Below are 72,089 nucleotides of genomic sequence, written 5' to 3' on the forward strand. Positions count from 1 at the left end.
AAATACCTATCACACACACACACACACACACACACACACACACACACACACACACACACACACACACAAGAACATCAGAAGAGTCTTGACATCTGAGGACTTCACTGGCAAGGTGGTTCCTTTCTCTAGAGCAGAAGAAAAAGACAAAGTCTTGTTTCTGCCCTCTAGAGTTACAACTTGTTTACATCCAGAAAGCCACAAAGAAAATTAGAAGCAGCTTTTGTTTTTGCCTTTACTGGATAGTTCACAGTATAGACACACAGGTTGCTAACCAGAATTAAGCTAGGGATGTTGTGATTATGATGTCATGAGGATGCCTCAGAGAGGCAGCAAGTGAAAGATGAAACTCATGGAGGCACAAGAGCAGGTTCACTTCACCATTCCAGAGCCTGGCCTGGTCATCAGGGTGGACCTGGAGAGATGGACCTCCTGGATAATACCTCGCTTACCTCTGAGTGTGTGGCCCCCTGAAACACAATAACAGACACATTCTCTTACATTGTGGTATCCTTTGTGATCTTCAGTACATTCTTAGAGCTACTTCTGCATTGCTGTTACTGTTTTACACCCCCTGAATGCAGTCACACACACACTCACATCACATTAGCCACAACTGGCTGGACTGTGGAATGGACAATTTTATAATTTATATTTATAATTTAATTTCTATTTGTGCACTTATTTTAACTTATTTCATTTTGTGTCTATTTTGGTACCACTGTGTTGTTGTTGATGAGTGGAAGTGTGGTTGTTTTTTGTCTTTTATGAGCTGCTGGACAGCTGAATTTCCCTTCGGGGATAAATAAAGTTCTTTTTATTCTATTCAAATAGCAAACCTGTGCTAAAACTCCCTGGGTTGAGTTTGCCTCCAAAATACACTACAACGAGGAAACTTGCCTATTTGGCAAAATCTTCTCTGCATTACATTTTTATAATAAAATCCAGTATTCAAATGATTAGTCTTCAGTGAAAGCCAGCACATGCAAATAAAGGCCACGAAAAAATGGGTGGGGTAAAATTGCATGCACTATAATAGTTCACATGGTAGATTCAACAGCGCTAATTTCATCAGCACAACAGAGTCATGTCACACTCTTTTGTCACTCAATGCGTTTACATGACAATGTGAAAAATTGACTTATTGTGTTAGTCCGACTGAAATTGTACTAAATCAAATTTCTCAAAGTCGGACTAACATATAGAATGTGCCTATTTCAGGGCAAGAGGGGGCGTGAGCAAGTAACAAAACGTGTAGCTCAGCGTGTAATGTCAACAGTGACATGGGAGGGAAGCCGTGGCTGGTCAGTCCTTGCAAGTCAGCCCGTTAGCTGCTTGCTAATTCCTGCTATCAGCCGTTTCCTGTTTAACCACCACCAGTGGGTCGCACGTGCAGCATCATCAACGGCCTCAGTCTCTTTAAACTAAAAGGGTTCCGCCAATATGTCTACCCTATGAGTTGAAAAATTGGGCACCTTGGATCAATTCGCCAATCCGGCTCTGTGTATCTAAATGCTCGCAGCTTGCCGGCAAAACGGCCCAACATTCGCCGAAAATCTGGCAATGTAAAAGTGGCTTGTGTCTGAGAAAAGAGAGTTCTTTAAACAGAGTGGTGAGAATGGCATAATGTTGCTGTACTGATGGAATTAGTGCTATGGAAATGGACATTATACCATATTTGTTTCATCAAAACAGGTAAACATGGAGAAGGTTTTGAGTTTGCAGTAAAATCAAATTGAAATTAAAGTGCATCAGGAAACATGGAGGCCTCTTACTGAAATATAATACGATATATTTTCAAAACAGGGGAAATAAATAAAGGAAAAAATAAAGGAATCTCTCTAATTAAGCCTGTTTCAAAAAAAGGCCTGAGGCTGGTTGCACAAAACACCTTAAGTTAGGATCTTCTTTAAAGTCCTAGTTGAGGTTTCCTCAAAATAAAATTTGTTGCACAAAACATCCAAGTCTTCTCCTTAACATGTCCACTTAAGTATTCATGGTTTTCTCCTTGTCTTGGTCTTACACTGAAGGAATCCCTAACCCATTGTACAAAAGACCTTAGCAACAAAGTTTATGGTGATAAATTAAAAAAAGAAATGCACCCCAAGTGTTCTGCGACCAGGAGACCCCCGATAGTGTGCTTTATATATAATATGATATACTGCTATACTTTATACAACAGTTAGTTCCGACCGAGTAATTTGATTGGACGACAGGCATTCCGTGAGTGCTGATATAGAGTATAACATCACTGGGACTTGTAACAGTAAAATCACACCGCTCACAGGTGTTATAAATATAAATACAACCGTTAATTAACCAACTGTCACACTCGCTACATTGACGCCTATGGGCACTATAGCGTTACTAAAGCCAGGATTCTTCTGTGCAGACCTCCAGGTATGTTTGTGTAACATAAGCCGACCTCAACAAACTGGAGAGGAGAAAAAATTAAGCGAACACGGTCAGGAATTATCAATGACCATCTGATAAGGTACTGATAAGAATGAGGGAGAGTGGAAGCTGAATCCGGCTGTGCCAACATCCAGGTTTGCCAACGTTTCATCAGCCAAACTGGACGAAGTTACACAGTTGCAGAGCAATGTAAATACAAAGTAGGCTAGCTTAGTGAGTTCCTGGCGTGTGTGCTGCGTTGCCTGGCAACAGACTGGGGGAACTTTTTTTTTCGTGGGGCTACATAACATACTTAAATAATTTATTCCATCACCTTTTGTTGACATTTGCTTACTCAGCATTGCTGTTTAAGCTGTTGTTGAACTGTTGTATAAAAGCAATATCACACTCGAGGTTGTGACGTTGTTCTGTATATCGATTCGGTTGTAGGCACGAGGCCACAGGCATCACTCCCTCTCGTGTGATAGTGCTTAAATAGATTTGACTAAAATCTATTGTATTATTATTATTTTCATTGCAATTTCTTCCTACAACCATAATGTTTACTGGGGATCAAATTTAAGTTTGTACTTTCTATGACTGTATTCCTCCAGAAGTATATCTTTTCCTCCTCTGGCCAACATGGTTTTCTTGTCTTCATTTCTTCCACCATTTTGTTACTATCTAACTATAAGCCAACTTTGTGAGATGGTAACATGCAGCACAAGCGTGAGTTCAAGCAAACAAACAATCTCCATGGAAACTTTAACCGCTGTAAAATCTTTTTCAATGCAATAAATTAGTTACTGTTTTTCCTTAAAGCAACTCTTACCTTTCTTGCACTTTACACAACACAACACACACAACACAACAAAATTTGAACATCCACAACACCAAAGTCCCTAACTCCTCCTCCTGCAACTCCACCTCCCTCCAAAGGCCTACTCCCCCCTCTTCCATTACGTCCTTACTACGTCTATGATAGACATAGGCGTTTGCAAGGGAACGTTACACTTGCTCTCCGGTGGAGGTTTCTGTTAAGTGCTGTAAAGTTTAGTTGATTCAAAACACACAATAAAGACACATTAAACATAGCTTAATAGAGACAATTTCAAACACAAGTACACAAATCAGCTTCACTACGAACACTTGTCTTTATCTGGACACATTTTCCCCACAAATACAACATGATAACATTATTAGCCCAACCCTATGGCATTTAACATTGTATAAATTAGCCTAGCGGCTAACAATCTTTCCCTATTCTCATATAAAACCAGGGACAACAGCAACATTTAACATAGGTAACGGCACATAATTTGGCTCCATTACAACTCACAAGATTCACCAACAAAACAACTGTCTTTTACTAAACACGTTTTCCAAGCAAATACAACATGCTAACCTTATTAGCACAAGCCTTTGGCATTTTTCATTGTATAAATTAGACTAGCAACAAGCGATCTTTCCCTCCTCTCATGTAAAGTCAGGGACAACAGCAGCATTTTATGTTACGCGAGCGGTTACGTCAGTTGGAGGCCTCCATGTGGGGAAGACAGACAGGACGCTCGGCCAATCATTGTATTCGGAGTTTTCTTAGAATCATATGAGAATGGTATAATTATGAGTTTGGATCTCTGATAGAATTTACTTACATTTTAGTGTGCCATCAGCTTATTAATAGCATTTTAACCTAGACAAAGAAAAGCGTAAAATTTCCAGAAAGGTAAGTGTCGCTTTAACTTAGGACACCTATTAAGGGATTCTGTGCACGTCGCAAAGCTAAGGAGAAATTAAGCCTTAAGTGTCATACTAAAGAAAGAACTTAAGGTGTTTTGTGTCCCCGGTTTCTGCTGCTGTTGAGATAAATTTCTTTGGGAATTAAAATTAAGATGAATTCATTTTTTTAACGAAGAGTAAGTATTAAAGATGATTGTTATTAAAATAGTGGAACTACAAATGGCAACAGCCCCCTGAAACAAGGAGTGACCAGTAAGGGCAAAAGAAGTTGACATTCCTTTTAATCAACTATCTGCAACTGCATATTGCAACAACTGAACTAAAAGACATACAGTGGACTGTATTAAGTGGCAACCAGTGTTGGGTAAGGGTTACTTTAAAAGTAATCAAAGTACGTTACTGCGTTACTTTTTAAAAAAATAACCAGTTACTTTACTGCGTTACTCCCTGAGTAAAGTAACTCAATTACTTTAAAAGTACTTCCAACGTTACTCCCTGAGAAATGTAACTCAAGCACTTTTAAAGTACTTTTGAGTATTTTACATTTCCTATTGGACCACAGGGCGCTAAGCCTACATTTTTTTGTCTCCAAAATTAAAGTTATGGATCACTTGCCCTTCACTGAGATCCAATTCTCCCATCACAGCCGTCACTTTGACCAGTAAAAACACAGAACGATCTGCTGCCGTAGACAACTGTATGACAACAACACCCCAGCATTTTTAATATTTCCTCTAGGGATGTTACCACACAGAGTAAAAGGGGGAAATGATGGTGTGAAACAGCATAGGCACTTTGTCAACCCGCTGAGTTAACGTTACTGTCATTAGCATTAAGCTAGCAAACAATGGTACATCCTCATGGTCGGACATAAAGTAATAACATTAACAAATAGTGGCGGGGCTTTTACTCACCACAACTGCAGAGGCTCCCAGCTTCATTTGAAAGAAACTACATTATAGATGGTCCGTTGTTCATTAATGCCTCTGTGTGTTTATATATTTACTTTTTATCCGCTCCGTTGTCTTTGTAAAGTTAACATATCGCACCATCGTTTCAAACAGTTGTTTCAAATTAAAAGCCCCTTATAACCTCGGTTGAGAGAATCCCTCCATTTTCTAAATAGGCTTTTATTCTGAAACATTTGTCAGAACTTCCTGTGAAAGATACAGTAGCTTGACAGTTTATGTATAGCGCTTCAAATGTAGCTCCTGCCATCTGCTGACGTTTTTAGGTGACTACAACAACATGTCGGCTGGCACATGAACACACAGTGACTCAAATAATAGTCAAAGCAATAAAAATAGGACAAGAATAACCCGATGACATCATACACGCCGTGAAAGACGACCGGAGATAATTGGTGAGTACCAGCGTGTAGCGTGTACCAGGCATAATGCAAGTCCTGAGTCTGAAATATGTCTGTCAGCGAGTCCTACTCCACCTATTTAGACTCCACCACAGACAATGGCAGCATTTCTCCGACCACGTAGCGAGCCACAAGCTCCGTGGCTTCTTTCAGACTGATAGGTTTAATGTTATTTCTGTTATTGGAACCAAATGACAGCCGTTGCTATTTCAGAGCTGAAGGACCAGCGTTCTAAAAGTAACGGAAGTAACTGATGTCTTGTTTGAAAATGTACTTAAGTATTTGATTACTCAAACAGCAAACTAACACGTTAGGTTACTCGTTGTTACACTTTTGCAGGTTACACTGCAAAAAGTAATCAAAGTACTCTAATGCGTTACTTTGTAACACGTTATACCCAACTCTGGGGGGCAACAAGTCAAACACTAGACTGAAACACATACTCATGCTATTATATCTAACGCAGAGAGTAATAATATGTATTACTTACATACACAAGTCGGCGTACAGCTTTAGGTGTGGTAAGGAGTCCCCGAACACGCTCTTGGACCTCTTCCCATTCTTTGTGAGAGCTGGACTGGGACCTGAACATCATACCAATAGTCAGGGAATTTTAGCTTCACTGATGTTTTTCATAAGTCATCATTACCTGCTTGAATAATGAACATTCCTGTGTCATCTGCATAGCTGTCAACTCAAAGTCAGAGTGATGGAGTCTATGCAACTATTACAGAGATAGTATCAGTCCATTATGTGTTTAGCATAATATTAAACAGCCCCAAAGCCTATAAAAAAGGCAGACTCTGTGATTCTGGAGAAAGGTTGTTAACTGAACTCAGCACCCACACATATACATCCCTCCTGTCAGTGATTCAGAGGGCTATGATGTGAACATAATGTGATTATTGATCCATCTTGATGCATCAAAATTTTGATTTTTATATATGGTTTATTTTTTCTCACTTTGTGACTACTTGCTACCACTTGGATTGTATCCAGTTGCAATTGCTCAAGCTAACTGTCAGCTGGTCTTGTTTGTCAGGGTTACTGTTAATTGTTGCTCCGCTCCACTCCATTAAGATTTAGCTTTACACTGCCTCTTCAAAATGGGACCTTAACGCTGTTATTCTGGCTCGCCTTTCTGTACAATCGCAGAATGGGTGGACAGAGTTGTCTTGCCTTAAAGCCAGCATTGGAGGCAGGAACAGCACTGAAACAACCTCTGTATAAATGGGACAGCCAGCAGGACAGGATTATGGGGGGCACTGGTTGATGTTTTGATGATGTGTTAGATGTGCAGCCCACCATGGGAGATTTAAACAGTAGCTGATAAAGTTAGCAGCTAACTCAAAAAGAACAGCGACCGAAAATGTCAGCAAGTTGTGAAAACACTGAGGTCCAGGAACTCCTTAACCTCCAAGCAGAGGACAAGATCAGCCACCATATAACAGAGACAGTAAATAATTATATTTCCATGTAATGCCATTGTTTTAGGACAGCAGTAGCTCACTCCATGGGGACTTATGTTGTGAACCGGAGGGTCACCGGCTCAAGACCCCTTCTGGACCAAATATGTGTAGTGGTAGCCGGAGAGTTGCCAGTTTGCAGCCTGGGCAGTGCCGAGGTGCCCTTGAGCAAGGTACATAGCCCCAAACTGCTGTGTATATGGCAACTGAAATTGATTAAAACGTAAATTTTCTTGTTGTTGTTATTATTATTATTAGTAGTAGTAGTAGTAGTATTATTATTATTTAGAAAGCACTGCTGAGTGTTTGCTAAATGTCATACTAGAGGCAGACGTTATTGTGTTAAACATCATGCCCATCACAGGTCTTTTGCTTCTGCGATGGTAGTATGCTGTCTAACATCACACACTGTAACAGAATGATGCTGCTGTCATTTGGCTCTGTGTAAAAATGCAAAGGAGGTGTAAAAAGGGGACTTTGTAATTGCTCTACAGTGCCATCTCTGTATAAAGAGGGGAATGGTTTCTGGATGATGGCATACAAAGTATTCACAGTATACTTCATGTTTATCTTTCAAATGGAAATATTTAGACATTAAATTAAAGCATACTTGCCACCACTGCCTTTTGTTAAGATAAATTACTAGATTGGTACTGCACTGCCCTTGAGGTTGACTTCCGCCTCTTTTGTTCCATCAACATCACGTCATTAACTAATAATAAGATAAGCAATTATTGACATCTGCAAATTCATGCTGAATAATCCATGTTCACATCGTGATGCATCTAAGAATTGTTTTTTCTTGCACAGGTACATTTTTGAAAACCTGCACCCACCCATACCCATAAAGCTAAGTACCAGACCCGTTTCTAATCATTATGTCTGAGTTAATGGCGCACACACCGGCACCAATTAATAAACACACACAGGCTACAGTCACTCACATTAAGATGGGTTCTCTATTCTTGAACTACAAATCCAGCAGAGGAAAAGTCTTTTTCACTAGCTGCGCTCAATGCCGGGATAGAAAAAACATCTGGGCTCCGGGCTGTTACACACACAGTCACTGCTGTGAGAGCTGATACATGCGCTGGTAACTTTATATGCCCAGGTTCTCTTTTTGTACGAGGTTTTGATGCCGCCACAGTGCATAAAAACTGTTCTGCCTGCTGTCCCAACATAAATTCACTATCTGTGAGTGTGTGTATCTGTGCTTGTCATGCCCATCCGTGCACCATGTGACTCCCATTCCTGCTTGGCTTGAGTTTGGGGATTTTAACATTGCGTTATTATCGCACCTCCTCTCTCACAGCATCAGGTATGTTATGTTAGTGGAGTCTTTCACACTGACCAGAGGGCTTGAGCAGGAGGGAAAGTATTTACATCCTTTACTCTAGTAAAAGTAACTAATACCACCCTGTAAAAATACTCTGTTACAAGTCCAATTCCTGCATTTAAAATTTGGTTAAGTAAGAGTATATAAGTATAATCAGGAAAATGTACTTAAAGTATTATAAGTAAAAGTACTGTAAAAAATATCCCCTGTGACTGTTGTAGTCTGCTACAGGGGTGATTGCTCTGAGACAACAAGGGAGGCTGAACTTCCCCTAAAATTTCATAGAAGAAATGGTCAAATACGCACTATTGAATTTACATTAAAATAAGAATTTACATTGCATTAAACGTGTGCTAGGATGCGTTTAACATCATGACTATGATGTTCAAACGTCAGCTGTTTATTACCAGTTTTCAAACACAACCTCCCTGTCATACATTCTTGTGTCAGCATGGTGGACACAGAGCCTCCAAGCATTCCTATGAGACAGTGCTGAGCAGGTTTTTTCCATGCAGCAAAGCGAGATGGTCATCGTATAAATGTGACAAAATCATCACTTCCAGGGAGGCTCAGCTTTCCTGAGACCTAATGGAGCGTTAGGTGGGAGAGGACACTCGGTGTATGCATGATGATTGGAGGAATTGTCTAGAAGGCTGAACACACCGGCATCGTCGCATTTCAAGCTCAGTCCCATGCGGATATTTGAGAGTAAAGTCTTCTGATAGAGTGCCGTCCAGAATTCCTTAATTCCATAAGCAATATGGCTCATTTTCACCATTTGTAAACCCATCTGAAAATCTTTGAGGTATGTTTTGCTGTGGTTCTGTGGCATAAGTGTGGTTGAAAAACAGCTTCAATTAAATGTTCCTTTTTTAAGTTACTGCCTCGCTATAATATGACAAATTTTATGATGTAAATTTGAAGTGAGCTTCTCCTGTTTGAAAGACCAACAGCCGCCACTGGTCTGCTACTATGTATGATCTCATTAGACGATTCTGACTTATGCATTAATATAAAGGCAGGATTTTACTGTTGTAGTTAGTTGAGGTGGAGCTCATTTTGAACTACTAACTAATGATTATTTTCATTATGGGTTAATATGCTGATTATTTTCTCCAATAATTGATGGGTTATTGGGTTTGTAAAAATTCTGTAAATAGAGAGAGATAGTGTTACACTTACCCAGAGCCTTATGTGACACCTTCATAATGTTGGTTTTGTCCAACCAACAAACTGAGAAGAAAAGACTGAGATTTGTACTTACAGTACCTGAGTAAATGTGTTTAGTTACATTCCACCACTGGGTGCAGTTAATATGATATTATCTTTATGAGTTTGTGAGTATCACTTGACTTGTGACTTGCTTGACCTGACCAATGTCTCGACTTGACTTGCTTGACTTATAGCAAGGACTCAACATGACTTGCTTGATTTTCACCACAGTGGCTTGAGACTTGCTTGAGACTTGAAAGTTATGACTTGAGACTTGTTTGAGACTTGAAAGTTATGACTTGAGACCTTCTTATGACTTGCACGTGTGACTTACCCCCGTCCCCGGTATTTGGTCCAGCCGTACATGCATATTAGTGCATGTGAGTCCCTATGAGCGTGTACCATGGATTACCTCATTGCCACAACTTTGCACTGTGCTCATATGGCAGTTACCGCTGTTATCAGGACCACAGTGTTGCGGAAGCATTGCACAGTCACTGCCAGTTTAGGAAGCATCTTTTTTAAACTTGAGCATTTATTGGGAAAATGTTTATTAAAGTTAGCATTTTGACTTTTTTATCATATTCTCTACATTTGTAGTGAGGTACAAGGTTTTTGTAGTGATTTAGATTATTATACTATGAATGTCAATATTTAAAACTAGAAAAGGACCTGCTGTGCCTGGCCTGTTACCTGTAAGACCGCCACAGCCCTGAAGAGTCATGATCTTGGTGGTAGCCAAGGGAGTCATGTGTTTCTGAAGAGCTGGAGTAGCTTTCGGATATTCCTCTAACCTGTCAATGGAAACAGAGCGGAGTCACTGTCTGTTGGTTTTTTTCACTACCAGATAACCATCCCATTAATGCATCTGCACCTCAGCAATTGATTTATTTAACTTTCTAATGCTGGTCTTAGTTGCAGTTATCGAAGGCTCAATTAGTGATTTTTGAAAACATTTATGGTATGACACATGACATATGATTGAAGTTCTAACCAGCAAATTGGTTCTATGCCTCTGTGCACCAGTCAAGTTTCTCTCACAGTTTACATCCATGAAAACATGGATGCTTCACACCCGTTGTCCCCCCAACAGCACAGAAGATCTATACAATCAGCATAGTTTCAAGGTGGACACCCAAGATGAGTGTCACCAAATAAGTATCTGTTCCTGAGATATGAAATTGAATAATGGCCAGTGAAGTGTTTTATGCAGAATATTAAGATGTCACAGTGAAGTTGACCTTTGACCTTTGGGATATAAGTAATAAGTATTTAAGTATTTTCCCCCGTTAAAGGGTTTTTTGGGGGGAGTTTTTCCTTATCTGCCGTGAGGGTCCAAAGGACAGAGGGATGTTGTATCCTGTAAAGCCCTGTGAGGCAAATTGTGATTTGTGATATTGGGCTTTATAAATGAAATTGATTGATTGATTGATATAAAATGTCAGCAATTCATTATTTTATCCTATTAGACATTTGTGTGAAGTTTTGTCATAATTAGCAAAGGAATTATGGCCAAAAACATATTTTGTGAGGTCACACTGACCTTGACCTTTGACGTTGGACCACAAAATTCTAATCACTTTATTTTTCAGTCCAAGTGGACATTTGTGTCACGTTAAAAGAAAGTCCTTAAAGGGAACACCTTTATATATCGCGTTCACGAGAATGAGACAGATGCAAGGTTGCACTAACCTTGACCTTTGACCATCGAAAGCCAGTCAATTCATGGTTGAGTCCAAATGAACATTTGTACGTTCCCTTTAGTTATTCTTGAGATATCGCATTCACAAAACATGAGACAGACAAGGCCACAGTGACCTTAACCTTAACCACCAGTACAGCACCAACACCAAGCTAAGACTGTATCAGAGCTGCCTCCTGTCCACCCTGCTATACGGCTCAGAAGATACTGAGAATATCCTGGCCCCAAACCATATCCAACCAGCATCTTCTCAGCCTGTGTAAGCAGGAAAATATGGCTACCATCCTTAATGAGAAGGCGATGGATTGGACATGTCATCCGTAGAGAGCAGGACAACATCACCTGAACTGCCCTTCACTGGACACCAGATGGTAAATGTAAAAGAGGCTGACCCAAGAACTCCTGGCGCAGGATGGTGGAAGGAGAGCTGAAGGCCCTGCATCATACCTGGGGTTCCGTAAAGACGCTGGCCCAGAACAGACAGGAGTGGAGATCCTTTGTTGCTGCCCTACATGCCAGCCCGCATAAAGGGCAGTAAGCAGTAAGTAACCACCAAAATCTAATCATTTCATTGTTGAGTCCAAGTGGACATTTGTGCCAAATTTGAAGAAATTCCCTTGAGGGGTTCTTGAGATATCGTGTTCACAAGGATGGGACTGACAGCCAACCAGAAAACATAATGCCTCCAGCCAAGGCTATAAAATGGCATAAAAGATAAGTATTTACATATAGCTTAACTGTAGTGTTAGATAATGTTTTTTTAACTGTCAATAATTTAGAAGTTACAGTTTCCAGTCCTGTATTTCAAAGTTCTAGTTGTGCTTTTAAAGATTAGTTTGCCTAGCTTAGCAATAAAGACTGGAAGCAGGGAAAACAGCTAGCATGACTCTGTTCAAATTTCCAAAATACACCTTTCAACATCTCTAAAGCTCACTTGCTGAACTTTGAACAGAGCCAGTCTTACTGTTTTTCCATACCCCAAGTATTTATGCTAGGCTAACCACATCCCCACTCTAGCTCTGTGCTTCATCTGATAAACCCCATTTCTTCCTGAATAGGTGGCCAAAGAGAAGGGAAATAAATTGTCCCTAACAAACCATTGGATAAGGATTTTCTTCTGCCAGTTGGAAAATATCTCACTGAAACACCCCGGCATACAGACCTCTCATCAAGCAAGAGATATACAAAGATTTGGCCTGAGGATGCAATCCCACAAATGCAGGACTGCTTTGAGAGCACCAACTGGGACCTAGCGGACTATACATTTACTGTTTTGTTTGATCCAAACCTGCACTGATAATGTCACTGTCGAGAAACAGATCAAATGTTATCAAAACAACAAACCGTGGATGACCAGGGATATCAAACAGTTGCTGAGGGACCGGGGCACAGCCTTCAGGTCTGGATACGTGGAATTATACAGCATTGCCAGATCCAGCCTAAAAAGAGGCATCAAGGAGGCAAAAGCAGCCTACAGGAGGAAAATCGAGGGACGCTTCGGCGAGGGGGACCCCCAGCATGTCCGGCAGGGCATCCAGCACCTCACAAACTTCATGGGCTCCAAAGATCCAGCCACCAGCACCAGCAGTAACCTGGCAGAGGAGCTCAACCATTTCTTTGCACGTTTTGAGGTGACTGAGGCAGAGACTGGGTCCACACTTCCACCACCCACAAACAACATGGCACTCACTGTGAGTACGGAGGAGGTCAGGAGAGTGTTCCGTGGTGTGAACCCCAGGAAGGCTGCTGGTCCTGACGGTATTCCAGGGAGAGTACTGAGAGACTGCGCCGACCAGCTGACTAAGGTATTTACTTCCATCTTCAACCTCTGTCTGTCTACCTGCACTGTCCCCCAATGCTTCAAATCTGCCACCATTGTGCCCATCCCTAGGAAACCATCTGTCAGCTGCCTCAATGACTACAGACCTGTGGCTCTTACCTCCACTGTCATGAAGTGCTTTGAAAGGCTGGTGTTAAAGCACAATAACTCCTCACTCCCTCCTAGGTTGGACCAGCACCAGTTTGCATACAGAGCCAATAGGTCGACAGGAGATACCATCAACACAGCCCTCCACACTGTGTTAACACATCTGGAACAACCTGGCTCATATGCAAGAATGCTGTTTGTAGATTTCAGTTCTGCATTCAACACCATCCTTCCTGGCAGAATGGTGTCCAAGCTCCACAGTCTGGGTGTCAGCCACCACACTTGCAGATTGATCAGGGACTTTTTAACAGACCGTCCACAGTCAGTCAGGCAGGCTGGGGTCCCATCACTCCTCTGTCCTGACCCTCAGCACTTGGGCCCCCCAGGGCTGTGTGCTGAGTCCTCTGCTATATACCCTATACACCCATGACTGTACACAAATCTACGACAGCAACATCATTATCAAGTTTGCTGACGACACTACTGTGGCAGGACTGACTCATAACAACGACGAGTCTGCTTACAGAGATGAGGTCCAAAAACTCAATGCCTCTAAAACAAAGGAGTTGGTGATTTCAGGAGGAAGAGGGAGGAACCTGCCCCTGGTGTGGTTTAAAAGCTGCACCGTGGCTGACAAAAAAGCTCTGGATAGAGTTAAGAAGTCAGCACAGGACATCTTAAGGTCACAGCTTCCCTCACTGTCTGACATTTACAGCGCCAAATGTCTGCACCATGCAGAAAACATAATCCAGGACTGTTCTCACCCAGGAAACTGTTTGCACTGCTACCTTCTGGGAGGCTTGTCTTTTTGTCTTCTTTTTTTTTTTTTTTACCACAAGGGAGTCGCACTTGACTTTCGTTGTACAGCTGTACACTGACAATAAAGGCATTTGATCTGATTTGATTTGATTTTGGAAAAAGAGAGGGAAATATTTTTGAGTCACAACAGATTTGCATTTTATGGTTGAAAGAAACCTGACCCTAAGTAGCCTTCCTCACACTCACAGCTTGTTACAGTCATGTCAACAGGGCAGTATAACAATAACAGAACATTTTACAAGCTTTTATGGTTAAGTTCTTTGAGAATGTAATACACGTAGTACACGTCAGTAGCATCAAAACAGCTTTATGTAAGGATTTGTACCTGATGAGGAGCTGGTCAAAGGTGAAAAAGAGTTGGTAAACACTGCAGAGCAGTGAGGCGAGTCAGACCGGCTGGCTCCAGGCCATGAAGCCAGCATCTACACACATAGGAACAATGACACTGTGATCAGGCTTACGGGATGTACACAACCAGGACTGTGGCTGACTTGGCACAGAGGTTGGATCATTTGATTGTGATGAGAAAAAAGGACAGAACTCATATAGTGGCATTCCAAATAGATAATATAAAATGCTTTGGGAAATGGGTGTATGTTAGTGACCAGGGTAAGATAATAATTAGCAATGGAGAGCAACACAAACAATTTTAGTTACTGTACAGTGTACAGTATCCCCACCAATCCCAAAAATTTCTCTCAGTTCACTGGTGTCAAACTCAACCCAGCTATAAATACATCAGGAAGGTAGGAAACAGGTGCCACTGAATGCTACAACAAAATCATAAACTGTATCTTTAACTTCAAAGTGAGGCTCTACAATGTATGCGTGAAAAAATAAGATAATCTTTGTCTTACAAATAAGAAGTTGAATTTATAGCTAATGAATTCTCACCTTTGTTGAATTTAATATACTAAGGGGGTTTGCATTGTCTAGGTTTTCTTATGAAAAGTAATGCATCCAAATTTGTACATATCCATGTATTTTGAAAGGCTGTAATCACGTGACCAATGCACTGATGGGAGTAAGCAAGGAAGCAGTCCTGTAAAGAGGCAGGTTGGGGTGGTGGATGGGTTACAAAAACACAGACTTTCCTCGGGACTTTCCCCTGGAGACGCATTTGGTGAACCTCGAATGAAATTTGAGTCATTTTAAGGTATGTCTTCACCATGTTACCTGCACCTAAACCTTACCACAGTAACTTTACTTACCTAAACCTGACCACCGTAACTTTACATTGATTATGTAACTGTACGTTAAGGATGTAACGTCATTTGTGGGGCGCTAATTCAAAGGGTTACCTCCATAACTTTATGTTAATTATGTAACTGTGTGTTAAAGATGTAACGCCATTTGTGGGGCAATAATTCATAGGATACCGCCGCAACTTTACGTTGATTATGTAACTGTACATTAAGGATGTAACGTCATTTGTGGGGTGCTTATTCAAAGGGTTACCTCCATAACTTTATGTTCATGATGTAACTGTATGTTAAGGACGGATATCATACGAACCATTCTGTGAGGATATGTTGCTTATAGTGTCACATTTCAGTGGGCATTACTGAGTCAAATGTCTGACTAAACTACACACTACATTTCATCATTTTAATTGTTTTAACACAAAAACAAGAAGTAAATGTATTTATCCTTTTTTTCCCCAAAACCGCTTATCTTGTTGGGGGTCATAGGGGGCCTGGAGCCTATCCCAGCACATTGGTGAGATGCAGGGTACAACCTGGTCACCAGACTATTACAGGACTGACACACAGAGACAGACAACCATTCACACTGACATTCACACCTACAGACAATTTAGAGTCACCAATGAACCTAACCTAACCCACACTGACACGGGGAGAACATGTAAATTCCACACATGACTCCCCCATCCTGGGGTTAGTACCCCCCACCTCAGGTTCGAACCAGGGACCTTCTTGCTGTGAGGTGACAATGGTTACCACTGCACAACTACATTGCTCTGAAACTGAAACTTGGTGAAACTATGGTGGCTAAAATAAAAATGTGAATGGCCCTATCTAGAGCCAGTGCCTGATTTGTCTGTTCTGGGCTATTGCAGAAATAACATGGCAGACTCTGTGGAAGAGGACGCGCTCCATGTGTACATATGAACTGCTCATTCTAGGATGATGACAACATGATTCTTAAGCCCAGTTCAGACCAAAGATTTGTGAAGACACAAAACTGTTTTAGAACATTGAAGAGAAAAGTTGCAACGGTGTGAAATAGCTCCAGATGGTGTGTTCGCTTGCTGCAGCAGGTGCTCTGTTCCCGCTGTGCTGCACGGTGGGTTGCCGCTGCTGCTCGCTGTATGTGCTTATGCTGGTTGAACTGGTGTGAGTACATTTTAGAACGTTGCAGAACGGCACATTGCACGTTGTTTCCCGTTTCAACTCGTCTCATTGCAAAACCTTTGGTCTGAACCGGGCTTTAGTGTCAGGTGACTATACACTAAACATAGTTTTAAAACATAGTTATAATATTATATTCCATTTCTACCAAAATATCCCCCTAAATCCTACACACTGGACCTTTAAGTACAAGCTGCCCAAAAAGTGTACTCCGAGTTCAGTATACAGTACGGTCCATCCAGATCAAGTTGGTCAAAATCGGGTAAAAATTTGGACATGTTAGTTGTGGCAAGTCAAGTGACCTTACAAACATGAGGAGTTACTCTGTTTGGAGTAGTCATGGCTGAATTTTTACCCAATTTTGACCAGCTGGATCTGGATGAGCCATTTGAATTTGATGATCGCCCGTATTTATTTGAACACGGAGTACACAGACGTAGCTCATTGAAATTGAAGAGCGGACGAGGAGAGAGAGGGAGCAGTGTTACTTCGGTAGCACATATACTAAAATTGCAACAGGCAGAGGAACATGTCCGAATCCAGCTAAAGGTAAACACAGACGTTCATTTCTCCTTTCCGTTATGTTGTCGGATATTTATACTAACAATCTGAGCCTATCTGTGTGAAAAAAATGCACTATTAGTGGACGTGTTTTGACGTTTGACGTTGTTTGACGCTGTCTGAGTGCCCTATTACTTAATATAGCGCGCACTCACAGGCTGCAGGCAGGTCAGCCTGGGTTGAAAAAAAAAAAACATTAGTTCCCCTTTAAGGCAGACAGTATGAGAAAATAATGTTGTTGTTTTTTAACATATGGGCCTATGGGCCCTAGGCGTTTTTGGGGTATTTTTACTGCCTTTACTTTCAAGCTCATATCAGAGTCATTATAAAGGCTACATACACATGCTATATGTGTTTTTTCAGGACAATGTGGGCTAACCAGATTTGCCATCATTTCATGTCCTTCTATGTGCCTGTATTTTATATTACTTTTTATATCAATGACAAAAACAAATCTGTGTTACTAAATTCTTACATTTTTACATGTATCTCACCATAGCAAGTTGGAAAATGACATATTCTGCCATATATGAAGAGGGGAGACGCTTTGGAATCTGGCAATATAAGAACCATGATGGTGGGACATTCTGTCACTTCACAGCTGTCCAAAACATGTGGTTTGTACCAGGCAGACATGATTGCCAGTATTTTTTCATTATTGCAAGAAATTCCATTGACTCATTCACAAGTCAAAAATGTGTTTTATCTGAAAGAAACATGCAATATTTACACCTAAGATCATAGAAAAATAGTCAACCAAGTGCAGTGATGTCCTCCAAGATAATATTTGCCACTTTGTTTGCAGTAAACAAAGTTTATTGTTGTTTTTCAGTTTCAGTTATATATTGGGGTGGGGGTGGGGGGGGCATTTTGGGCATTGGGGGAGACACATGTCCCCCTCAATGTATATGGTGACTACGGTCCTGTCATGCATGCATAATTAGGCTACAGTTATCTGGGTGCGCAAAGGTGAAGTGGCTGGTCTTGTCATACAAAGTTTGATGGAGTGTCAGCTGGACAATATGGAGCTATTTGCATCTTGAAAGCCGGGCTACAAATATGGATAGACAGGGAGAAACATAGGCAAGCCTAAGATGTGGTAAGATATGATATTCCTCACTATATGAAATGACTAATAACAAGATCTGTATAATGGATTGTAAAGAAATTCGTCAGGTTTTTATTTTGTAGACAATCAATCTGTATTTATAGTGTGATGGGATGATAGCACAATGATGGTAGTATCACTGGAAAGCTCTGGTCCTGCGCTTTCATGTGATATGCGTGGCATTTCTGTGCGAGCCTGCATTCGCGAGTAATCCATCCAAGAGTAATGTGTGTGCAAAGCTGTATGAAAGCTCTGTTATACATCATTTTTTTTGTAACTTTATCATTTTTTTTCGCTCTGAAAACATTGGACTATTGACAAGTGCTTGGTCTTGTTGGAAAGCTACAATTCCGCTGTTTCATGTGATATGCGTGGCTTGTCGCTATGATGCACGGTCGCGGAGAAAATCAACAGGTGTGAATTTGGACGCACTATGCGTCATTCGTGCCCATAAGGTTAAAGCATGTGAACATGTAGTAGAAACCCAAAAGCATGATCCTGAAAATGAGCACAATATGGGGCCTTAAATCAACATGTGTTTGGAAACTTTTACAGTCACAAGATGGACATTACGTCAAAATAAAGTATTTGTTTTTGCCAAATACTCATTTTGTGTCACTGCGACTGACTCTCAAACCTTCCCCCTAGTGAAACATGAGATAAAATGGGAGAAAGAGAGGTTAGAGTGATATTAGTATTAAATGCAAGTTCTAGAGTACTCAGTGAGAGCCCAGTACTGTAGAATTAACTGCTGTGTGGAAACATGTCTAACTTTGCTCTTCTCTGCCATCTAGTGGCAGAAAATGATGATCAACAAAGCTGTGTCATTTGTGCTTACATTCTGGGAGATGCTGGTCTGGTCCCAGTCAGCCAGGTCTAAAGCTGTAGAGTCCAGGCTGAGCTGCTCCAGCCTCTTTGTGTTTCCAGTTCTCAGAGGGGACAGGGACTGTGGTCCTGGAGTGTGAGACAGTGACCTGGTGCGGTTTTCTCTGTATGCCCTGCCACCTTGTTTCTTTCCCAGGGTTTGAGGTTGTCTTCTCTGAGGAGATGAGCTCCTGGGTCTGCTGGAGTGTTTCCTGTTCCTCTTTATCACTGGATTCTGGAAACAAAAGAGTACACGTCTTAAACTATACAGCCTGAACATAATGTCCAGGCTTTCTAGCTGCCTATGTTAAACTTCCTGCTAGAACCAGAGGTGGTGATTTGATTCTTATACTTATTTTGAGATGCAGGGATGGGGAATTGTCCAGTAATTCTTTCTGCAGTTAAAAATCTCCAAAACAAATTTTTGTCCATCAAAGATTTGGTAAGGTTTTCCAAGTCTTTGTCCTTTCCTGACTTGACTGTCATCTATCTCTGTTAAGAATTTCGCTGTCAGGTTTTAAATGGGTATAAAAAGAGACCACGTCACAGCTGTCCTTGTGCCTGTGCATCTGCTTTATATTCATTTTGTAATTAAACATTTTTATTTTTATTAGTATTGTTGTGAAACTCAACCCAACATTAGTCTATGCACATCAGATAATTAGTAATATTCATTGTAAAATAAGACACCAAAGTATTTCAGTATGTGAATCCTTAACTCTCCATAATGACATTGTTTTCAAGTATCCTGTATACTATGGAAGCATAATAAAATTCCTGAAATTCATTTATAGCTTTTGGTTTTGGTGCCACCCCAGGATTGTCAGTGAAAGAGCTGAAGGGGATCCTCAGCGGGAGAGACATCAGGCAAAGATACTGTGCAAGGTGAAGCCACAAGTGTATGCTGTAAGCCAACTGCTATAACTTGCGTCAAACATGGCACTCCTTTCTGGACTAACAAGAGAAATATGAACACACAGGCATGGCACACATATTAGATTCAATGTGACCTACACTTTTCAAGGATATCTTTGTATCTAATTTCCCATTGTATCTAATTAGTTTTAAAAAGGGACATCAAAGAGATCACTGACTCGGCCAACTTGATATCCTCTGGGGCAGACTATTCCGGAGCCTCAGGGCCCCGACAGCAAACGCTCTGCAGTGGCGTGCACAGACTTTTGAAGGGCAGGGGCGAAAAGAAAAATAAGGGCACATACAGCATGTTCTCGCCACTGAAGAGGGCACTAAGTTCCACGTGTTTTCGAGGGCACTTTCGACATGTTATACATGTATATGTTATACAAATAGCACATTATATAGCCTTAAAACAGACTAACTAGACAGACTACTCAAGTTAGTTTGTAGTTAGGATCAGCATCCACGAGAACTGTGTAAATTCAACGCTGGACTGTGAAGAACACACAGAGACATGGATGTATGAAAGACATAAATCCCTGGGGGGGGCTGGGGGTCCTCCCCCCGAAAATTTTCAATTAAGTAGATGCCATTTCCTGTATTCTAGTGCATTTTAACACCATATTAGCACCAGATAATCCAAACTGGTTCTGTGAGATATAGTTCTGGCTCAGTATAGATCAAAAAAGGGCCCAACATAAAAGTCATTGCAACAGTAATGTTTTTACCACCCAAGAGGGCAGTTTATCATGTTTTAACCACCCAAGAGGGCAGTTTAGTGTGTTTTTTTCCAACCAAGAAGGCAGTTTAGTGTGTTTTGCCAACCAGGAGGGCACTTTAGCATGCATTTTTACCACCCAACAGGGCAGTTTATCATGTTTTAACCAGCCAAGAGGGCAGTTTAGTGTGTTTTTGGCTCCAAAGAGGGCACTTTAGGGCGCGTTTTGGCTCCCAGGAGGGCATTTTGGCTGCCAAGAGGGCACTTTAGCGCGCGTTTTGGCTCCCAGGAGGACATTTAGTGCGCGTTTTGGCTCTAAAGAGGGCACTTTAGCATGCTTTTTGGCTTCCAGGAGGGCATTTTAACTGCCAAGAGGGCACTTTAGCGCGTGTTTTGGCTCCAAAGAGGGCACTTTAGCGTGCGTTTTGGCTCCCAGGAGGGCATTTTGGCTGCCAAGAGGGCACTTTAGCATGCGTTTTGGCTCCCAGGAGGACACTTTAGCGGGTGTTCTGGCTCCCAAGAGGGTAATTAGCGTGTGTTTTGGCTCCCAGGAGGGCACTTTAGCACGCATTTTGGCTCCCAAGAGGGCACTTTAGCACGCCTTTTTCAAAAATCCACCTTATTTTTCACGGAAACACGGAGGCAAAACAGAACGCAGCCAGCTTGCGTTTTTTTGTGCGACACTTCCTGTCCAGCACTCTTACCACTGTGTAAATAGGAATCACCTTGTTGTTTACCTTGCTGAGTTTAGCTTATATATGTATATATTATACACATTTTTCACGTCACTATATCACCGTTTAGACTAATCTGATGTTTGTAAAGTCTATAAACACAATGACTGAAAAAACATTAGTATTTTCTCTGTGTAAATACTATCGTAGATTAGCTGGGCTAACCGTTAGCTGTCAGCCGTTAGCCGTGTCTGTAATAACTCACTGAACTCACAAAGTGACCAGTGAAAAAAATATTTTCTCCAGCGGATGTCTTAGTTACAACATGATTGAGCTAATTGGAGTAGTTTCATGTCGTATCCGACAACGGGAGGCTTTTAACGGATGGCGATCCTGATGTTAGCTTTGGTGCTAGTGTTAACGTTAGCTGTCCCTGTCAGCTGCAGCCACTGATGCTTTCTAGATATCGTCATTTCCCAAAACTGAATAAATACCACACATAGCAACACAAAACTGCTTTGCTAGCTCAATCATGCTGTAACGGCTGGATGGCTGGTGTGTACATGCTGATTCAGGTGCTATCAGAGCCGATCCGCGCATCACTATGGCTTAATGATCAACTCAATCAATTAAAACAACCCGTCCTGTGTTAGGAGTGTATGTCGCCAACAGAAAAAAAGAAAGAAAGAAAAGGGAAAAAAAGATAGAAAAGCAGCGTACTCCTCACATATTTATTTCTCACAGTTGCGCACATGTTTGGCTGGCATGCAGAAGCACCATCTGTGTGTCGAGGGTGCGAGCCGCAGCTTCAGCTGCTCAGGTAGAGATGCTTAGCCCTGTGTGTTTTTTCGCTGATTCGGTTCTGCAGGTTCTCTGCTGGTACACTGGAGACAGGGATCAAGCAGTTTTGTCTCACTCGGGATAGACTGTGCTTTTTTGGTTCATAGTTTATGATTGACGTGTGATTTATTCGCGTTTAGAGGGAATAAATTTCCGTTATAACGGAAACGTGGGCACAGTTATCTATACAAAATACACAGACTAACTAACTGATTGACTAACTAAAAATTGAAAAAAACATAGCTTGCACCGTTAGCTCTGGTAAGGGAAAGCATGACGGAAAGTGGCTGACCGGAAGTCACGCACAAAAAAACGGAAGTTGATCACTATTTACTTCCGTGTTTGAAAATAAGGTGGATAGGGCCACGAGGGGGGGGCGACCGCTACCAAACAAAATAGCTCTGCCTGAGGACCTCAAAGTACATCCTGGCGTGTGCGGCACTAAGAGGTCGGAGATGTAGCTGGGAGAGAGTATTTTTTGAAATATTTCGCAGGTAAAAGTATAAAACATGATTGCACAAGCTTTAGGCCCGTTTCCACTGCAGGAACTTCAGGGTAATTTTACGGGGCCAGGGCCGTTGGTGCCTGTCTCCACCGCAGGAACCACCCCCGAAGGACAGATTTCCGGGAACTTTTACAGGGGCTAAACAAGTCCCTGCCTCGGAGTAGGTACTCAGAACGGCCCCGAGAGACTCCTGGCTGGGACTTGGAGATTACTTAGTGCTGATTGGATATACTCAAGGCAGGATGTGACGTTTTGTAATTACTATGGTTATCTTAGATTAGCTGGGTTAACCGTTAGCTGTTAGCCGTTAGTGGTGTCTGTATTAACTCATTAACTCAATATACGGTCCATGAAAAAAATATTTTTCCAGCGGATATCTTAGTTACAACATGATTGAGCTAGCAAAGCAGTTTTGTGTTGCTATGTGTGGTACTTATTCAGTTTTGGGAAATCACGATGTCTAGAAAGCATCAGTAGTGGCTGCAGCTGACAGGGACAGCTAACAGCAGCAGCAAAGCTAACAAAAGGACGTCATCTGTTAAAAGCCTCCCGTTGTCGGATACGACACAAAACTACTCCAGTTAGCTCAATCATGCTGTAACTAAGACATCCGCTGGAATTTTTTTTTTTTATGGACCATTTATTGAGCTATTGAGTTAATACAGACACCGCTAACAGCTAACAGCTAACTACATCCCTACGTCACCCCGGTCAAAATGGTCGCACAACGATTATGTCACATCCAGAGCCCGGTAATTTACAGGAACCTTCCTCCTACTCCGCTCTCTCAGTGGAGACACGGCGGTTGAGAGGGCCGAGCGAGAGGACGTTCCTGTAGTAGTTCCTGCCCCCCAAATAGTACCAGGAACTTCTTCAGTGGAAACGGGCCTTTTGTGACATGCTCCTCAAAACTTGAATAACTGCCAAACCAGACTCCAAGATTTCTTGCAATGTGTTTGATATTATTCAATAGGGGATCAGATGACAACAATCTCTGAGTTCAGCTGAAGAATTTTTTTTGACATCCAGCTTTTTCAATTCAATTCAATTTTATCTATAAAGCCCAATATCACAAAGCACAATTTGCCTTTGAGGGCTTTCCAACATACGACATCCTTCTGTCCTTTGGACCCTCACAGCGGATAAGGAAAAACTCCCCCCCCAAAAAACTTCATTAGGGAAAAAAATGATAGATATCTCAGGAAGAGCAACTGAGGAAGGATCCCTCTTGCAGGATGGACAGACGTGCAATGGATGTCATGTGTACAGAACATATCAACATCAGTAAGGCAGTCAAATGTCAAGAAGTTGCTTAGACACTATTTTTTCTAAGATTTTGGTTATAAATGGTAACTTGACAATAGGTCTAAAAGGAGGATTCACACAGGCAGGTACACAACCAGTTGACAACGAACTGTTCAAAAGAGAGAGCAAACAAGGCCCAACAGAGTCCATTACTTTTAGTAAAAACTTTGCAGGTAATATATCAAGAGGGCTGGAAGACACTCTCATACACAATATTGTTTTTAAATGATCAAGAAAGGTGGGATAAAACTGGTTAAAACTATCTTGCTTAATCAAGGCTCTAATTGACTCCACTTTATCAGTAAAGTAAGATAAAAACATTTCACATTCAGCATCACTATCACACGGGGCACAAAGGGGGACTGGATTTACCAGCTGATCATCAGTATCAAATAAAAACCTAGAGTCGTGCTGATGTGCAGAAATAAGTTCTGAGAAATACTGTTTTCTTGTGTCCTTCACCATATTGTATAACAATAGTTACCTCATGATAATGAGATGAACCTGGAGGCCAGACCTTTTCCATCTACACTCTGCTTTTCTACATTCTCTTTTACAATTGCGGATGTTTTCATTTATTCAAGGCTGCTTACTTTCTGAAGGCTTGGAGCTAACTGTAAGAGGTACAATAATATTAACAGAAGACAAGCTTATTGAGTTGAAACGGTCGGACAAATCTTTGGTGTGGGAATACTGACAGAGTTGTGGGCTTAGACTTTCAAATAATGTGTAATAACTTTGAGACACTTAGCTCGTTATGGAAGCAAGTGCACAAGTAGTTGGGAAAGACGGTGTTGACAACTGGTGTTTTGCAGTTAAAAACTATACATTTGTGGTCAGATACAGTCATGTCCAATATATCCCAGAGGATATTTGTACACCTAGGGTGAATACAAGGTCCAATGTATGACCAGGGTTATGTGTTTTTCCGCACACATACTTGTTTAAATTAAAAAAAAAAAAGGAGCAATGTTTAAAAGTTCATGAACATTAGTTGAGTCATCAACATGGACATCACCACACAGTACAACTCTGTCATGATTTAAGATGAGAGTGGATAAAAATTCAGGGAGTTCTGCTAAAAAGCTGGTTTAGGGGGGCTATAAATGATTGCAAATAAAATTGTCTGGGGACCGGCAAGTTTAAAACCAACAAGCATCCTTATAGACGGCACACAAAATTGAAAACAGTACGAAAGAGCAGAGTTCCTGCGTTGACTGGCACAAGCTAAGGCAACCTTACATCACCTCCTCCAAAGGCTAGTCAGACCTAGCCATCAAACTGCAGACATGAGAAGGGGGCTTGACATGGAATTTGCAGCAGTGAAGAAGTACTGCAGAGTAAGAGTTGTCAACCACTATCCTTGTAGTTTCCTTATCCACCCCAACGCACCATGGATGGGGTCATCACCTGATAGGATTGTGTACGATCCAAACAGGCAGCCAGTGTTTGACCTTGCTGAAATTAAATGCCCAAATGTAGCAAGCTATGGGGACTGCCAATATATTAAGATCAGTGACGGCATACATGCACTAAGGAAATCACATCTTCACTTTTGGCAGATCCAGGACTAGATGTTGATTTCTGAACTAGACTGGTGTGACTTTGTCTTCACACAGGACGACATGTTTATATAGAGGATTCCCAGAGACAAGGAAATCACAAAAACCATTACATTTATTTTTACCTCTCCACTTTCCTTGATAATTAGATTGAGATGGGACTGCCCTGTAAACAAAAAGAAGCCTGTCACACTAATGTTGCCTCATATTTAGCTCTATCCATGATATTCAAATAAAATAAAAATTCTGCCACTTGGTGACATCATTAGAGAACACAATATCTGTTTCCACGATGGTACTGCCCTAAACTCTATTACTACCTGTCTTTTGGCAACAACTAAATGGATGAGCAACAATTTTCGTTCTGGAGAAAGTCTTGGCGTGATTCTTGATTCAGATCTAAGTTTTAAGTCCCACATAACAAGGTGACAAAAACATTATTTTTCCATCTCAGAAACTTAGCTAAGATGCAACTATTTCTAAATGAAAAAGATGCTGAGAAATTGATTCATGACTTTATTTCAAGCCGACTTGACAACTGTAAGGGGGCAATCACACTGAGATGACACGCTAGAAGCGCGACGCCAGTAAAAACAATTGTTTTCCTATGATACGGCGCATCTGAACGGTGTTCAAGCATCTTTTTAGACGGCCGTTTTTCTGGCGTCTTTTTAGACGTGTGTTTTTGTTGATGCTTCTTTTTAGACGTGCGTCTAAAAACGCGCGTTTTTAGATGCGCGTAGACACTGAAAAGTTAAAATATTTTACTTTTTGACCGTCACATGCCAGTAGCACCATTCGTCATTGTCGTCATTGGCCCAGGCAGCCAATCAAATCCTCCTTCCTGTTTTGTTGTGGCAGTTATGGCAGTTTGGTCAGTTACAGCAGTTTATGGCAGTTACGAGCGACAGACAACACAATGCAATCCGAAGACAAGAAATTTTTTAAGAATTATACAACACACACCTCAGTACTCGAACAAACACAGGAGGGGACACGCATGGAGCTGTGCGAGCAGCGCAACAAATTTGTCTGGTTAGTACAATGTAATTGATGCCGACAATATCGTCGTAGCAGCTAGTTAACTTTCAGACAGTAGGATACAGTCAGGTCCATAAATATTTGGAGACTGACACAATTTTCAGCATTCCAGCTCTGTACAACACCACAATGGATTTGAAATGAAACAATCAAGATGTGTTTTAAGTGCAGACTCTGAGCTTTAATTTGAGGGTATTTACATCCAAATCAGGTGAACACAATTTATATGTGCCTTCCACCTTTTTAAGGGACCAAAAGTAATTGGACAAACTGACATAATCATAAATCAAACTGTCACTTTTTAATACTTTGTTGCAAATCCTCTGCAGTCAATGACAGCCTGAAGTCTCGAACCCATGGACATCACCAGACGCTGAGTTTCGTCTCTGGTGATGCTCTGCCAGGCCTCTGCTGCAGCTGTCTTCAGTTCCTGCTTGTTCTTTGGGCATTTTCCTTTCAGTTTTGTCTTCAGCAAGTGAAATGCATGTTCAATCGGATTCAGGTCAGGTGATTGACTTGGCCATTGCAGAACATTCCACTTCTTTGCCTTTAAAAACTCTTTGGTTGCTTTCGCAGTATGCTTCGGGTCATTGTCCATCTGCATTGTGAAGCGCCGTCCAATGAGTTTTGAAGCATTTGGCTGAATATGAGCAGATAATATTGCCCGAAACACTTCAGAATTCATTCTGCTGCTTTTGTCAGCAGTCACATCATCAATAAATATAAGAGATCCAGTTCCACTGGCAGCCATACATGGCCATGCCATTACACTACCACCACCATGCTTCACTGATGAGGTGGTATGCTTTGGATCTTGAGCAGTTCCTTCCCTTCTCCATACTTTTCTCTTTCCATCATTCTGGTACAAGTTGATCTTTGTCTCATCTGTCCATAAGATGTTGTTCCAGAACTGTACAGGCTCTTTTAGATGTTTCTTGGCAAACTCTAATCTGGTCTTCCTGTTTTTGAGGCTCACCAATGGTTTACACCTTGTGGTGAAACCTCTGTATTTCCTCTGGTGAAGTCGTCTCTTAATTGTTGACTTGGACACAGATACACCCACCTCCTGGAGAGTTTTCTTGATCTGGCCAACTGTTGTGAAGGGGTTTTTCTTGACGAGGGAAAGGATTTGTCTGTCATCCACCACACTTGTTTTCCGTGGTCTTCCAGGTCTTTTGGTGTTGCTGAGCTCACTAGTGCGTTCTCTCTTTTTAAGAATGTACCAAACAGTTGATTTGGCCACACCTAATGTCTTTGCTATCTCTCTGATGGGTTTGTTTTGATTTTTCAGCCTAATGATGGCTTGCTTCACTGATAGTGACAGCTCTTTGGACTTCATATTGAGAGATGACCTCACCAGATTCCAAATGAATATACCACACTTGAAATGAACTCTAGGCTTTTTATCTGCTCCTTGTAAGTGAAATAACGAGGGAATAACACACACCTGGCCATGGAACAGCTGAGGAGCCAATTGTCCAATTACTTTTGGTCCCTTAAAAAGGTGGAAGGCACATATAAAATGTGTTGTAATTCCTACACCGTTCACCTGATTTGGATGTAAATACCCTCAAATTAAAGCTCAGAGTCTGCACTTAAAGCACATCTTGATTGTTTCATTTCAAATCCCTTGTGGTGTTGTACAGAGCTGGAATGCTGAAAATTGTGTCAATCTCCAAATATTTATGGACCTGATTGTATGTGAGAGGGCTGGTGACCTTATTTCGTAGTTCACAGTTGTTGTGCTGCATTTTTATGTATGAAAAGTGCTATATAAACAAAGTTGGATTTGATTTGATAGCTCATGATAGTTTCATGTAAGCTAGTACTGTCTCTACTGTCTTTGAGGGAAGCACTATATTCAAGGGGAGACATAGGGAGATGACAGGAGGTGTGTGTGTGTGTGTGTGTGTGTGTGTGTGTGTGTGTGTGTGTCAGAGATGGGACCAAGTCACACATGTGCAAGTCTCAAGTAAGTCTCAAGTCTTAACCTTCAAGTCTCAAGTAAGTCCCAAGTCATTTTTTCTTGGGCAAGTCAAGTCAAGTCACAGGTTATGTCAAGTCAAGTCCTGTAATAGGTCAAGTCAAGTCCAAGTCCAAGTCAAGTCACCTTATCATTGTAATTTTACCTGCAGAATCTGATCTTAATAAAGTGAAAAGACAAGATATAAGTAACTGTCACACGCGTGCGCGGACACACACACACACACACACACACTCACTAACCAAGGCAGCGGCCAAAATCACCCATTTAGCTCATTTAACCCTGTGTTGCTCGTTAACGTACAGGTCTTGTGATGGTGATGGGGTTAATTTTAGCAAATAAATTAAAAAACAACCGACCCCCCACCCCTGTAACGTATGACAGGAGGTGTGTGTGTGTATCCAGTTAACGATAGCTAACTGTGTGTGTGTGTGTATCCAGTTAACGATAGCTAACTACCGACGAACCAGATAATATTAGCTAATTGACAAGCACTTACTGGGCAGAATGGCTCTTCAAATGACAAACAAAGTTTGAAGTTGTCGTCTGGCTGTCCGAGATGTTTATGCCGCATGTCTTGCACTGTGCTGTTCGTCTTTTGCCGTCATAATGGTAATTCTGAAAGCCGAAGATGATCATGACAACGCCATTCTCAGCCTGCGCTCCTACCGGGTAATCGACATTATTTTTTAAATTAATTTATTAATTTTATATTCAAACTGAAAACATGATGTGAATAACACTCAAGTCATTCAAGTCATCGTGTCTCAAGTCAAGTCAAGTGTCAAGTCTTTAACTTCCAAGTCCGAGTCAAGTCTCAAGTCTTTTATTTTTTGTCAAGTCAAGTCACAAGTCATCAAAACAGCAACTTGAGTCGACTCAAGTCCAAGTCACAATGACTCAAGTCCCCATCTCTGGTGTGTGTTGAGAACGCACCCCCGCTCCACAGGCGCTCCTTTAAACTGCCCTTATTGTAGAGCACTTTGTGGTGCATTTCTTGTTTGAAAGATGCTATATAAATAAAGTTTATTATTATTATTATTACTGTTATTATCCATGTGTCTATATAAACTATCATCGTATAACCTTAACTTTCCTACGGTGCTGTCAAAAAAAACTTGCCACTGTATTGATAGTCACTTTTAGTTTAAATCTGTAGAAAAAATGTGCTGCTTTCTGTATGCTTGGGAAATGTTTAACTTTTAAGCTGTAATTGTATCAATTGTCACTGGCAAAATGTTGTTCAAAGAACAATTATTAATTCGATTAATAGACACTGACAGTGTGAGTTTCTGTGCTACATAGTTGCCAGGGCCCTAGACTCACAAGTCAGTCTTTAGACGCTTTGCTTAACTAAAGACTGATGACTTTCTCCGTGATTTTGTGTTTAGATGGGCGGATACAATTTCAGAGTTTAAAAAAACTCCCTATGTTGCAGAACCAATAGTAAATCTACAGGGCGGTCCTTCGGTGGCTCGCTGAACTCTTGTGCTCGTAAACATAGTCCGACTAGAAACATGTGCAGCGGTACAAAATGGCTCAAGTCGCTGTAAGTCCTTCATTTCCACAATCTTGTGGACTGAGCACACGTTTGATAAAACGCAGTTAAAGCTCTCGGCATCCATTTTCAAGCTCTCTGTGTGTTTGTGTCCTTGCAGACGAGAAAAGGGGGAGTGCACGGCGTTGCTTTGTTGCCGGCCGTTTTCGCCAGTGTGTTAAACACACTTTAGAAAGGAGTGTCCCCAGACTATCAGAAGGCGGAGATCTCTGATTGTCTGGTGGCGAGAAAATTTAATCTGGATCAGAATTACTGAGATTGGGAAATCCCATGTTTAGCCACCCATTAGCCAATCCATCTTACTTTTGTACTGTTTTTTTCAAAGCAACACTGGATTGGATCACCCTGGTCCAGACACAAGCAAGATAACCAAATTTCTAAAACCAGTACTTTACATGGAACTGCATATCATAATGTAAGCTACTGGCTATGTAAGAACAGGTGAAATAGCCAGTGTGGGGTCACTGTAAAAGTTTTTATTTTAAGAGACAGAATACAGCATGGGGTATGTACTTCTTAGAAACTACTTTAATATGAAGTGATAGACAAAAGTTAAAATTAAAGTAATTATCTTTTAATTAGTAATTATCTTTTTTATTTTCATTTAAATGAATGTCTGTTAAGTCACTATCTACTAGTCCATGCCCATTGAGTGCACAGTTGCCCACGTATAGTTTCACATGGTGTGTGTTTGGGATACAGGTCATAGGAAATTGCAGATTAAATAGTCAACTGAACCCATTAAGAAGAGCAATGTATTCAGACAGAGTTTTTGTGAATTTGATAGTATGATTGCTGTATTGAAAGTACAGTAGTACCATTGTTAACTGTGGGATAGTTAGTGGGCTAAAACTGTACGTTAATAGTTGAGGTACGTTGAAAGGCAGATAGTTAAAGTGTTTATATGCTGTATTGACTTAAAAGTGGGGCGCACTGGTAGTTCACATGGGAAACATAGACTGACCACGTCAGTGAATAGAAAAACATGGGACAGACATAATGACTGACTGACAGAATGACACACTGACAGTTTCCGTAATTATGCACAGCATACCATACCATGACTTAGTAATACCAAGAATTAGAAAGAAGAAAAACAAAACATTTGGCCACAGGGGGAGCCACAGCGATCGGTCGCATTTTAGCCATTTTTAAGCATTTTTCTGTTGTTATAGCGCCACCCAGTTGCCAATTAGAGTTAAATTTCTCCAGTCACCTTGAGGCATTCTGTTCTACATATCTACCAAGTTTAGTAAAAATCGATATGGCGGGTAGGCCTAGATAAGAAATTAGCTCTCTAGCACCCCCATTTTGTTTGATCGGGTCAATAATGGAGGGGTCCCCTCAGATTATGTGTGGTCATATGCCTACAAAGTTGCGTGGTGATCGGTGAAACCCTTGAGATGTTATACACCTTTATGTGATGAGCCACGCCCTCTGCAATATTCATTGCCTTATAGAAGCTCAGTGTTAGTAAGTTTTCCAACTTTTGCCAAGAGGGAACTTTAGATATTGGTCCCTAGATTATGTTCACTGAGTTTCATGCAGATCGGTCAAAATTACTAGGAAGAGATCAATTTAAAACCTGTTGAGCCCTAAAGTCCCCCAATTGGAGAGAGAGCTGCTAGAGCTGCTAAGAAAGGCCTGGTGTGTATCAATACACTGATCAGAAGAATATAGTGATGTTGCCCATCAAATTTAACAGCAGAACCTCAGCTACAAGGCTGAAAAAAACTTTTTACATGCCCCAAACTCAGTTTTAACATCAACTAAATAAACAACAACAACAACTAACTCCAACAGCACCGATATCCCGACCCACTCGGTATATTTCGGGCTCTAACTCGACCATGTTATTCAAAACATACATTCATCATCATTCATCTCAAATGAAAGCTGAGACTCCACTCTTTCCACATGTATACTCCAAATCACTCTCCCTTTAACCATCACAGAGCTACAGCCCAAAGAACAACAGAAATCTCTTTGCCAAAATATATTTGTAATATGGCTCTTACCCTATTAATTTCGCCGTAAAATGCGCATTCTGCTGTTCATTCACGCACCGTTCGCGTACTACCGAGTTGTCCGTCATTCAAATGAATCCGGGCGGAAAAAAAAGGTTCCGGGGGAACAAAAACAATGACCGCTCACAGCAGCCGACATCGCCCCACAACGCGTTCTGCTGACTCTGGGTATAGCGTCATTCTATTGGCTCTAACGAATCAAACAAGGTGTCAATAACTCAAATCGATATGTGCCTCCAAAGCTCAGAATAGAAACAGGTCCAAATGTAGTAGGTCAGTTTGGAGCGGGATATAGAGGAAAAAAACGAAACAGAGAGTTCTATGTGTATACCCTAAACATCAGTAGTGATTTACAGAAACAAAAAATGAAAGATATTAGAATGTACATGACAAAAATCACATGCAAACATGATGCAGTTTTGGAGAGCTCGTCTGAATTTTCTGTACTAAAACCTCTCTTATATTGTTCTCCTTCACTTTATCAGAATCAACCTTTGCAGAGTTAATGTTCACATATTGTACTATGATGTGATAGAGGTTTAGAGCTGCTGCTGCATCATTCCAAAGGGATACTCATCCTGTAAATGCTTTTTTTTTATGCGAACCTCAAAATGTTTCATTTGTGCTGTGTGCCATCTTCATTTACTCTTCACATATAACACATATACTGATATTTACACATCTTCACAAATCTCACAAGTGTTCCCTTTACCATGACACCAAAAGTATTCAAATAGACCTTGTGGTTGCAGAGATATATTCATTTCATTATGGATATGCAATTTTCAAGCAGAGGCCTATAAAATAGGGTCAGGTACCAATAAAGTGTTTTTCAAAAAATTCTAAATGGCAGAAAATCTATATAACCGGAAGTTATGGTTTCTTGAGGCAAATTTGTTCCTCATGAGGAGAGGCATCTCTGTGCAAAGTTTCATGTCTCTATGACATATGGGGCATGAGATATGCCCATTCAAAGTTTGCAATTTCAATTGGTTGCTATAGCACCCCCCTTTGGCCAATTGGTGTAATATTGCTTCATTCGCATCCTCCCATTATCCTCTACCACTGTGCTAAATTTGACATGGATTGACCAAGTCAGTGAGGAGAAAAAATGTGGAACAGACACACCCACAGACAGAGTTTTCCTCATTATATAATAAGATAAGATAACTGAATGAGGTAACACAATGTTAACTGCACCTGTGGCCCACTGATGAAAGCTCTTGCATTTGCACTGTGAGAAACAGGATGTCTCATATAAATAAATTCACCAGCCTATAATTCTATTATTTCAGGGGGACAAAATACTTTTTTTTTAATTTACCTTGGCAAAAAGCCTAATAGGTAGTCTAATGTCTACTTTAAGTACTTCACCCAACAGTTAAACAAATCATGTGCAAAATACAAATAAATGTATATATATATTTGACTCATTTGAAAGTTTTGTTACATTTTGTAATTAAATCCAGCCTGAATCCACCCTTCTGCTGGGATCAGAATAATCCCAGTTTTCTGGATCAAAGGTTTCCCAATCCTACCAAAAAGTTTTGAACAACACAAACTGAAGGTTTGATTCAGATAAAAATGGACTGGTTCTCCCTGACCACACTGGCAGACATCTGGGATCTACCAGAAAGAAATACTGGCCTATATACACGGCACAAAGTCATCAACAAAAAACCTTGGTCGACCATGATGGCCCTCCTAGGTCTCAAAGGGAGAGAATTCCAGACTCTCGCATGATCTGTTTGTCACTGATAGATCCAGCATACAGTGGAGAGATGAATGTGACCGCCCCGTGAGGAGCAACTCCAAGCAGCCCTTTGGGAGTGCAGCAGGATTTGTATGCAGAAAACACTTCATTTTGGAGAAGAGATGCAGATGGGCACTAGCACCTCAGCTCAATGCAGTTTGGGATGACTATTGTGTCTGCATAGCCCTTGAACTCTGCTGGCAAATGTTCCCTTTTTTTTCTCCAGTGGTATCCAGATAGTCACTGACCCTAGCACAGTGTACAAAAAGTTGCTCCATGTTGTAATAATCTGACTGACTGTGGACTGGTGGACTCCATAACGGTCAGCAAGATCACGCAGTTTTGAACCCAGTGTAAGATACTTTAGAAACATCTCATCTATGGGCTACAGGGACTGACTCTGTTCAAACACAAATGAAAAGTGACATTATGTTATCTTTATTCAGTCAGCTGTGATCTTTGTCAAGATGTTACTGTATGGTCCATGAATATTTTTATCATTATTTTTATTATTGAGTACTTACTCTGGTGGAATTTGTGTCCGTGAAGGTGCCTCTCTGTGCTTGAGTCACAGTCACCATACATGGCAGTGAGGGCTCTATTAAGGCCCACAAGCGCATTAGGTGGTCATAGGATGCAAATCTAAAAAATATATAATCCAGATGTAACCATTTAAAACTTGTATCACTGTTAGCCTTCATCACACACACACACACACACAATACTATATCTGCTGCTACAACTAAAATGCAATCAGGAGTACGTTTGACAATAACAATAACGAAATATTACAAATACAAGAATTCTGCCAATATATTTTATTCCGCAACATTCACACGTTAACTTTAGGCCCATTTCATTCTCTGCAATACAAAAAAACCATGAAACAGTGGCGAGTTATAGTTTCATTACTTAGCCATTAAACTTAAATCAGGACAGGGGAACATGTCTGTAAGATTAACACATTTTGGTGCATCTACCTCCTATCTGAGCCTGCTCGACATCTTACCTCATGAGAAAACGGATGTTTCTTTCTGAGCCAGCAAAATGGTGAATGCCAAAACGCTGCTTTATAGTGAGCGTCTCGATTTGTTTCTTCAGCTTTAGGATCTTCGCTCTGGGGGACATGTTTTCATCAAGAGCTAAGTCGACGACTGCGGGATACAGAGCGGAAGCGTAGTCGTGGTCTTTGGGATTGTAGCCTCCTCTTCCAGTGTGTCATCCTGTGTCGTACCCGTCGGTCGCTGTCTCTGCTCCCAAACCCCCAGTCTTTTTTTAAAACGTCACCTACAAACTCGGGTATGCATAATTAACAGTAAATTTCTCCCTCTGGATAGCGACAATCCATTTTCAGCTGGTTTCCACATTGGAGGGAAAAGCATGAAAACTAAGTACTTCTTACTGGAAGCTTGACAAAGAGGCACACAGCCATGTTCAGCAGTAGTGCTTTCCGTTTGTTGAAACTGAACCTTATTTTTGAGACACTGTCACTGCTTGAAAAAAATAACAGCTGCCAGCGCAGCAGAATTATAGCCTGGGAGTGATGTGGCTATCTTAGCTTTTATCAAAAGTACGTCATCACCACAGTGTGCATATAGCCTATCGCTCCAGGAAAGAGGATTAGCGTACCATTAGCTTAATGTTACAATTGAAAAACTCTGGTTCCTTACGGCCATAATTTACGCAAGGTATCAAGGGGGCTAGGATAAGGTGGACAGCATAAAAATTGTTATTCCCTGATTTTGTCTTCTATTTTATAAATATATTTGTTGATATTGTGTTTTATTTAAAAATGCTACATAGATTATAAGTTCAATATTATTATTGCTAAAAGGCCACACTTCAAATTCAAGTGACCCATAAAAGACAGTAGGTTTGGACAGGTGTATGGGCCTGCTGTTGACAAATATCTACTCATCTCAGATATGCATGTTGGACTTTGATACATCGTCCACATACATTTTTAACCACATTATATAATCTTTACCATGGGCACATTGGGGTAAATGTTGATCTCGGCGTCAGCTGAGCACTCAATGATGGTTGTTTTGGTGGAAAACTCCAACCTTGGAGCAATGCCCTGGGAAAAATAGATCACTTTAATAGTCAGTTATCACATTTTTTTTATTTCCCTGCCACTGTGGCCAAAGCCATATGATAATATCTGAAAAACAATGTGCTAGTGATGAATCAATATACACAGGCTACACATAGTACCTTTAAAGGGACAGTTCACTCCAAAATCAAAAATTCATTTTTTTCCAGTTACCTGTAGTGCTATTTATCAGTCTGGATAGTTTTGGTGTGAGTTTTAGTGTTGTATATATCAGCTGTAGAGATGTCTGCCGTCTGCTGTCTAAAATGGAACTAGATGGCACTCGGCTTGTGGTGCTCAAAGTGACAAAAAAATACATTTGAAAAACTCAGCAGCAAAGTCTCTTTCCAGAAATCATTACTCTAGATCATCCACAGACCTTGTTGTGAACAGTTTCGCAAAGGAACTACTGTCTTTCTTCAGAACTTTACCCGCCAATCGTGTCACCACTCAGAAAGAAGTGTGCATCTACTCATGGACAAATGGCTCTTGCTGGTGACAGCACAAGATGTAAACATTAATGGCATCCTTGGCTGAGCTGTAATGTTAGCTAGCTTAGTGGTGCTTAGTCAGCTAGCAGTAGATGCACGCTTCCTTGTGTGCAATGATATGATTGGCGGGTGTCGTTTGGTGAAAAAAAAAAATAGTTCCTTCATGAAACTGCTCACAACAAGGTCTGTGGATTATCTTGAATAACCACGTCCTGATTTCCGGAAAGAGACATTGCTGCTGAGTTGTTGTTTTTTTGGTGCTTTGAGTACAAAAACCTCAGTACCATCTAGTTCCATTATACTGGAGAGAAGGCAAACATCTCTAGTGCTGATATCTCCAACACTCAGCGACTCACACCAAAACTGATAAACAGCACTTAAAGAGAAAGAAGATTTTTTTTTTTTTTTGATTTTGGGGTGAGCTGTCCATTTAAGCCACATTGAAAATAAACAACATTACTGTGCCCAAGCAATGTGTCATATGGTTGGACCTACTTGAAAGTGAGGGGCTCGGGTCATCAGAATCTCTTGATCCACTCCAGAGAAGGAGGGAACCAGTTTAGGTTCCGGAAATAAGAATCGTCGAGTGTCTTCTTCAAAGTAAGCCAGAGTGTCTGCCACTGCAGACAAAAACACACTTCTGTTATACTCTGACAAAGGTTATTCTGGCTGGAATCATGTTTATGAGCAGTTTAATGAAGGCATCCACATTCTTGTGTGCAGACAGGCAAGAGGAGTGGGGTTAAAGTGACTGCGGCAATATACATGGGTGGAATTGTAACCAGTGGAACAAAAGTATGAATATGAAAAATAACCTCACCTGGAGGAATAAGCTGCACCAATTCTATTGTGACTGTCTCATCTAAAGAGAAAAGGTATCAAGTTGAGACAGATCCACAGTATCATGTATGTCAAGAAGAACAATAGTTTCTCAGCTGGAAACTGGCACCTACTCTTCTCTGGTAGCATTATGACAGGACACAGACCAACAGTCCCTATGGCCTTATATTAAACTGACATCATATGAATAAGACTATGAATATGAAGCTGAGGCTGGCCTCTTAGGACCAAAGTAAATATAACACATTACTATATATTCAATTAAAAGTAAGATAAATGTAGCATGTAAAGCAGCATGGCAGAAATACGACACAGATGACAGAGAAGTATCATACAACAGGAATGTTTAAAAGTTACAGTGACATTAGAATTTATATAAAATCATGTAACTTGTGTTAAAGTCATCAAAACCTGTTACATTATCACATCCCTATAGAGATATTAAAGAAATATTGTAGGCCTTAAAACTGGGGTAGGCAGATTAATTTTGGCATCACTGAACAAAAATCCTGTAATAAACTTTGAGCATATTGTAATTCAAGTTGTCCTCTTGACTCTGTTTCTAGGTGTTAGAAAATCTAGCCTGTGACTTTGGCCAATCACAGGTTATTTCAAAAAGAGGGTGTTCATATTGGCTCATCTACAAATGCAGATGTGTGCGCACCTCCCCTCAGATGGTGAACGCCTGATTCAATGGTAGAGAATCCTGCTGAGAAAGTTGCTATTCCAGCAATGGCAAAGACAGCCTACACTGCAAAAAAGGAAGATGGACTTATCAAAAAGAGAGTCTAAAAGAGAGTCTGACAATAAATGAAATAAAACACATGACAATATCTGCGGAGTGTTTCAGAGATGGCGAAAATGTTGCTAATAGTTTAGCCTTCTGCCAACTGGATCCAATGGCTAACTGCTGCGACTTCAAGTAAATAATGTTAGCTAGAGCCTCAAATCACAGTGTGTCCTCCGCCTCACACGCCAGTGATGGACCCCCAGTCAGCGCCCCAGCTTGCCTTGACTCCCCGCTGGATCAGCAAACCTTCTGTTGCTGCCATTACACAGGTTAGACCCAGTGCTGGTACCAGCCACCAGCCGGTGATGACACACGGGGAGAGAGGTGTGCTCTCTCTGCCTTAAGGCTTTCCACAAAGGCATGTGGAAGGCCAAAGAAGTGTACTCTCTCCACCTGAGGCATTCCACAAAGGCATGCCGTAGGGCGGAGAGGTGTTCAAAGGCTTTCTGCTTAGGCCCAAGTAAAGGCAGAGAGGCCCCAGAACAGAGCCATACTGCTAAATATAATACTGTAAATAGAAAAATAAGGTTTTCTTTGACAAAAGTGGTCCTCACTGAACTAATGCAACATCTGCCAAAGACAGTGTGTGAAACTGTATATTGAAATAACTTACACTCAAGCATCACAGCGATGTCTCCAGGATCAACTGCATGCCTGAAAATCTAGACAGAACACAATATTCATGTTTTTTTATTTGGCTTTCTTATTTTCAGCCAGTCACCAGGAGAAAATGTTGGCACTGTACATTTCTAAAAACCATGGACACATTGCATTTGTATGTTTCATACATATCAAATCAACATTTCTAAAGTGATGCAGTGTTTAAGCTGGCTTTGTCTTCTGGAGAAGGAGAGGATGGTGTGACACCTACTGTAGATCAGACACTGGCCAAGGTGTAGACCACTGTTCAAGACCAAAAAACAACAAAACTGTTTTTGTTTTTGTTGTTGTTTGTTTTTAGTGATCCGTTTCTGAATTTCCAGCAGCTCTTTTTGCCACCAAAAGCAGTACCGAGACATCGCTGCATTTCCACTGGGGATTGTGGCACCAAAACTGGGTGTTTTAAGCCAAAACATCTTTTCCTAACCATAACCAAGTGGTTTTAGTGCCTAAATCTAATCACACGTTAACCACAGTGTTGTTGAAATGTTAAGAAACACAAAAGTTTAAATACTACATAATAACATACAAATGTAACATTTGTGGTTTGCAGGAATGTGCAATGGCAACTTTTATTCTGATGATTTGGTTACAAATTAATTTTCTACCCTCATCAAAGGTTGTCTGTCATCTTCCCATGTCTGCAAGGATCTGAGAAAACATCTGTACTGCAACTGTGCAACACACAATCGAGTGTTATTGAGTGGCCTGCCGCTGTTTTCCAGCGGATTTTTTAGCCACCAAACGTTTAACAACCCGCCCCTGTTTTTGCTACATTTTCTACCAGCAGAGTACAACAAAAAACAATTGTTTTCTACCAAGACATCCCTGCATTTCATTCAGAGATGGTGCCATGAAGAGCAGCCATTTTTTACCAAGATATCACTGCTTTAGATGCTGGGGTAGTTCAATGAAAAGTGGTTGTTTTTTTAATGAGGCATCACCACTTTTCCAGCAGAGATTGTGCCCCCAAAACTGGGTATTTTAAGCCAAAAACATGATCTTTCCCTAACCATGCCTAAACCTAACCACACATTAATCACAGCATTGTTGAAATGTAACATTTCTGATACATGATATTGTACAAATGTAATGTATCAATGGATTGCAGACATACAATGTCAACATTTTTCTGGCAATGGGTTGTTATTCTACAAAGAATATTTATGTACTTTATCTACAAGAGTTCATATTGGTAAGTACAGTCACGTCAAGTTTATTTATGGCATTAGGCATAATAACTGGATCTAACTAATCACACACATTCCATGTCAGCTATTTTTATCATTCACATTATTCAAACCTCATTTAATCACAGCTGTCTTTCTCCTGCAGAGATAATAAGTAAAGACCTGCCTTTTCAAAGGTCATCATCTCATGAAACAGCAGAGGAAAGACGGCGGGGAGACATTCAGACTGACGGTACTGGCCCATGAAGCATATGCTGAGGTAGATGTCATCCTTGGCTGGCAGATGAACTCCAGGACAAGAAACCTGTGAGCAGTGGAGGAGCATACTGTATATTAGTACAATCAAATAGAGTCATAAGTATAATCCATACTTTGCTTGAGCAATTTTCACTGGCTCTTATTGGAGGGTAACAAAAGTCTCATATTACTTTATGCTGCTTAAAGGAACACTGAAGGCCCCTTTCCCTCTGAAATCACTTTGAATTTGGAAAACAAATAATTATTCCACACTGTACGTTAGAATCATGTATAGGTTTTACAATGCAATATAAGAAAATGCTACTCCTTTATTTCTATTTCTATGACTTCTTATGTCTTTCACATGACTCATCATCTGGTGAGGATTAAGACTTTTTGCTTTTCATATAAATGGTTTTGCTCTTTTCTTTCAGCAAGGTCATTCTGTGTGGAAACTGGAAATTATCAATCAGCTTCCATACCACTACAATATGGAGCTTCAAAGGGATCTGATCATGGGCCCTGTCTGTTTTCCATTCACGTTACCACTTGTATGCTCCTGCAAACCTATAAATTTGCAGTAACAGTTTACATCCATGTCTGTGAAAACAAGAACGCTTCACACACATCTTCCCCCTAGCAGGACAGAAGATCTATACAACCAGCACAGTTTCAAAGTGAACACCCAAGATTAGTGTCACCAGTTCAGTGTCTGACCAAATGTCACCTCTTCTGTTCTTGAGATATGATGTTGAATAATGGCCAGAAAGGTGTTTTTGCAGAACATTATGATTTCACAGTGAAGTTGACCTTTGACCTTTTGGATATAAAATGTCATTACTTCATCATGTGATCCCGGTCACAGTGTGCACGTCTTACCTGCCATACATGCCACTCACTAAGTTAACCATGCAACAATAAAAATGTGCAGCAAGATTTTTTTTTTACTAGTGACATTCAATTTTTTTTTTATTTATTCAATTTTTTTTTTAAAAAGGCAGTGTGGTGCACCTCACATTCTGCAACCTGCATAACACTGTCTGCGTGACTGGAGCCTAAATATGCTGCAGCCAGACTCATAATCAGGTCCAACAGGAGAGAACACATCACACCAGTTTTAAAATAACTTCACTGGCTTCCAGTCTACCTTAGAGTGGATTTTAAATTTTTAATGATGACTTTTAAAGCTCGTTAGCTCCAGGAGATATAGCTGACCTCCTACGAGCCTTCTCAATTTTCCCCATTTCAACTAACAGATTCCCCCTTCATTTAAACAGTGTGCCCACGTAAAATATCATGTTCAACTACTGCGGTCACCCATAGTGTAAAAATCTAATGGCTACAAGTTACAGTTTGGGGGCTTTTTTTGTCAGTTTCCATGTTCCCCCATATTATCATAAGAATCTTCAGCTCACACAGGTGTAAAGCGATCAAAATTTTCAAGGATGTATGTGTGTATCCTTGCATGAAGCAATTCATTGCACACACTTTGCTGGTATTGAAGGTGAGGCCTCTTCACTGACACACACCTGGGCAGCTGCTAGCCTGTTCCAATGTGCATTCACTCAGTACAAAGAAGGAGTCTTGCCTAACCTCTGTAAGACCTGACTTGGAAGGACCCGTCTTACCAAGGAAGCACTGATCATGTTTGGTCGAATGTAACTGGATATCACAACAAGCAAGGCAAAGCTCTGATGTCGTCAAATACAGGTGCACTCATAAAAGCATACTACGAAAAGCAACTCCTTCCATTTTTTTATCTCAGTTATTCTTTATCTTTTCTCAGATTTATTTAGTAGTTGTACACATATATAATTCTGTTTGCAGGTGTAATGAGACTACAAGAGCCTACAACTATCAGCCAAGTGACTACCATGGTAACAGTTTTGAATTTGGCCTTTGATAATGAGGTCGATTTCTGCTAGTTCATGAAGATATGAGGCCCAACCTTTTTTTAAAAAAAATAATTTACGTTTATGTAATACATAGGCCTACATATTTCTGATACTGTAATTAAAAGGCCGTATACACACTAATCTCACATTGCCTGTTCATTCCTGCAGACAATGGTGGAAGAAGTTTATTCTTAACTTAAAAGTAATACCACAATTTACATGAGTAATGTGTTATAGTTGCATACATAACACAACACAGACTATGCAGGTACAGCGTATACCCAGTTATGGTGGGTGGTAAGTCAGGGAACAAGTGAGCCGAGTCTTAAAGTTGTAATTGAATCAATTAAACACGTATTTTGTGCATTAGCTACACGCCGAATTGTAGCCTATTCCTTAACGCTTCGTACAGCATTGTTAAGTCAGTGGTAAAAAATATGTGCCTTTGCCGGTAGGTAAGAAAATATTAAACTGACAAAGATCAGAATGCGGTCTGGTGTGTGATGTACCATTCTCTGCTTACAGACACAGGGTACATGCAGAGGATAGGTTAAGAATAATTGAGGAAAATGACAGATCTTACCGCTCTGAACTTTATTTCAACCACCACTTTGAGCGCTTTGCGGGACATCGTACTCCTCTGTCAGAGCAATAAGACGGGCTAACCACAGCTTCAACTGAAAACAGTTTACTTTTCTCCGGTTGAGCGTCACCTTACCTTGTTGTCATGGATACTACAACTTCCGGATTTAGTTACCACGATGACCAGGGGTTTCTCTGTAAAGTGTGGTTTATCTCGTGACCTTGGGTCTGTTTCACAAAGCAGGTTCAGCAAACTCTGAGTCTAATCCTGAACTCTGAGTTGATCTACTCTGAGATAGGAACCGGAATCAGCTTAATCAACTCGAAGTAGTTTCTAAGAGCATGGATACCAAGAGGCGAAGAGTCGAATGCCAAGAGTGTGCAAAGCAGTAATCAGAGCAAAGGGTGGCTATTTTGAAGAAACTAGAATATAAAACATGTTTTCAGTTATTTCACCTTTTTTTGTTAAGTACATAACTCCACGTGTTCATTCATAGTTTTGATGCCTTCAGTGAGAATCTACAATGTAAATAGTCATGAAAATAAAGAAAACGCATTGAATGAGAAGGTGTGTCCAAACTTTTGGCCTGTACTGTATATATATTATTTTTTTTATTTTTTATTTTTTTAATCAATTATTGAGTTTTGTTTTATACATAGGATACAGACATTGGATGAAATATATCTATATGTAAATGTTACATATACCCTGTGCTGACCGTATATGTGTATTGTCTTATGTTTTGTTTTCTGTATTGTTATGTGTGATTATTATGTGTTGTAAATGGAATAATTGTATTGACATAATGTAAAGATTGTTGAAAGGACCCCAGGAAGAATAGCTGTTGTTGTACAACAGCTAATGGGGATCCTAAATAAAACAAATAAAACAACAAAACAGACTACTTGGACTTAAACTTGCCGCTGCCCTGTTTCCCCCCTCCCTCCCTCCTCCCCTCACTGATTACGCTACAGTCAGTGCAGCACGCACAACAGCACACCGTGTGCAGAGAGATTTTGAGAACGGCGGAGGAAAATCCTGAATTTCGAAGAGCACGTCGGTCACAGTCTTTGGTACATACGGAAGTGGCGAAGAAGGTAAGAAACAAGTCTAACTACAATGCATATAAAAATGTGTATTGTAGGTGGCTTCATAAAGCTAGCTCGCTAGCTAACATTAAGTGACTGTTAAACAAGCGAGTAAGTTAGCCTAGCTTAAGCACATGTCGGTGCATCATGTTAGCAGCTGTGTAAAGCTAGTTTAAGGTGTATCAACGATTTCCCCCATGTAAAAAATACGCTTGCTGCATCTTACTAACTTAAAGTGGCATATGTGTGGTATGAGTGGCATTTTTCCCACTGGCCACAGGTGCCATAATTGCACCAGTTCATTCTGCAGAAGTTGAATCCATCTTGCCCCCTCCCCCACTGACTAACGTTATGCCGTTTTCAAAGTCTTTGGCAAAAGCCAAAAGTGGCGAAGAAGGTAAGAAACAGGTCTAACTACAATGCATATGAGAATAAAAATGTGTATTGAAGGTGGCTTCATAAAGCTGGCTCGCTAGCTAATATTAAGTAACTGTTAAACAAGCGAGCAGCCTAGCTTAAGCGCATGTCGGTGCATCGTGTAAGCAGCTGTGTAAAGCTAGTTTATGGTGTGGATCAACGATTTCCCACCGGCATTAAGTTAGTTTAATATTCAACATTCATTTGACATTCAAAATAGAATTCGCTTCAACCATTTGAGTGAATAATGTCAAACCAACTCTATAACATAGAGATTAATATCCCTCACATGCCACAAGGCTTGTTTTTTTAAAATAATTTTTTTTTCATTTTTTTCAAAATACAAACCTATTAAATGCTTCAACCATTTGAGTGAATCATTATGAGTTGGTTTGACATCATTCACTCAATTGGTTGAAGCGAATAATAGGTTTGTATTTAGAAAAATATATATTTTATGAAAAACAAGCCTTGTGGCATGTGAGGGATATTAGTCTGTATGTTACAGAGTTGGTTTGACATCATTCACTCAAATGGTTAAAGCGAATAATAGGTTTGTATTTTGAATGTCAAATGAATGTTGAATATTAAACTAACTTAATGCCAGTTGATTTCCCCCATGTAATAAACGCATTTTTGTTGTACCAAGTTGCTTGCTGCACCTTACTAACTTAAATTCACATATGCTTTATTTTTCCCGCTGGCTACAGGTGCCGTTATTGCACTGGTTCATTCTGCAGAACCCATCTTGCCTTAAAGGACCAAGAGATTTGGTTGGCCACAAGCCTTTGGTATGTCACATCTCCCACATGCAACCTTAGTTTGGGGCTGTGATTGAGTGTGTGCACAGGGATTTTCCAACGGTGGGCTACAATGGCATATGTTATGCCAAATTTTACTTGCCACTCATGTGGTATCTCCCTGAAAAGTATTAAAAGCTATGTTGATCATCAGATTCTGCATTGACATGAGGCAAATGGCTACTTTTCATGTTGCTTTTCAGACTGCAAACAAAAATTCATAAAGTACAATGCCTTAAAAGCTCATGTCTATCATTCCCACAACAGACCTGTTTCACAGTTGGATGACACACAGAGGTCATTTGTATGTGATGTTGTGAATTGCAAAGAGAAATGCATTGATCTGAGAGACCGTATTGCACACCTCAAGGTACATTTGAGTAAGCATGAGTTAGTACATTGCCCATTCAGCCATTGTAACAAGGCATTTAAAGTGAAGTCATCATTTACATCCCATGTGTCAAGAACACATAAAACAGGAAACTGATGTAAATACTCGAGTCACACACTCTGAGCCATCTGTATCCTCTCAGATTGAGCCCAATGAAACTGAAAGTGGAATGGACCAAAGTGAAAATCAGTCTCAGGTTACAGAGGACATTGACCTTAGGTCTTAGTATATGAGGAATCTGTGCTTGTTTTACATGCAACTCCAAGCAAAGTATCTTGTACCATCATCAACTATTCAAATGATTGTTGAAGAGATCAACGGCCTGAATGACATTTGTCATCAGTACACTAAAGACAAGATTGAAGAGACACTTAAGGTCATACGAACATGTCGGATGCTGAGATGGATTCAGTTTTTCAGAGTCTTCAGGAAACTGATTTGCATGCTACATGTAGCTCTCATCTCTCCACTGAATATGTCAGGAGGCAGTATTTTGAGAAGAACTTTGCTTATGTGCACCCAGAAAATGTTTACCTGGGCACCAGTGAACATAGAAAAGACTGTTATGCACAGTATGTACACTTACAGGACACCTTAAGAGGTATTCTAAAAGATCCTGTCGTGTGGTAAGAATGTGTTGAGTCCCAAAATCGTCCTATTTCTGATGTCATCTTAAGTGATATTTGTGATGGCTCAGTCTTCAAATCCAACGAGCTATTTCTACAAGCAGGTGACATCACCTTGAAACTGATTTTGTATCAGGACGCATTTGAAGTTGTCAACCCACTTGGGTCATCCAGGAAAAAACACAAGCTTGTGGGAGTATACTTCACACTTGCTGACTTTGAGCCATTCCATCGCTCCAGTATTGACCATATGCAGTTAGTACTGTTGTACAAAGAGACAGACTTCAAAGCCTTCGGTCAGGAAAGAGTGTTCTCGAGAATGTTGTCAGACCTGAAACAGCTTGAAGACCATGGATTTGTTACCATCTCTGGTCATGTGGTTCGAGCAACAGTAATGTCTATTGTGGGTGACAATTTGGGGTCACACTGCATCGGTGGCTGCTCGCAGAATTTCAGCACCTCCAAGTACTTCTGCAGGTACTGTGAGGTGCAAAGAGACCAACTTGAAAGTGTGAGTCAGTACTTTCCTGTACAAACAGTTGATGGCTACAAAGAGGCAGTGCAGTTATTGCAGGAGAGTCATGTGGATCATGTCAAAGGCATGTATGGTGATTCCATCTTTAACACCCTGAAATACTTCCATGTATGTCAGCCAGGCCTTCCTCCATGCATAGGGCATGATCTGTTTGAGGAGTTGTAGCTTATGATTTAGCCATTTACCTGCGCTGCTTCATAAAGGTCAAGCATTGGCTCACATACTGTCAGTTGAACAGGTGAATCACACAATTTGCCTACAAGGACTTGGATTCCAGCTCATCTCCCTGTCAGGTTAGTGAAAAGGCCAAGACAGTAGGTGGCCAAGCAGCGGAGAACTGGTGTCTCCTTAGACTCCTGCCTGTCATCATTGTTGACAAAGTTGATCTTCATGAGCCAGTGTGGCAACTACTGATCACTTTGAAAGAACTTGTAGAACTTGTGTGTGCACCCAAGATTGCCACTGCCCAGGTAGCTTACCTCAACATTGTTGTGGTAGAATATCTGGAAACAAGGAAAGCGGTGTTTCCTTCTAACCATCTAAAACCCAAGCACCACTATCTTCTCCATTACGCCTCACTGATCCTCATACTGGGTCCTCTAATATGGCTATGGACAATGAGATTCGAGAGTAAACACTCCTACTTCAAGAGGTGTGTGAGGAGGATACAAAACTTTAAGAATGTGTGCCAGACTCTCACCAACCAGCACCAACTCCTCCAAACGACCCTCAGCTCAAACTCCTTTTTTGCACCAGTGCTGAAGTCAAAAAACTCAACTCCATATCATCCTCACCTTTACAGTGATGCAGTGCGCAACGCAGTTGAAGCACGCATGGTTACAGAACCAGATTCTGTGTCCACTGAGGTAGACTTTAAGGGCACCATTTACAAAAAAGGATCTTTTCTCTGCCTAAAACGTGAGGCTGATGAGTCGATCAAGTTTGGTCAGATTGAGCTTGTTTTGATTAAAGGTGACAAAGAGGTGTGCTTTCTGGTGACACCACACACTTCATTGTATTTGTCAGAGTATTGACTCTATGAAGTAAAACAAGCAGCTGAGGACATGCAGAACACTGCCTGGATTTCTATCCGTTGTCTCTGTACAGTCTGAATGGACATAAAGTCATATCGCTTAAACATAGTGTTGTTGATCATTAGGGGTGTGACGGTACCCTCAGATCACAATACATGATATTGGGTTCACGATAGATACAATATCATAACAATTAGGGGTGTAACGGTTCACTTAACCCGCGGTTCAATTCAGACTTTGGTTTTTGACTCATGGCTCGGTTCATACCTCGGTTTTCAAAAACTACTAAACAAACATTTTGAAAACTTCCAGAAAAGTTTTGTCCTCAATCAAGTCGCGACCCAGGTCACCAGAAAAAAATCACTAAAAATATCTGGTTTTGTTGCTAGAAAAATATCTAAAAATATCTGGTTTTGTTGCCCAAAAAACAACTTCAAAGCAGAAAATTGACTTTTTTCCCTCACCTTTTTTTTTTTTTTTTTTGATGCACACATCTGTGACCCACCCAAAATGACCCCATGACCCAAAAGTGGGTCATGGGGCCCCACCCACTGGCACCCACCAGTTGAGAACCACTGGTCTAAATAAATAAAATACAAATGAAAAACCTCGGTTTGGGAAGACAGAATGAGTTTCTAAACCTAAATCCTTTGAACCTCGGTTTTCCAGTGTGGTTCAAAACCGTTACACCCCTAATAACAATATTCTAAACAAATCTGAACGATGACAATACATGACTGGAGAAAGTCTATTTGAAAGACATAACTTCAGATTGAACCATTTTCCACAAACCTCACTAAAACTTCTGTTCAGGTACCCAGGAAGCTAACAAGAACACTCAAGTCAGACAGTTTGGCCAACAAAAATTTAAAAAAAAAGGTGATATCTCTTGTGTGTAATAGACAGGCATAGATAAGCTCTGTCTAATCTGTTATCCACTAAACAGCAATTCATCTTGTCCGCTCTTGCAGTCATGGATGAATGGGTGAGTGACCTAACCTCATCCCTAAGTTCTGTCCTCAGCCAAGAGGAGTCAATACAGCAAGTAGTGGAGGTGATCAACAACCTTGGAGTTTGTTCAGCTCAGGACCTGAGGGGTATTCCAGAAAGCGGGTTATGTGAAAACTCAGAGTATATTAACCCTGAAATGAGGGAAACTCTGGGTTTTCAGTTCCAGAAAGAGAGGCAAGTCAAACTCTGAGTCAATCACCATGGCAACTGACTCTGTGAACCTAACCTGCTCACTACCAGGTTTTCTTTAAGAAACCCCGAGTTCACCCTGTCTCCTCCCTACTGAAGCAAGCTGGCAGACAGACATGGGTTGTCCGTATTTAGGAAATCCGATTGATATTGAGGCAGAATTAATTCGTAAAGGATCTTTAGACCCCGTTTAGATGTGCTGTCTTTCCCAAATGAATATCTGTTTGAACGGTACCGTTTCTCATTAAATTCAATCATTTACCTGAACAATATTCTCCGGCCACACATATCAAATGTGACACACCGCAGACGTGCGCTCTCATCGGAGCAAATATTGTGCATCGCGCTACGTTTTTTTGCGAACGGTAGCTTTTTATACAATATTGGTGATGCTGAACACATCGGAAAGGCCACGGTGTGTAGAGCTGTCAGAAAGGTGACACTAGCTCTGAAACGCCTGCTGCCCACAATGGTGGTGTTCCCTGGGCACAAACCTCTGAGGAACATAAAAGAGGAGTTCCACAGGATTGCAGGTAACTAATGTAGAAATCTGTTTAAGTCAATGACAATATTCTAAAATCATATTCTGTATTGTATATTATATTTAATATTATGTTAGAGACATTCTGCTGCAACCTCAGACTGAGATCAGTAATTAGCTATTATTTTGCAGGGCTTCCCAATGTGTTAGGGTGCACAGATGGCACCCAAATACCCATCACTGCTCCAGCACAAAATGAGGGGGACTATGTTAATAGGAAGTCCTTCCACAGCATTAATGTTCAGGTACATTAACTAGCCTTTTATCTTAAAGTGACAGACTATACATCACAATATACTGCAACTAACATGTCATCCTCTGCACTTTCAAGATCATATGTGATGCAACACACATAATCACTAATGTGGAGGCCAAGTGGCCAGGCTCTGTCCATGATTCCCGGATCTTCCGCGAGTGTAGCCTGAGCAATAGATTTGCACGTGGTAAGTAGCCCAAAGCTTTGTGCAAATATGTTTTTCTCTTTTAACACAACCAAATGTATCCATTATAATTGCAGGAGAGTTTGATGGCTACCTACTTGGGGAGCGAGGATATCCGTGCCAGCCCTCTCTGCTGACCCCTTACCCTGACCCTGAGCCAGGCCCCCAACCCAACAGCGTTTCAATGGGGCCCACTGCAGGACTAGAGCCCGGGTTGAGATGACTTTTGGCATTCTCAAATCCCGGTTCCAGTGTCAGAGGGCATGTGACATTATAGTGGCATGTGTTGTTCTCCATAATATTGCCACTATTAGAGGAGAGCAACACCCTGCCATACAAGTTAATGACCCTGAGGATGACCATCCCATCTACCCAGTAGATGTCCAGGATGGAAGGGCCGTAAGGGATATCATTTGCCGCAATCACTTCTCTGATTGAAACCAGTCAAATAAAAGACAAATAACTCACATTTCATTTGGTCTTCTTTATTCCCTATGCAACAGTCAGTATTTGTAATATTAACAAAATTAACAAATTTCACCTTTGACAATGCACCCACCTCAGCTGGCATTCTAGTAATTGAATTTCCAAGTCTGCCTTCCTGATCTGGCGGTCCAGGTACACCATTTCTTTGTCCGTTTTAGCCATTTTTTACAAGGTGCTTCCTGTACAACTCCTTTATTGGTAACTGGTGAAACATATGGATGACATTTAAATTCCACAGTTCTGCATGCAGAATTAACCTGGCATTTACTGAACATCTCACTGTGTCAAGCTGTGCTGTGGAGGTTGATGGACCCTCCTCCTCCTGGTAATGGCCAGCCATGCTCTGTTAAAAAGGATAAAAATGTGCTAGTTGTCTGTCCATGCATTAATTCCCATTACTTCAGTGTACATGTCAAACTCCAAATTCTACACAAAGATGTAAAGAAATGTGAATGGGTAGAAGACTGTCAGTAGCTATATCTATACCTCAGTAGGCCTCTCTGGATCAATCTCCGTGGCAGCAGACAATGTTTCGACATCCTCTTCTGCCGCCTCCTCCTCCTCCTCCTCCTCCAGCTGCGATGAAGAGCATTCTGTTTCAGTATATTTTAAACTACCATATGTTGCAAGATATGAGTATTGAGTAGTTACAAATGCAGGGTGTTCGGGGGGGTGAGGGGGGGGCAACACGACCAATCCAAGGGTGCTGAGCCTCATCTCCAAAATTGCCAACTTTGAATGGACAGAGTAACAGGGTAAGTTCACTCCCTCACCAAACAAACACAATCATCAGTCAAGTAATAAATTCATACATCATTCAGTCTAGGGGTGTAACTATCCACTCAATACACGATTTGATACACAATACAACGTACACAATTCAATATTCTCACAATACATGGAACTAAACTTGAATGAAAAAAACATATGACTGAAAAAGAAATATTTTAAAGGGTGCATATCAATGCATTTTCATTGTATTTCCATTTCCTATGAAACTGAACAAAATGTATCATGGTAACATTTTATAGCCTAATCATCTCGTCATAAATGGAAATTAAGTTTTACTGAATGAGACTCTTGGGGCAGTTTTATTAGGTACAATTAGATATAATTAAGGTATAATAATGGTTAGATATAATCAATGTCCCCCCCTTTAAATCCTCCACACTGCTCATCTGCAACACCAAAGGTCCCGAAGCCACGCCATGCAATGTTTACTTGAAACGATGTAATTTACTGCATTCTTATTGCCAAAATACTCCTTACGCCACCTAGCTTGCAAGAGCTGACCATCTGTACTGCCTGCCGCTCACTCCTGGAAGCTGCGTGAGACGAGATCTTGTTTAGATGGTGTGCGTGTGTGCAAGCTAGGCAGCATAAGGTGAATATTTTGGCAATAAAAATGCCATAAATAACTTTGTTTAAGTAAACTCTGCATGGCGTGGCTTCGGGACTCTTGAACTGTTGCGGATGAGCAGTGTGGATGATTTTAAGTCTTTTTTGGGACACTTATCAGGTCATTGCTTTACAATATACTTCTGTTGTTTGGAAACATTATTCAAGCTGTTTCCACATGATACTCCAGCGGTGTTTTGAGGATTAAAAAACTATTTCTCATCAGCTTGAGGGTGAGTAAATGATTAACTTTTCATTTAAAGTGAACTATTCTTTTAAGATTAGATGGAAGTGAATGATTACTTGTAGGGCACCCTATAGCAGTGTTTCTGCTAGAAAAAATTGCCACCGGACAACGTGACGGGCAAGTTTTCAATTTACCGGACAAATGTTTGAAATTCCGGTCAAATATTAGCTGAATTTATTGAGCTTAAAATGATAAATGGGCTATATAAGAATGATATCAAGGCATTTCAATTCTTTTTTATTTTTTTATCAAATAAAATGAGTGCCGCTAATTGACTGTGTAATTTCTAAAATAAATAAATATAGCACAAGCCTGAAGCTCTTTTAACATGAACATAAAGAAACTGAAAGCCTACTTATTCTCAGATAAAACAATTTGCAAACAAAAAACACATCTGGACTGACTCATACCATTTTAATAACGTGGTTTGCTGCCAACTTGAAATCAAATAATGTCTGTTCGCTATATACATTTGAAATAAAGATGGAACAAAAACTATGAAAACAATCTGAAAAAATCCCTTAACCTGTTTCTGGCTCATGACATTATACTTTTTACACATTTTCACTGCAGTGAAGTGTGCAGCAGCTGAATTAAAATCAAAAGTGTCAAGTGTCTCTCCGCAACTTGCAACTTGTGACTTTGTTCTCCTGAATGTAGCCTACTTGCCTACTGTGTAATACAGACGATCAGTGAACAACAAACAACAGCAAAGTCACTATATAAACTAAATAATATCTGGAAACAAATCTAAACTGTCAATAAAATAAATATTTCTGATATCATGGCTCCTGTCCTGCTGTCACTGCCTGCAGGTACAGAGAGGGGAGCAGCTGCTGTGGTCATGTCGCTGTTTATGCTGAAATATGATGCACGTTTATGCTGCTTATTGAACTTATCTTACTTACTTACCTCGGCTAAGCCGGTTATGTTTTTTGACGGTTTTATTGCAAGACAAAGCGACACTGGTGCAGAGTGCCATGGGAGCTGAAAAAAGAATAAAAAGAGACCGGCTACACTTTGATGTGCAGTGTCAAAGTTTGCAGAGACAAGTGTCGAGCGTCCGTATCAGTTCATGTTCAGCTCTATTAAAAATAACTTGTAGCCTCTACCTTTGACAGTAACGCGTGTCGTCCACAATTAAAACTGCTTTGAAGGATTATTTACACCAGACATTTTGACCGGTGAGGTTAAAAAATACCAGACTTCGGCAGATTTTACCAGTCAAAGTCTGGTAATTTCCAGATAACGGAAACCCAGGAAGTACCATGTTATTGATAAAGTTCATGGAAAAAAGGAAACCTTTATCCAAGCAGGATTAAAATTAAACAATCTCACAGTTGACTATATGCCCTGTTTCAGACACCAGTACGATCCAGTGGCTGGCCCAGGACAGGAGCTTGAAGTTAGTGACATAACAGCAGACTGGGACATGAAGAAAATGGTGATAGATCATCACTCTCGTCAAATCCAATGAATCTGTGTAGCAAAAAGCGCTGTAGTTTTACAGTCATATAAACAAAGGAAACTTGGCAGCTACTCTTCTTTTTTTTCTACCAAAGTTTATTCTATTGTTAAATTTAGCAAATTGTTTCACATTAAAGTAGTACAGACATTGAGCTCAGCATGTTAGTTAATTCATATAAGTATGGTAGTCATATTCAGAGGTTTGTTTGTTGTATTTAAGTTGATTTAATAATGACATTTGATATTTGCACTCAGTTCGTCAGTGGTGTGGTGCTTGTGTCACACAAACCCCATATCTGCACCAAACCAAGTCAGGTCCGCCTCAGCACTTACCAGCAATCAAACTTTGTGAAAAGCTGTTTAGTAAGTGCCTGACAAGCCTATTCGTATTTCCTATTTTTTTTGTCTTTGACGTCCTGACTTTTCCATAGTTTGTATTCAAATAATTTGATTAGATAATACAATTCCATAAACCTCAACTGCATAATGATAAACATAACGAAGGTTATAAAAATGTTCTTGAATATAAAAGTGAAGTTTTGGTGATTGTGAACAATCTTTTTGCCCTGACAATCACCTCCTGTTGGATTCTGTTTTGTTTTTGCAACATGTTTTTTTTTTACATATTGTCATAAATGTATGCAGAGTTTTATCACTTATCCAATTTGTAAATTGCTTTTTTGGAGTAATAAAGGCTCACAGAAAAGTTGTAAGTGAGATATTTGGCATTTGTTTATTTAATATTGCAGTAACCTTTTATTTTGTACAATTATGTACAATTAATAGCATGAAAAATAGTACTTAAGTAAAAGTACATAAGTATTAGCAGCAAAATGTAGTTAATGTATTAACACAAAAAGAAGTGACTGATATATTATTATATATTACATCATTGGATTATTAATACTGAAGCATCAATGTTAGAGCAGCATGTTACTGTTGTAGCTGCTGGAGGTGGAGCTAGTTTACACTGCTTTATATACAGTTAGCTAGTTTAGTCCAGTGGTTCCCAACCTATGGGTCGGGCCCCTCCAAAGGGTCACAGATACATCTGAGAGGTTAGGAGATGATTAATGGGAGAGGAAAGTAGACATAATACATATTTTTGATACACAAATGTCTGGACTTTTACTCTACTTTTACTCTATGTTTTTTGGTGAAATATTGGATCATCTGAACATTAATTGAAATGAAACTATGTGAGAAGTTTAGAGGGAAAAATCACTATTTGGTGGAGCTTAACAACTCATAGACATGTGAAATGTGACCCTGACTACATGCTGCTTTTTGTAAGATGTCAAAAGACAAAAAGGTTGGAAACCACAGTTTTTATCTTTAACTAGATTCATTAGCATGTATGTATTTTTACTCAATATGACATCACTGATTGACCGGCCAGGGTTGCAACATGCCTGAAAGTGTCAACCTCCGCCGCCCAGAAGGAGCCCAGCCACACACCAGAACAATTAGAAAATGCAGATAAACAGACCACCACACTCCTCTATTGGGTCATAAGTGATGATGGAGAGGAATTATATTTGTATAAGTCTATATGTTTTATTTTGAAAATCCTGCATACTCTACCTTTTTTTACATCATGTTTGCAATGGAAAAAGTTTGCAAATTTTGTATCTGGAATTACAGAGTACACATAAATATAAAACTAATGAAATTTTCCTTAAAATTACAGAGCAAAACATAAAATTGTTAGTGTGGACATAAACCTTTATATAATGAGCTACATGTTTAATTACAGAAATTGAATGTAAAAGTACATATAAAGATAAAACTAAGATTTACTGTTAATTTACAGAGAAAAACATTAGATCGTTAGTATGGAAATAAACCTTAATATAACGAGCTACATGTTTAATTACTAGAGATTGAATGTAAAAGTACATACAAATATAAAACTAAGATTTACCGTTAATTTACAGAGAAAAACTTTAGATTGTTAGTATAAAAATAAATCTTAATATAATGTGCTACATGTTTAATTACAGACAATTATTGTCATTTTACATAAATTTGACTGTAATTTAAGAAAGCAGAAAGATGATGTATAATTAATACAGTCATTTTTTCATAAAAAAAAATGAGAAACATAGTTTGTCATTACTGGCATAATACTTTTAAAAAACAGGAGGGTTGTTAATTTACAGATAATGTCTGTAATTTTACAGTTTTGTATACTATTTTTAAAAAACAGAAAACTACTGTAAAAATTTAAAGTTATTTACCGTAAAATTAGGATTTTTTTTTATTATTATTATTTTTTAGTGTTCAATAGCTCCATATGAAAGTCTTGATTTCTCCTCTGACATGATGTCACAGAAATATGACGTGATTTGACATCAATATATTCATAAATGAGCAAGTTATTGAAATCACGTCATTGAAATTTCCATATGGATATAGGTTTAAGGCCATAATTTATTTGTTCATCATGTTTTTATTATTAGTATGAATCTGCAGTTTAACTAGTATTTACATGTATGAAATAATTGTAGGAGAGTGAAAAGTGTGTGCTGTGTGTCTGCTACATGATTACAGGAATGATGTGACTTGTGGATTTCTTTGAGATATCACTGACTCTTTCATCCCTTTCTTTCTTCCCATCTTGCCATCAGCACCCTAGCCTCATCTCTCACCTCCTACCTGTCACCATCACTGGACCAGGCAGGTGACGATAACAAGAGATGACACTAATGTTCTTTTTCATTAACAGCTACGAGAGGGCACACTTACAATGCAGCCGCCATGCTGGACTGAATGTTGCCCCAATCAATATCAAAGTAAAAGCAGACTGAACATTAAATATGTCAGCCATGAATAAACACAAGCAGTGTGTCTCAATAAAGTGCTCCAATTATCAGAGAAGTGTATCCATAGTTTGCAGAAACAAATAGTGCAATCATGTTTTCTGACAGTCATGTTGCATTCACTACATAAAAAAAAAATTAAACCGTATCTCATAATTACAAGGAAAGATCTCATAATTACTTGAAAAGATCTCGTAATTATGAGATCATAATCTCATGATTTTCACATGGCATCTCCAAGGGGCTGGGGCTGTGAATATTTAGTTGCTAAAAATAGCATGTGCACACACCACACAAGCATCCTGCTACATGCAGACTGACTCATTACACTGTACAGCACATGTATCTGAAGGACCAGATAAAGCACAGTAAAAAGCACAGGCCATCTGACTTTTATTTTTGACACAAGTTTCTACTCTTAAGCAGCAACTGCCCCACACTGCATAGCCTGCACTTAAGTGATCCTGTATGGAACAAAGAAAATAAAAACATTAACTTCTATGGGGGCTGCATGGTGGTGTGGTGGTTAGCACTCTCGCCTCACAGCAAGAGGGTTGCCGGTTCGATCCCGGGCATGGGAGCCCTTCTGTGTGGAGTTTGCATGTTCTCCCCGTGTCAGCGTGGGTTCTCTCCGGGCACTCCGGCTTCCTCCCACAGTCCAAAGACATGCAGATTGGGGACTAGGTTAATTGGTAACTCTAAATTGTCCATAGGTGTGAATGTGAGCGTGAATGGTTGTTTGTCTCTATGTGTCAGCCCTGCGATAGTCTGGCGACCTGTCCAGGGTGTACCCTGCCTCTCGCCCGATGTAGCTGGGATAGGCTCCAGCCCCCCGCGACCCTCAAGAGGATGAAGCAGTTAGAAGATGAATGAATGAATGAATAACTTCTATGGCTATCAGCACAAAGAAGACTTCAGCTTTTATTTGACATGGATACATTTGGGTGATGCAGAACAACCACCGCTCCATCCAGCTTGGTCTTGGCAAGATGCTGGAAATATCATTAAGTCCAGAATGGTAGGAAAAGATTTCCGCACACTTACATCTAAGCTGTGTTTGACTTTATGGTTGAGCTCTCAGTCTATTATACATACATGATGGATGATGACGTGAACATACAAGGGCAAGCACAAGGGTGAGCTGACTTTTCAGTCAAAGGAAAGCCCAAAGAACAAGTGCTAGAAACAGGAAGATTGCAGCATGACCAGTAAATAGACCCTATCTTCATCTATTTGTGTGTGTATTTTAGACAAACGCAACAAATAGAACACCAGCAAATTTTAAGGTACTCAGGTCTCCAATTATTACAAACAGGTGAAGTGTAGCCTATATGTTGTCAGAGTACTGAATGTGCTAATAAGGCTTTACTTAAAATAAATAAGAATGAATGAAAAAAATCTATTCAGTTTCATACTGTCTTTTACTGATGTGTGTTAAGATAATCAAACAAACTATTTACACTGACCACATAACGGAACTGTTTGGTACCACAAAGTTTTGGACGGACAGAGAAAACCAGAGCGTCCCCGTGACCATGAAAACAGCCCCGCTCTCCCATGACACTGACAGTGGACAGGAGGGAGAAGAGAGACCTTGTTGGTTATACTGCTGTGATAATTTCAAAAGACATGAGCCAGCCTGTATAACAAGGCACATGCCATATAAGTTCTATTAGACAGGTGTGTGTGGATGTACTTGTGCATGTGAGTGCAATCTCTTCAAAATCACCACAAGCCACTTTCGGCTCTAGTCAAAAGCAGCTGTTATTCATCTAACGTTACACGTGAGCTTAAAACGAATAAGTTATTTTAACAAAATAAATGCAGCGTTGTTATCGTTTAGCAAGAGGGAATCAACAGAGTGAGAGCACAAATGCACCAGAGCTGCAGGACAGCAGTGGAGACGGGGAGCCATGTCATGCAACTACAGTTCATCTGACTGACAGCTAGGTAACGTTACACAGTAAGACAGTTCAGTAAATTAGATATTAATTCATTCAAACCTTTATTTAAGACTCAGGAAATCAATTGAGGGAGACCCTCATTTTCAATGATGCCGGTCATGAACAAAGACATTAAAACAATTAATTGGCAATCAAATAACAATCATGCATATCAATTAAAACAAAAATGAAATCATACAAAACAACAAACAACACTAGCAATAAATGGGCTCTAAAAGTAGAAATACAAGGTAATAAACATGCTAAGGTGTAGATGTATAGTTAAAAACATTCACACTTAATTAAAACAAGATCCGAAATAAGGAACTTAAACAACCATTAGGGTTCCTCCTAGTTCAGTTCTGATTTAAGGAGTGTGAAGCAACAGCCTATTCTGTGAACAAGTACCATGATTATGTGAGGACAAAGTTAAGAGTGATGAAATATAGGGTGGAAGCATCTGTATCATAGCTGTATAAATGAACAAATACCAATTACAATTGGAGAGTAAACATATAATCCACTCACCCCTAACCAGTCACTAATCAGGTAACGTGAATGTTTAATAAGTTAAGCTAAGCCAACACCCTGCATGCAAATTTTCCAATCCACAGCTAATGTTAGCCAGCTAGCCTGCTAATATGCTACATTTTTCCAATAAGCAAAACAATCAGGAAATCAAAAGTTGTGGCGATGGACTGTCTGAGACAGAGACCACAGCTTAATTAATTTAAAATGTATTTACTTTATAACAATGGTTCCAGCTAGGGTTGCCACCTTCCTAGTGGCCCCATGGGGACACAAATCAAGAACACGGTCTGGAGGGTCCTCCCCCAGGAGATTTTGAGTGTCATTTCATTTTCTGCATAGTTTTATACATCAATTTGTTTGTTTTTTGTTTGTTTTTGTTCAAGTTCAAAGTCCTCACTATTCCCAACATGAAGGTAAACAAGTATAAAGTCAATTATAGTGTAGTGATAAGACCCACATTAGACCGTTTGGCACCCCACCCGCTGGCTGTACAGGAAGGCCCAGCAAACCAGCCTAGCTCAGGGAATATAACACCCTTTACACCTACCAGCACAAACTCTGGGACGGCAATGGACAATGATTGGAGTGCAGAGGCCCCACGGCCTTGGAGGCGGCAGAAGCAGCCTCCCCATCGCTATGCAGACCTTGGGCTCTAGTTTTCCGGTGCGAACCCCACGCAGAGCTAGTTTCGAGCAGTGCAACCCGAGGTGCGCTCAGTTTGGTAGTTTGGCAGACCGAGGTGCGCTGAGATGGGTGTGGCGGCGCAGCAGGGGGAGGTGTCAACAGATCCAGCTTGGCGTAGTGCCAAAAGGCTTCGCCGAAGGTGCGTTAAAAGCTCGCCAGCTGAAACCAGGTCTACTGTCAGCGCAGGCAGAGCGCAGCCGGTGTAGGGAAGTTTGGCTCACCGGCGGACAGTGCGCACACGTCACCAAAACCTCATAGGCAGGTTTCCAGAATGTCAGGCACATTAACAATGCAATAAATACCAAAAAAACACTATTCAATGCAACTATCTGCAATCAGCACATAAATGTATCTCTATATCGACTGTCCCGTCACATCTGATGTCAGATCAAAGGGGACTGGCAACGTTTGGCACGCGTAATGGAAACCCAACCTGATTTGATTAACACAGCTGCAAAATAATGAGTTCACATCCCTCTCAGCCAACCACAAACAGCCACAGCATCAGATAGGGAGTATATATTCAGCATCTGTCATCTTAGAAAAGTCAAAAGAAAAGAAACAGAGTGAGACTGCGAGAGAGAAAGAGAGAGCATGTGTGCACATTGATTTACAATTGTGGTGACCTCCTCCCAGGCTACCTTTGCATCATCAGCCCGTGGAGGTCTGCTCACAGTTCCGTATATTCGGACACTGCGAGCTTGGACCTCCCGGACCAAAACATCAGTTTCCTCCTGGGAGAAGTTTGGCCGTCTGACACTGCTGCTCTCTTCTGCCATGGTGAATTGAGTAAACTCTCATTACGCCTTTGCGCGGCGCATTTAAGGGCGAGGAGAGGGGCTCATTTGATTGGAGTGATGTGTGTAAAACCCACTCCACACCCTCTCTCCTCCCTCTTTCCGACTTGCGCAGGTAGGAGGCACAGAGGTGGGAAAGAGGAGTAGCTGCGGCAGGCGCACGGTGTGCCAAACTTAGAAAATCCGCCTGGCCACACCCAGTTGGGGAAGCATAGGTGCGCTGCGCCGGTCTGCGAAACTAGAGCCCAGAGTATATTTTCACTGAGGAAAAGGTGAATGTCCATCAAGGGTTTGATGAATATCTTTAAGCATAACTGTAATTTCTGTAATTGCAGTATGAAATGCATGACTAAGGATAAAACATATTATATTACACAGTACTGTTCTTTATATTGTTTGTATGTCGCTGTATGCCAAATGTTGGTACTCTTGTTTCCACATCACTTTGCTGTATCATTATGACAACAAAGTGATGTAATAATGATACGTCACTTTGCCGCCTTATGTTGATTATTTTTTAGGTGAAACAGCCTAAAAAAATCAATGTTACAGGCTACAGCAAAAGTCAATACAGACAATCACATGAGCAAGCCAACACAACACATACACACTATACCCTGGCAGCATGTTTATTTTTATTGTTGGTCCACACTGCGGCATGCAACAAGTTAGCATGCTAACAACAAGCTAGTTTGGCACAACAGCAGCCTAGGCCACATTGTGAGTGGCATAAAATAAAACTAATAGTGCTAATTTCTGGTTTCCTTAATTAGAATACAGTAGCACAGGTATTGTACTTGCAATGTATGCAGGTAGCATAAAGACTTGCGTTTATTCTGTCAGCTCCTATTATTAATTAATAATAATGTTAATAATTAAACAAATTTGTAATTTTGACATGTTGATTTTGTAAGGTCTTAGATGATGAACAAAAATCACCCTGTTCTCAACTAGAATTAGATGTTGAAATCCGGGTTGGTGCTCACTGAGTTATGTTGCTACCTGTCTTGGCCAGGATTCTCTTGAAAAAGAGATTTTTTTAATCTCAAAAGTTTTTCCTCTGGTTAAAGAAAAGTTAAATAAAAAAAATAAAATAAAATGAAGTCCAAGGTTGGATAGCAGTGAGATCACAGTGACACATTACTTGACAGAACTCTCAGAATGGCAGTGATTTTTTTCTTGCCATCTTTAATCTTCTCTTGACCTCTTTATCATGGGGCCCCTCTGAGTTGCCAAAGTATCATCAGATGTGTTTTTTGTTTGCTTTCAATCTGACCAAGCTGGGGTCCTTGAATATGTGGGCCCCCTGGGCTGCAGCCAAGAGTCCCCAAGAGGGAATTTGACCCTGTGCTGTCATGAGTTAGTTTTAAATGAGTCAGCATTTATGCCTTTCCCTCTTTCAGTTTTTAGTTTAATATCTGTTATGGTTCCTTTTGGACCAAATGAATATTTTTTTGACCTGTAAACCTCTAAGTCACAAGCTACAGATGAAAAATGTCAGTTGGAGAGCTGTGCTTATTTGAAACTGCTCATAATAAATGGTATTAACCGTCTTGGTGCAGTTCAACTAAATGCCCAGAAGGTGGTAGTGCTGCTGCAGCCATCACAGCTGTAGTCAGCTCCACGTAATAGTAATTCAACAGCTGCAGAGGTTTGACCTTTTGACCTCAGATGGTGGTGCTAAGAGGAGGCTCAAATGTGAGGACACATGTCACGAACATTTTCCGCAGAGTGTAATTATGCAGTAGCATTTACTATATGCATTTTTTTGTTTTTAGTGAAACACCAGGATCATCAAGCAATCTGATCAATGAGACAGAAATCACAGCAATATCTCCAAATGATTCCAGATAAGCTATGAAATCTGAGATTATCCCTTCTGATCTGAAGAACAATACCATGAATAAAGTGTTTGGTTTAAAAAAACCTTCATCACTCCTCTATCTCAACCACGGTGGTTCCCAACATAGGATTATGTTCCAAATGTGCTCATTTGAACTGATTTCAAAGTGGATTGCATTAATACTTTTCATGTTTTAATGTGAATACAGCTACAATTAGTTGTTTTCAGCCAAAAGACAAATGATACCTTGGGTAAAGAAGAAAAAATACTGAGTTTTTGTGCTCCCATACATTTTAGATTTAAGTTAAGCCCAGCCCAGTAGACACTGCAATTTTGACCTGTCCCAGACAAACTATGACCAACATGAAAGAAATGTGGAGACATCTTTGGTCATGGCTCTAAAAAGATGGTCCTACATTGCATAGTGAGAGACTTTTAAGGATGGCCGTTGTCACGCTCTTGCAATCAGACAGCCTGGGATGAAATTCAAACAGTGTCAGAAATTTGGGATGACCATCTCACTGTGTGACTGCTGTTACGGCCTATGTCTACTAACCAACCAATAGTTATGCAGCATGAAATGACACACTGACGCTAAACCCAAACAAACAGATGGAAAGCAGCTCGCTGTGGAGGCAAAACATGTTAAAAGAGCAGTTTTAGCAAATGTTTCACATTCGTCATCTTTCATCTGGAACAGCCCAAAATCACACAGTGTATAACGGACTTTTGTGAGCACTTTTTATTTTCTACAAAACCCAAAACCAGTGAAGTTGGCACGTTATGTAAATCGTAGATAAAAACAGAATACAATGATTTGCAAATCCTTTTAAACTTATATTCAATTGAATACACTGCAAAGACAAGATGTTTAATGTTCAAACTGAGAAACTTTATTTTTTTTTTGCAAATAATTATTAACTTAGAATTTAAAGGCAGCAACACAATGCAAAAAAGTTGGCACAGGGGCCTTTATACCACTGTGTTACATGGCCTTTCCTTTTAACGACACTCAGTAAACGTTTGGGAACTGAGGAGACCAATTTTTGAAGCTTTTCAGGTGGAACTCTTTCCCATTCTTGCTTGATGTACAGCTTAAGTTGTTCAACAGTCCGGGGTCTCCATTGTCGTATTTTACGCTTCATAATGCGCCACACATTTTCAATGGGAGACAGGTCTGGACTACAGGCAGGCCAGTCTAGTACCCGCACTCTTTTACTATGGAGCCATGCTGTTGTAACACGTGCAGAATGTGGCTTGGCATTGTCTTGCTGAAATAAGCAGGGCGTCCATGAAAAAGACATTGCTTGGATGGCAACATATGTTGCTCCAAAACCTGTATGTACCTTTCAGCATTAATGGTGCCTTCACATATGTGTAAGTTGCCCATGCCTTGGGCACTAATACACCCCCATACCATCACAGATGCTGGCTTTTGAACTTTGCGCCTATAACAGTCCGGATGGTTCTTTTCCTCTTTGGTCCGGAGGACACGACGTCCACAGTTTCCAAAAACAATTTGAAATGTGGACTCGTCAGACCACAGAACACTTTTCCACTTTGCATCAGTCCATCTTAGATGAGCTCGGGCCCAGCGACGCCGGCGGCGTTTCTGGGTGCTGTTGATAAATGGCTTGTGCTTTGCATTGTAGAGTTTTAACTTGCACTTGCAGATGTAGCGACGAACTGTAGTTACTGACAGTGGTTTTCTGAAGTGTTCCTGAGCCCATGTGGTGATGTCCTTTACACACTGATGTCGGTTTTTGATGCAGTACCGCCTGAGGGATCGAAGGTCACGGGCATTCAATGTTGGTTTTCGGCCTTGTCGCTTACGTGCAGTGATTTCTCCAGATTCTCTGAACCTTTTGATGATATTACGGACCGTAGATGATGAAATCCCTAAATTTCTTGCAATAGCTCGTTGAGGAATGTTGTTCTTAAACTGTTCGACAATCAGCTCACGCCTTTGTTCACTAAGTGGTGACCCTCGCCCCATCCTTGTTTGTGAATGACTGAGCATTTCAGGGAAGTTGCTTTTATACCCGATCATGGCACCCACCTGTTCCCAATTAGCCCGTTCACCTGTGGGATGTTCCAAATAAGTGTTTGATGAGCATTCCTCAACTTTCTCAGTCTTTTTTGCCACTTGTGCCAGCTTTTTTGAAACATGTTGCAGGCATCAAATTCCAAATGAGCTAATATTTGCAAAAAATTACAAAGTTTATCTGTTCGAACATTAAGTAACTTGTCTTTGCAGTGTATTCAATTGAATATAGGTTGAAAAGGATTTGCAAATCATTGTATTCTGTTTTTATTTACGGTTTACACAACGTGCCAACTTCACTGGTTTTTGTAAGATAATCCATCCACCTGACAGGTGAGGCTTTTTGAGATGCTGATTAAACAGCATCATTACTACACAACCTCTGGATGGTCATAAAAAGTGCTCTAAAATGTGATGTTTTATCTTAAATCAGTCAGTATCTGATGTGACAACCATTTGCCTCATGCAGTGCAACACATCTCCTTCTCATAGAGTTGATCAGGTTGTTGATTGTAGGCCCACTGCTCTTTAATGGCTGTGTGAAGCTGCTGGATATTGGCAGGAACTGGAACACCCTGTCATATGCACCAATCCAGGGCATCCCAGACATGCTCAGTGGCTGATATGTCTGGTGAGTATGCAGGCTATGTTAAAACTGGGATGTTTCCAGCTTCCAGGAATTGAGTAGAGATCCTTACAACACAGGGCTATGCATTATCATGCTGCAATATGAGGTCATGGTAGTGGATGAATGGCATGACGATGGCTCACAGGATCTCGTCACAGTATCTCTGTGCAAACAGACTGCCATCAATGAAATATCATAACCCCACTGCCATCATGGAGCACTCTTTCTACAACCTTGGCATTATCACACACTAACCCACACAACACCACAATGCCACCTGCCCAGTCAGGCTGTTCTTAGAAATTTTTGATAAGTTTTCCAATAAAAAATTCGTACATATCCCACATATTTTGAAAGGCTGCAATCACATGACCAATGCACTGGTCAAGGAAGCAGTCCTGAGCACTTGTAAGGAGGCAGGTTGGGGTGGTGGATGGGTCACGAAAAAACTGGCTTTCCGCTGGAGTGGCTAGTTTAGATGAACTTTGAGTGAACTTTGAGGCATTTTAAGGTACATCCTCACCATGTTTCTTTTCCTAAACCTACCAAAGTGCCAGATGCCATCAAAGGTAGCAGTTGCCCACTGAAGATGGTAACGACAACAAACTGCTGTCAGGTCAGACCCCGGTGAAGATAATGAGCATGCAAATGAGCTTCCTTGAGATGGTTTCTGACAGTTTGTGCAGAAATTCTTTAGTTGTGGAAGCCAGTTGTTGAATCAGCCTTTCGGGTGGCTGGTTTCAGATGATCTTCCAGGTGACGACACTGGATGTGGAGGTCCTGTGCGTGTGTGGTTATGCGTGGTCTGTGGTTGTGAGGCCAGTTGGATGTACTGCCAAATTCAAGGAAACAACACTGGAGACAGCTTATGGTTGTGAAATGAACATTAAGTTGACAGGCAACAGCTCTGGTGAGCATTCCTGCAGCCAGTATGCCTATGGCACACTCCCTCCAAAATTGTGACATCTGTGTCATTGTGTTGTGCGATCAAACATCACATTTTAAAGCTGCCTTTTACTGTGAACATCCCAAGGCACACCTGTGCAGTAATGATGCTGTTTTATCAACATCTTGATGTGCCACACCTGTCAGGTGAATGAATTATCTTGGAAAGGGAGAAGTGCTCACTGACATGGATTTGAAATAAGTCAGGAAAAAGCATAGTACCATTACAGCTGCAATGAAGGTGGTAAATGACATTTCTGTTGCACTTGACAAGAAACAACATTGTGCATCTCTTTTTATTGATTTGTCAAAAGCGTTTGACACAGTTGACCACGATATTTTAAAACTTAGACTCTTGCAATCAGGACTCTCGGAGCAAGCAGTTACTTGGTTCACCAACTATCTCAATAATAGGACTAGTGCATTAAATATGATGGCCTGTGTTCCGATATTGTTACTGTCCACAAGGGGGTGCCGCAGGGTTCTGTATTAGGTCCCCTTTTATTCATTATTTATATCAATGATTTGGGTATAAATGTGACAAATGCTAATTTGCATTTCTATGCTGATGACACAATTATTTACTGCTGTGGATCAACTCTTGTTCAGGCCATTGAATCCCTGCAGAAAGCCTTTGTTGCTGTCCAGCATTTATTACTTCAGCTGAAACTTGTTCTCAATGCAGACAAGACTAAGCTTATGCTGTTCTCTAATTCTAGGAAGAGGCCACAAATTATCCCCTCAGTGACCACTCTTGAGGAAAATGAAATAATGGTGGTTCACCCATACCTGGGTGTTTTGATTGATGCCCCCTCACTTTCAAGCTGCATATAGAGAAATTAGTGAAGAAGCTGAGGATAAAATTGGGATTTTACTTTCGAAATAAGCTATGTTTTTCTTTTAATGCAAAAAAGCGACTTGTTGCTGCTACCTTTTTATCAGTGTTGGATTATGGAGATCTTTTATATATGAATGCGTCTGCTAAATGTCTTCATATGGTTGACGCTGTCTACCATGCTTCTCTGAGGTTCAATACTAATTGTAAACCATTGACACACCACTGTGAGTTATACTCTCGGGTTGGATGGGCTGCTCTGGCCACCTGAAGGCTCAGTCATTGGTATACTTTTATATATAAGGCATTACTTGGTCTCCTGCCTTCCTACATTTGTTCCTTAATTGCACAGAGAAGTGCTGGTCCTTACTCCTTTCGTTCGCAAGACTACTTGTTGCTTTCTGTTCCATATGCCCGTACTGAACTGGGTAAAAAGGCTTTTGTCTACTCTGCACCTTCAGCATGGAATATGTTGCAAAATGACTGGAAACTAACAGGGTTAATTTCTTTGAGCGTCTTTAAATCTAAACTAAGAATACTTGAGGCCGACTCCACTACATGTACTTGTTTTTCATAATCTGCTTGTAAATTCAATACTATTTGTTTGTGTTTTATCTGTGCAATTTGTAACTGTGTTTCATACTTGCTGCTGCCTATCTTAGCCAGGTCTCCCTTGAAAAAGAGGTTGTTAATCTCAATGGGATCTTCCTGGTTAAATAAAGGTTAATAATAATAATAATAATAAAGTCGCGACCAAAGTTTGAGGAAAGTATATCTATTAAGTTTATAAATGAACCCCCAAACATGGAAAATGGGAGCTAAAACAAGAGTTGCATTTAAATTTGTGTTCAGTGTATGTTTCATTCTGTATATGAAAAAGCACACACGACTGAAAATACAGCGAATTGCTGTTCACCTGTTGTGAACTTGTTTATCGATTGTTTGGTCTGTGATGTAATTGGTCAACTGGAGAAAGGTCCAATACTAACAAGGTGAAAGGGGGCATATCACCATCTATCATAGCGGAGTCAATTATATATTAAAAGACTTCAATCTGGTGCACTTTGACAGCCAAATTAAGAGGCTACATTTATAAAGAACTACACACATCATATTAGATTAATCTCATCGTTATGATGTTATCATCAGTGGTGATCATCCAGAGAAGACACAACTTCATTGAATCTTGATGAGAACACACCATCTATTACATACAGGAGACTGTTTAGTTAGTTTATTCAGTTACCTGGCTCGATCGCTGACTGCTGTCCATGCCTGCTTCAGACAGTCTAAGCAGGTGTTCGAGTCGCCCCACTAAACACTGCACGTCTGTGAGTGCGTCGATCAAACAAGAGTACCAGAATTGGTTTTTTTGTTTGTTTTGTTTTTTAAATAATTTTTATTATGGAGAAGAGAGAGTCACTCAGTCACCTTCCTCCTCCCACGTACTTTCACTGCACAAATGAAATGGTTTATTTTTATTTTCATTTTTTTCATTCATTTAGGTTGGAAAAAAATACCAAGGTCATGACCTTGGTGTCCTCAATGGTAGTTATGGCCTTGCACACTGAGGGCTCTAGTTTCGCAGACTGGGCGCCGCTTCGCCAACTGGGTGTGGTCAGGTGGATTTTGCAAGTTTGGCACACCGTGCGCCTGGCGCAGCTACTCCTCTTTCCCACCTCCGTCCCTCCTACCTGCGCAAGTCAGAAAGAGGGAGGAGAGAAGGCGTGGAGTGGGTTTTACACACATCACACCAATCAAATGAGCCCCTCTCCTCGCCCTTAAATGCGTTGCACGAAGGCGTAATGAGAGTTTACTCAATTTGCCATGGCAGAAGAGAGCAGCAGCGTCAGATGGCCAAACTTCTCCCAGGAGGAAACTGATGTTTTGGTCCGGGAGGTCCAAGCTCGCAGTGTCCGAATATACGGAACTGTGAGCAGACCTCCACGGGCTGATGATGCAAAGGTAGCCTGGGAGGAGGTCACCACAATCGTAAATCAATGTTGCGTTTCTCTCGTGCGCGCGCGCTCTCTCTTTCTCTCACTCAGTCTCACTCTGTTTCTTTTCTTTTGACTTTTCTAAGATGACAAATGCTGAATATATACTCCCTATCTGATGCTGTGGCTGTTTGTGGTTGGCTGAGAGGGATGTGAACTCATTATTTTGCAGCTGTGTTAATCAAATCAGGTTGGGTTTCCATTACGTGTGCCAAACGTACCAAACGGTGCCAATTCCCTTTGATCTGGCATCAGATGTGACGGGACAGTCGATATAGAGATACATTTATGTGCTGATTGCAGATAGTTGCACTGAATAGTGGTTTTGTGGCTATTTATTGCATCGTTAATGTGCCTGACATTCTGGAAACCTGCCTGTGAGGTTTTGGTGACGTGTGCACACTGTCCGCCAGACAGCCAAACGAAACTGTCACTGCGCCAAGCTGGATCTGTCAATACCTCGCCCTGCTGCGCCGCCACACCCATCTCAGCGCACCTCGATCAGCCAAACTACCAAACTGAGCATGCCTCGGGTTGCGCTACTCGAAACTAGCTCTGCGCGGGGTTCGCCACCCTGTGCCACCCTGCGCCACCCTGCACTGTGCCGGGAAACTAGAGCCCTGAGTGTCAACATGTTGGTCAACACAGCATTTTTTTGTGTTTTGATATTTGCCCATAACTCAAAAGGTTCCACATACAGTCACATCCCCCCTGGGAACTCTCAGGGATTTTGCCTTCATGATGTGTGAAACTAAATCATTTCTTTCTAGTATCTGTTAACTGTGCTGTCACTGTACAAAGCTTTCTGGTGTTTCTAATGGACTCATGGTGTATGTAGCCAGCTTGTAGTCCATTTGACTACACATAAAGATAATCTGTAACGTTGGAAAATCAATAAAAATACAGATAATAATAACTGCATGTAGAGGATTACGCGCGCGCGCATGTGTGTGTGAGTGTGTGTGTGTGTGTGTGTGTGTGTGTGTGTGTGTGGTAGATATGCTGCAAACCAGATGCCCTTTGTGCCAATGTTAGAGCAACTGCAGGCAGAAAGGTGTCAGTGTGATTGACAGCTCAGTCTGTTCCCGTGACTCAGAGACATTTTTCCATTCAGTCACACACGCACGCGCGCGCGCGCACACACACACACACACACACACACACACACACACACACACACACACACACCAGGACTTTATAAGGGGCTTGGCTCTGACAGCAGATTGTGATTGGCTGACTGAAGACTGTGGGTGTGGTTTAAGGAATATGAATGAATTCTGACAGATCTTTGATGATGTAACTGACATCAGATATCAGGGTGATAGCCTCAGTGCGTTCAGATCAATCAAATTAATACATGTTCCCACTCATGTAGCTGATAGACTGTGAAGACTTAAATCTTTTCATTGTGAATTTTTATGTCGCTGATGTGTGATTTGTTTTTCAGGGTTTGATTTACCAAAAAAAAAAAAAAAAAATCTATCAGACACTCAGACTCAGATAGAGGACCACTTCACACCAGCACCAGATTACTCACTTACCCTGCAGATATGCACAGAATAGCCCCATGAAGTAAGGTTTTTGAGTGAAATTAACATTAAAAGCTGCTGAAGACAACCTGAAAGGAATTTTAACATGTTTAACTTTTTATTGCAGACATGACATGACATTCTCTGAGGTTTTAAGTGACTGTTCAGCAATGGGCACTGTGCCACAAGGGACATGTCGAGGTAACTTTTCTGCAATAATAGAGTCCTCGAACACCTCTGTCTTAATTTATTCATGGTATCTGGACACATGTGGGCACATACACAGGAGCAGCTGCGGCTCAGAGGTAGAGTGGGTCATCCACTCATCAGAAGATTGGCTGTTCAATCCCCGGCTTCTCCAGCCCACATGTCCAAGCATCCTTGGGCAACATAGTGAGCGCCAAGGCCAATTTGGGTCTGATAAGCTATATACATCCAGGAGTAATATGACTCCTAGTCACATTATCTTGGTGTGTCTCCCCGGGTGTCTGAGCTCCTTACCTTATCTCTAAGGCTGAGCCTGGCCACCCTACAGAGGAAACTCATTTTGGCCCCTTGTATGCGCGCTCTCATTCTTTTGGTCATTACCCATAACTCATGACCATAGGTGAGGGTTCAGATGAAGATGGCCCTTTAAATCAAAAGCTTTGTCTTCCGGTTCATCTCTCTCTTCACCACAGCTGTGTAGTGTAGCACCCGCATTGACACAATAAATTGATTTTCTCTGATGCTTTGCAAAATGTACTAATTGTGTGACTGTGTGTGTGAATGTGACATGTAGTGTAAAAGTGCTTTGAGTGGTCAGAGGACTAGAAAGGCACTATACAAGTGCAGTCCTTTTACCATTTACCATTAATCATACACTAACTGGCTGGTGAAGAGAATAAAATTGGTAATCTTTTTACATTGCAATGTTCTGCCTGGGTGTTCTGCCTGCACTGGGTAATGAGGATGCCACTTGAGTCGCACCACACCCAAACTCTGTTTCAGACCAAGTACACCCCCTCATAGCAACAGCACTACCCAATGGTGCACCATGTTGCACCATAAAAACTGCTCAGGAACATGACAAAGAGCACCAGGCATTGACCTGGCCTCGGAATTCCCCAGATTCTGATCTGATCCAGCGTCTGTGGGATGTGCTGTTACCCCACCTCACAACCCACAGGACTCAAAGGTTCTGCCACCAACACACAACCCAGAGGTCCTCTCACCATGCCTCGATATGTCAGAGGGAAGTTCAATCCAAGGAGGCCCAACTGTAGATTGGGGGTAACTCTGTGTAACTGGCATGTCCAACGAATGCCCAATCAGATTAGGATCTGGGAAGTTTTAAGGTCAAGTCGATGCCTTGTGCTCTTTGTAATGTTCCTCAGGACATTCCTGAGCAGTTTTTGTGGTGTGGCATGGCACATTGTCGTGAATGCCAGAACCAAAGGTTTCCCATCAGAACATTGCATTGTAACAAGATGATCAATGTTATTCACTTCATATGTCAGTGGTTTTGGCTGACCTGTGTGACCCACACATACAGTCTATAATGTGACCTAACTCCAGATCCAAACTGTGATTTTTCTTGACAAATAGATTTTTAGCTTTTTAAATATAAAAGTTGTTCTTTAGTTGCTATTTGTTAAATCTGTTAATCAAGTCTATGGTAATGTGTTTTGCTAAAAATTTTGGCAGTAGGATTTTTCTTACGTTTGGATTACAAATTGTGCCTTTCATGGCAGGATTAACCAGCTGGGCCCCTATTAACCCCCCATTCCTCCCATCCTCTGTGTTATGTGTTAAGTTTATGTTAGATGCTAACCCTCCTAAGCCTACATAAACAAAGAAAGGCCTGGACAAAGTTTTATATTCTTGCCAATTCTGATCTTGTTCTTTTAGTCAGTATCAAATGTTATACATCATATGATTCAGGTGAACCTGTCCTTTCTTTCTGGTGCAGTGTGAAGACACCATCATGCATTGTCTATGTGTGCGCATTCCATATTTAACATTAAAAAAACACCCAGTAAAAAAAAAAACAAAAAACTCAATAACTCCAAAGTCAACCACAGGATTTTTGTTTGATCAATCTGAAGAGTTGTATTTGGGTGTTTTGGAGCTCAGTATGAAGTTTGGTGAAAATACACCTCTTACTTAGTGAGTTACAGCCAAAATTCATTGGATATCATCTGGGGTGGGTTCTTAGTAGACAATGTGACAGTAATACATTTGGGTGCTTTTGGGGTCAGATAATTTAGTGGGGATGAGGAGGCTAGTGGGGCAGATGGGCAGTCTCA

General features: G+C 40.7%; 1 protein-coding gene and 1 pseudogene across 3 annotated transcripts; one reads left to right on the forward strand and one right to left on the reverse strand.

The window, feature by feature from the left end:
- Nucleotides 1–354: 354 nt before the first annotated feature.
- Nucleotides 355–42,663, reverse strand: spata6l (spermatogenesis associated 6-like). 3 transcript variants are annotated; one of them, XM_049568896.1, is made up of 13 exons: nt 42,534–42,663; nt 39,985–40,122; nt 38,582–38,630; nt 37,159–37,200; nt 36,834–36,958; nt 35,740–35,832; nt 18,842–19,102; nt 14,288–14,384; nt 12,314–12,355; nt 11,609–11,618; nt 10,208–10,303; nt 5,991–6,084; nt 355–467 (listed from the first exon to the last, which is right to left on the reverse strand). In XM_049568896.1, exons 1-13 carry the CDS (start codon nt 42,579–42,581, stop codon nt 402–404), a joined length of 1,161 nt encoding a protein of 386 aa, XP_049424853.1. In that variant the 5' UTR covers nt 42,582–42,663; the 3' UTR covers nt 355–401. The 3 variants fall into 3 exon arrangements, with proteins under 3 accessions (XP_049424853.1, XP_049424851.1, XP_049424852.1); XM_049568894.1 differs by lacking the exons at nt 11,609–11,618; nt 12,314–12,355; nt 14,288–14,384 and having other exon boundaries at nt 10,208–10,308; XM_049568895.1 differs by lacking the exons at nt 11,609–11,618; nt 12,314–12,355; nt 14,288–14,384 and having other exon boundaries at nt 363–467; nt 5,995–6,084; nt 10,208–10,308.
- A 48-nt stretch (nt 42,664–42,711) lies between these two features.
- LOC125883464 (putative nuclease HARBI1) lies at nt 42,712–50,043 on the forward strand (annotated as a pseudogene).
- Nucleotides 50,044–72,089: the final 22,046 nt, after the last annotated feature.

This window comes from Epinephelus fuscoguttatus, linkage group LG23, assembly GCF_011397635.1.
Source record: "Epinephelus fuscoguttatus linkage group LG23, E.fuscoguttatus.final_Chr_v1".
Lineage (NCBI taxonomy): Eukaryota > Metazoa > Chordata > Actinopteri > Perciformes > Serranidae > Epinephelus > Epinephelus fuscoguttatus.

Coding starts and splice junctions, on each gene's coding strand:
- spata6l (XM_049568896.1), bottom strand. CDS start 42,581: ATGTCCCGCAAAGCGCTCAAAGTGGTGGTTGAAATAAAGTTCAGAGCG. Junction 14,385..18,841: donor AGACCAGCATCTCCCAGAAT/GTAAGCACAAAT, acceptor CTATGTGTGTAG/ATGCTGGCTTCATGGCCTGG. Junction 468..5,990: donor CTGTACGCCGACTTGTGTAT/GTAAGTAATACA, acceptor ATTGTGTTTCAG/GGGGCCACACACTCAGAGGT.